The 71,625-nt window shown below is 43.2% G+C and overlaps 3 protein-coding genes across 4 annotated transcripts in view; 2 read left to right on the plus strand and 1 right to left on the minus strand.

The window, feature by feature from the left end:
• LOC115197667 (nicotinamide phosphoribosyltransferase) overlaps nt 1-20,265 on the minus strand; it is a 20,452-nt gene extending 187 nt beyond the window's left edge. Inside the window, exons 1-12 of one of the 2 annotated variants that reach the window (XM_029759415.1) lie at nt 20,120-20,265; nt 13,461-13,617; nt 12,894-12,997; nt 12,559-12,687; nt 6,731-6,889; nt 4,052-4,188; nt 3,493-3,718; nt 2,658-2,777; nt 2,192-2,332; nt 631-765; nt 223-282; nt 1-164 (exon numbers count right to left, since the gene is read on the minus strand). The exon at nt 1-164 is cut by the window's left edge and continues 187 nt beyond it. In XM_029759415.1, the coding sequence (XP_029615275.1) occupies nt 111-164; nt 223-282; nt 631-765; nt 2,192-2,332; nt 2,658-2,777; nt 3,493-3,718; nt 4,052-4,188; nt 6,731-6,889; nt 12,559-12,687; nt 12,894-12,997; nt 13,461-13,617; nt 20,120-20,167 (1,470 nt within the window). In that variant the 5' untranslated portion in view covers nt 20,168-20,265 and the 3' untranslated portion in view covers nt 1-110. Of the gene's footprint in view, nt 283-630; nt 766-2,191; nt 2,333-2,657; nt 2,778-3,492; nt 3,719-4,051; nt 4,189-6,730; nt 6,890-12,558; nt 12,688-12,893; nt 12,998-13,460; nt 13,618-20,119 lie in introns of both variants that reach the window. The other variant, XM_029759414.1, reaches the window with a different exon arrangement.
• A 7,501-nt stretch (nt 20,266-27,766) lies between these two features.
• Nucleotides 27,767-41,351, plus strand: LOC115197670 (cAMP-dependent protein kinase type II-beta regulatory subunit). Its single transcript, XM_029759417.1, has 11 exons — nt 27,767-28,265; nt 31,689-31,724; nt 36,653-36,705; nt 36,952-37,035; nt 37,494-37,600; nt 38,337-38,490; nt 39,828-39,929; nt 40,167-40,241; nt 40,418-40,486; nt 40,628-40,757; nt 41,048-41,351. The coding sequence occupies exons 1-11, from the start codon at nt 28,004-28,006 to the stop codon at nt 41,182-41,184; spliced, it is 1,209 nt and encodes a 402-aa protein (XP_029615277.1). The 5' UTR covers nt 27,767-28,003; the 3' UTR covers nt 41,185-41,351.
• A 4,284-nt stretch (nt 41,352-45,635) lies between these two features.
• LOC115197669 (HMG box-containing protein 1) lies at nt 45,636-55,684 on the plus strand. The gene is made up of 11 exons (XM_029759416.1): nt 45,636-45,695; nt 47,110-47,257; nt 47,711-47,897; nt 48,100-48,223; nt 48,663-48,774; nt 50,661-50,776; nt 50,929-51,085; nt 51,579-51,723; nt 52,682-52,969; nt 53,544-53,685; nt 54,018-55,684. Exons 2-11 carry the CDS (start codon nt 47,170-47,172, stop codon nt 54,033-54,035), a joined length of 1,377 nt encoding a protein of 458 aa, XP_029615276.1. The 5' UTR covers nt 45,636-45,695; nt 47,110-47,169; the 3' UTR covers nt 54,036-55,684.
• The last annotated feature ends 15,941 nt before the right edge of the window (nt 55,685-71,625 follow it).

The raw sequence follows: 71,625 nt of genomic DNA on the forward strand, positions 1-71,625 counted from the left end.
GGTAGAAGGGATCCAGTCCTTTCTGCGTAGTATGTTGGAACATGTACAGGCCTCAATCTACAGACTCTTCCAGATCACAGTCCCTGATCTTAGCGTTGTCTCTGACCTCATCAATCTACAGACTCTTCCAGATCACAGTCCCTGATCTTAGCGTTGTCTCTGACCTCATCAATCTACAGACTCTTCCAGATCACAGTCCCTGATCTTAGCGTTGTCTCTGACCTCATCAAATGTATACGTCTTCAGTATCACTCCATTTCTGAAAACGGTTTGAAGCAGATCCTGGGGAAAGAAGAGCGGGAGAAAACATTACAATTTTTATTTTTATTTAACTAGGCAAATCAGTTAAGAACAAATTCTTATTTTCAATGACAGCCTACTAGGGAACTGTGGGTTAACTGCCTTGTTCAGGGGGAAGAACAACAGATGTTTACCTTGTCAGCTCAGGGATTTGATCCAGCAACCTTTCGGTTACTGGCCCAACACTCTAACCACTAGGCTACCTGCCGCCCCAATATGACTTTTAAACCACTCCATATTAGTCCCAATATTTATTTCTGTTCAAGCCTCAGAGAGTAATAAAAAGACATATCTATGGCTTTAGGACGACCACTTGTTTAAATGACTTACTGGACCGTATTCCTCCAGGGCCCCCTTCCCTTCTTCCAGTGTCACAAAGTCTCCTGTTGGTGTTCTGTGGAGCGACAGACGACCTTTCTTTGATCTTTTATTAGGGTCAGCAACAGGGTCCTTGAACACATTTAGCTGTAATCAAAAGAGCATAATACAACAGTAGTCACCAGATCACTTTCTGAGTCAAGATCACTTTCTGAGTCCTGATCACTTTCTCAGTCCAGATCACTTTCTGAGTCCAGATCACTTTCTGAGTCCAGATCACTTTCTGAGTCCAGATCACTTTCTCAGTCCAGATCACTTTCTGAGTCCAGATCACTTTCTCAGTCCAGATCACTTTCTGAGTCCAGATCACTTTCTGAGTCTAGATCACTTTCTGAGTCCAGATCACTTTCTCAGTCCAGATCACTTTCTGAGTCCAGATCACTTTCTCAGTCCAGATCACTTTCTCAGTCCAGATCACTTTCTGAGTCCAGATCACTTTCTGAGTCCATAGTCAAAATGCAAGCCGAGATCTACAATTCAGATTTTTCTTCTTCTCTCTAGTCATGGTTTTAAAAGTTTAGAAATCTCCCAGTAAGAAGTTTTCTGCGGCTTTCTTTTACACCTGCTATGTTATTGCTGCCACGGTCATCTGAGCCATCCGATCTGTTGTGATTACATCATGTAGGTCTGATATCTGATCGGAGGTTAACTTTACACTAATACAATTGGTCAACAACAGATTATGAATCCAAACAACTCAGATGTTACAAAGAGTCTTAAGATTCATTGTCTCTTTCTCTTAAGTGTTCCTGACCTGCACTGGTGAATATATACCTACAGTACACTCTCTGTCTGTCTGTCTGTCTGTCTGTCTGTCTGTCTGTCTGTCTGTCTGTCTGTCTGTCTGTCTCTGTCTGTCTCTCTCTCTCACAAACCAGGGTTTCTTCATCTCTCTCCCACTCTGACCATGTTTAGAATAATGTAATGCTTGTTAATGCTTTGTAACTTAAGCTCACGCCTTGTATAATGTTATCCTTCATTTTACAAAGTAATTAAATACACTTGTATTTAGAATTCCATTCTTATGACCATTCATTGAACTTAGTCAGCTAAATGTATAATACATGATTTAACGCTAGTGTTCTTGCACGTTGCCATCTATCTTATGGAGTCAGATCGTCCATGTTGATAGTCTAATTGCTTAGTGTTTATTACGGATCGCCATGTGACTGACGTATATATAACATGCTTACATATCAAATATTGCCCACTACAATAGTAATGAATTACAGTGTTATTACACAGGGATTAGAGCAGCTTTATATAAAGTATTAACAAAGACTTGGGCTCTTTCCCCAATTCATCTTTCCTCTCCTCCTCTCTCCTAGCCTCCTCAAAAACGTATTGGATGAGAAGGACGGAGGGGAGGGACCCTGGATCCTCTCCTCCAATGCTTTTTCGGAAGGAAGCAAGGAGAGAGGACACAAGGAATTGAGAACAGATGAATTGAGAAAGAGACATGAATTCACAACAATGTCCTCTCATGAAAATGACTGGACGTTCACTGACTCACCCCCAGTCCGTTGGTCACCACAAAGCTACACTTGAAGCAGCAGCTGAGCAGGTCCCGGGTCAGTTTTTGGAGTAGTGCACCGCCAGACCCAAAGCCCACGTTCTCTATACTCCACCTGTGTTTCTTCATCCCCGCCACGATCTGAAAAACGACAGAACACCCGAGGGGTGAGTTCAAGGTCATTTTACTGAACCAAGCCCTACTAATGCTATTCATTTAAAAGCAGTGGATTCCATTTCAATCTTACCCGGAAAAGCCTGGAGTGGTTCAAAGCTTCCAACAAGTAAGTCACACAACGGATTCAACTAATCCTATAGTCTCCAGTCAAGACTTTGATTAGTTGAATCAAGTGCGTGGCTCTCTGGTTACAATAAAACCTTAGAACAACAGATAGGATTGGACACCACTGGATAAGAGGTTAAGAAGGTAGGAGGCTCAGGTAGGCGGGTGAGTACAGTGAACATACCTCCTGCAGAGTGTTGATGTCCACACCATCCCCCTGGATGACTCGGATGTAAGGGGGTAGCACCTTGTAACCTTTGCTGTTCTCTGTGGTGCAGAACTTCCTCCCTAAAATCTCCAACACCTTGGAATCAGCAAGATGGTGGGAGACATGTTCATAGTTTTACTATCTCTTTAATGATATGAATGTATTTATAATGAACTGTAGTCAGAAGACTAACATCATAATGTTCCTACACAGTGCCAGTGATACTGCCAGTGATACTGCCAGTGATACTATCAGTGATACTGCCAGTGATACTGCCAGTGATACTATCAGTGATACTGCCAGTGATACTGCCGGTGATACTGCCGGTGATACTGCCAGTGATACTGCCGGTGATACTGCCAGTGATACTGCCAGTGATACTGCCAGTGATACTATCGGTGATACTGCCAGTGATACTACCGGTGATACTGCCAGTGATACTACCGGTGATACTGCCGGTGATACTGCCAGTGATACTACCGGTGATACTACCAGTGATACTGCCGGTGATACTGCCGGTGATACTGCCAGTGATACTGCCGGTGATACTGCCAGTGATACTGCCAGTGATACTGCCAGTGATACTGCCAGTGATACTATCGGTGATACTGCCAGTGATACTACCGGTGATACTGCCAGTGATACTACCAGTGAGACTCATTCCCTTTCTCCATTAGAACCAGGGGGAAAAAACGAGGACAAAAAGAGAACTAAACAGAACCAGGACCGATGGTTCATCAACGTGTTTCCACCACCAATGGACTGTTGTAAACTACTAACGCTAGGTGATGATTTATCTATCCTTCTTTACCTTGAGGACAGTATCTAATGGGTCTCCTGAGTCTGGCCTGATGACCAAGGGTGCGTCGGCGCTGCGGGACTCGATGAGGCTCCTGAGGTCCTCTCCCCAGATCTTCTCACAGGCGTTGTAGATATCATAGCTGTCGCTGACGATGGACACGGGCACGTTGGGGAACTGCCTCACAATGTGCTCGAAGGCATCTCTCTCGTGGTCCTTACCCCAGGCGGTGATGGTGCTGGTAATAATATATTTATCCGTTGGTAAGCAATACAGTATATTTGGTAGAGCAAGAAATCACTTAAACCAAAGCGTGACTTAAATCGGTTTGAGAAACACAGAGGAACAGTAGTACAATACAAAACCCAGAAGAGGGAGCTAGATAGCATGCTTTGAAAATCATAGTGAGAGTAGATGAGTTCTCTGGAATGAATTAAAAAAGTTCAACTGACATGTTGACGGCCATGTACATACAAAAATCAGTCAATTTCTACAGTGTGATTGCTTGCTTTAGCTCTAATCTGTGCTAACTGTGCTCTACCCGCTGTGTCTACCTGTGTCTCTGTGTTACCTGTGCTCTGCAGCTGGCACAGAGAAGCCTGGCACAGGGTCTTTGGTGCCGTAGTACTTCTTAATGACACAGATACCAGCCACCGTGTCTGTGCCTTTAAAGTTCACCAGGTGGGCAGATGCTCCGATGCCAGCAGTCTGAAACCAGACAAAAACATTACGTGACAGGAACAACTAAATAGTACGGCTGTGTACTAGTGGTGTATGTATAGAAGATGAGAAACTGAACAGGTGTTTTGATTACAAAGGGTGTGTTTATTTACTATGGAGTGCCAGAGTGTGCTCAGAGTGCACTCTGGGCGTTCGTAAACTCCGAGCGTTGTCAGATTGTCTATTAGTAAATTCAGAGCGTTTAGCTCTCGGAGCGTTCAGAGCGCACACTGGACGCTCTGGTCGAGGAGTAGGGCTGATCCGAGCGTTCTGACCTCACAACGGCTGTCAAGCACCCAAGCTAACTTGCTAACGTTGGCTAGCTTTGTAGCTACTTCCAGACACAAATGAGAGAACACCTCACTCTGACCATTTTACTCTCCCTAGCAGAGCTGGTTAGGCTGTTTTCATGTTGTCTAGAGCGTCGGTGACTGTACCTGTGCTGCTGGCAACAATTTAATAACGTTTTTGACATATAACACCGGTCATATTCAATGGGTGTTGCGCGTTCAAAAATGAATCCGTTATTTTGGGGTGGCAGGTAGCCTAGTGGTTAGAGTGGAGGGGAGGCAGGTAGCCTAGTGGTTAGAGTGGAGGGGTGGCAGGTAGCCTAGTGGTTAGAGTGGAGGGGAGGCAGGTAGCCTAGTGGTTAGAGTGGAGGGGTGGCAGGTAGCCTAGTGGTTAGAGTGGAGGGGTGGCAGGTAGCCTAGTGGTTAGAGTGGAGGGGCGGCAGGTAGCCTAGTGGTTAGAGTGGAGGGGAGGCAGGTAGCCTAGTGGTTAGAGTGGAGGGGTGGCAGGTAGCCTAGTGGTTAGAGTGGAGGGGAGGCAGGTAGCCTAGTGGTTAGAGTGGAGGGGCGGCAGGTAGCCTAGTGGTTAGAGTGGAGGGGCGGCAGGTAGCCTAGTGGTTAGAGTGGAGGGGTGGCAGGTAGCCTAGTGGTTAGAGTGGAGGGGCGGCAGGTAGCCTAGTGGTTAGAGTGGAGGGGTGGCAGGTAGCCTAGTGGTTAGAGTGGAGGGGAGGCAGGTAGCCTAGTGGTTAGAGTGGAGGGGAGGCAGGTAGCCTAGTGGTTAGAGTGGAGGGGTGGCAGGTAGCCTAGTGGTTAGAGTGGAGGGGAGGCAGGTAGCCTAGTGGTTAGAGTGGAGGGGCGGCAGGTAGCCTAGTGGTTAGAGTGGAGGGGCGGCAGGTAGCCTAGTGGTTAGAGTGGAGGGGAGGCAGGTAGCCTAGTGGTTAGAGTGGAGGGGCGGCAGGTATCCTAGTGGTTAGAGTGGAGGGGAGGCAGGTAGCCTAGTGGTTAGAGTGGAGGGGCGGCAGGTAGCCTAGTGGTTAGAGTGGAGGGGAGGCAGGTAGCCTAGTGGTTAGAGTGGAGGGGCGGCAGGTAGCCTAGTGGTTAGAGTGGAGGGGCGGCAGGTAGCCTAGTGGTTAGAGTGGAGGGGAGGCAGGTAGCCTAGTGGTTAGAGTGGAGGGGCGGCAGGTAGCCTAGTGGTTAGAGTGGAGGGGCGGCAGGTAGCCTAGTGGTTAGAGTGGAGGGGTGGCAGGTAGCCTAGTGGTTAGAGTGGAGGGGTGGCAGGTAGCCTAGTGGTTAGAGTGGAGGGGAGGCAGGTAGCCTAGTGGTTAGAGTGGAGGGGAGGCAGGTAGCCTAGTGGTTAGAGTGGAGGGGTGGCAGGTAGCCTAGTGGTTAGAGTGGAGGGGCGGCAGGTAGCCTAGTGGTTAGAGTGGAGGGGAGGCAGGTAGCCTAGTGGTTAGAGTGGAGGGGTGGCAGGTAACCTAGTGGTTAGAGTGGAGGGGTGGCAGGTAGCCTAGTGGTTAGAGCGTTGGGCCAGTAACCGAAAGGTTGCTGGATCGAATCACCGAGCTGACAATCTGTTGTAAAAATCTGTCGTTCTGCCCCTGAACAAGGCAATTAACCCATTGTTCCCCAGTAGGCCGTCATTGTAAATAAGAATTTGTTCTTAACTGACTTGCCTAGTTAAATAAAGGTTATATTTAAGATAAAATAAAATTCTGCACTCTGAAATGGGAGTAGATAGCGATAGGGTATTTATGAACGCACCCAAAGTGTTGTTGAGAAGAGGAAGGTTTCCCAAACTTGGTCCTGGGGCCCCCCTTGGTCCTGGGGCCCCCCTTGGTCCTGGGGCCCCCTTTGGTCCTGGGGCCCCCCTTGGTTCTGGGGCCCCCTTTGGGTGAACTTTTTTTGTTTTATTTTTGTCCTAACACTACACAGCTGATTCAAATCATCAAAGCCCAGGACTAAGTTTGGGAAACCTTGGCGTAGAGTAGTGTTTCTCAAACCTTTACTTTGGGACCCCGAGACATTTTACAATTTTGTTTTAGCCCTGAATTAGCCCACCTGCCTTACCTAGTCAAGAGCTTGATGAATAGATCAAATACATGGAACAGCTGAGGAAAGGTTTGGGAAAGGGCCTTTGTTTGACCCCAGGTTGACCTGCTGCATTATGCTATCCATGTATGTTGTATGCACAGTATGATGAATCCAACACTATTATCATAATTATCATCCATTACAGTAAGTACCTCTTGAGATGAGACTCCCCTGTAGCCAAAGTCATGTAGCTTATACTCCAGTTTGTGCAGGTTCCCTGATGTCTCCAGTAGATACCTGGCTAGGATTTTCTTCTGCTCTCTGGAGTTAGTAGCTACTGTGATGGGGTACCAGATCTGCACCAGGATTGTCTGTTAGGAAGAAGAAGAGAGGACGTTAGTGGTGTAAACGGTCTGGTCGAGAAGGAGAAGAAAAGAGGAGGTTAGCGGTGTAAACGGTCTGGTAGAGAAGGAGAAGAAGAGAGGAGGTTAGCGGTGTAAACAGTCTGGTAGAGAAGGAGAAGAAGAGAGGAGGTTAGCGGTGTAAACAGTCTGGTAGACAAGAAGAAGAGAGGAGGTTAGCGGTGTAAACAGTCTGGTAGAGAAGGAGAAGAAGAGAGGAGGTTAGCGGTGTAAACAGTCTGGTAGAGAAGGAGAAGAAGAGAGAAGGTTAGCGGTGTAAACGGTCTGGTAGAGAAGGAGAAGAAGAGAGGAGGTTAGCGGTGTAAACGGTCTGGTAGAGAAGGAGAAGAAGAGAGGAGGTTAGCGGTGTAAACGGTCTGGTAGAGAAGGAGAAGAAGAGAGGAGGTTAGCGGTGTAAACGGTCTGGTAGAGAAGGAGAAGAAGAGAGGAGGTTAGCGGTGTAAACGGTCTGGTAGAGAAGGAGAAGAAGAGAGGAGGTTAGCGGTGTAAACGGTCTGGTAGAGAAGGAGAAGAAGAGAGGAGGTTAGCGGTGTAAACGGTCTGGTAGAGAAGGAGAAGAAGAGAGGAGGTTAGCGGTGTAAACGGTCTGGTAGAGAAGGAGAAGAAGAGAGGAGGTTAGCGGTGTAAACGGTCTGGTAGAGAAGGAGAAGAAGAGAGGAGGTTAGCGGTGTAAACGGTCTGGTAGAGAAGGAGAAGAAGAGAGGAGGTTAGCGGTGTAAACGGTCTGGTAGAGAAGGAGAAGAAGAGAGGAGGTTAGCGGTGTAAACGGTCTGGTAGAGAAGGAGAAGAAGAGAGGAGGTTAGCGGTGTAAACGGTCTGGTAGAGAAGGAGAAGAAGAGAGGAGGTTAGCGGTGTAAACGGTCTGGTAGAGAAGGAGAAGAAGAGAGGAGGTTAGCGGTGTAAACGGTCTGGTAGAGAAGGAGAAGAAGAGAGGAGGTTAGCGGTGTAAACGGTCTGGTAGAGAAGGAGAAGAAGAGAGGAGGTTAGTGGCTTCTATGATGGGCTAACAGATCTGTACCAGTATGGTCTGAGAGAGGAAGAGAGGAAAGAGTTGGTGATGCTGGGGAAAGTAGTCTCTTTAGTCCATCATGGACATGAATCAGCCCTACCTACTATACAACATGTATAGATAAATACAAATCAAACACTTACAGGTGGACCATACTTGCGAACATAAGCAAGAATTTAACATTAAACAAGTTCACACGCACAAAATCCATATCAACGAATTAAAATTGTCGATTTACTTGCATGTGACATAAATTGAAATTGTAGCTGGTCCCATCAGATAAAATGGCACAGGTTAGCCCTTTGCTAACCTCACCAGGTGGCAGTGATTACATCCTGGCACAAATTCTGCAGCCAATTAAAATCGTAGACGTAGTTGGACGTGTTCCAACACTCGTTCATGGAAGCGTCCTTAAAATACCTCAGTCCAACAGCACGTTCTGATCATCAAAGCAACTAGGCTATCACGTGTATTCAACTGACTGGTCAAATTGCTCTCTGTGTGAAGTGCATAGTCCATGTAATTGTCGCAGATTGTGGCAAGATTTCGAATCTCAGATGAGCCCCCCCCCCTGAACTGAAATGTAGAAATGTGTGTGTGTGTGTGTTGGAAAGGGACGTAGCCAACAGCTTGAAAATGAAAAAGGAATTGAATTTCATCCTTGCACACAAACACACTGCTATTGCCTGCATTATTATAATAATCCACTTTGTCACATGCGTTTTGAATCGAGCATCAAGGACCGGCATTTAACAGTTTTTTCCTCAACAAAAAAGGTTGATGCGAGGTGGGCTCGAAATCACGGTTAAAAAACACTATATATAACGAATTTGAATTCGGAGGGCAGAAATTATTAAATATTAAAGCATTAGACCTTTCACTAAAGGCATCAGTTATACAAAAGTTATACTTAAATCCGAAATGGTTCTCTAGTAAATTAGTAAGAATGTCTCACCCCATGTTCAAGAATGACCTTTTTCCCTTTATTCAGATTACAACTGCTCACTTTCGGTTATTTGAAAATGAAATCATCTCCAAAATATCATTATTTTTTAACAAGCCTTAGAATGTTGGTTGCAATTTCAGTTTAATCCATCTGAAAAGACAGAACAAATAATACAACAAATATTGTGGTTAAACTCAACTATACTAACTGATTAAAAAAAACATATTTTTCAATAAATTTTAAATAAGGCATAATTTTTGTAAATTATATCATAAATAGGACTGGTGGAGTTATGTCACACATGCAGCTAACACAGACATATGGAAATGTCTGCTCTACCCAAAATTACAACCAACTAATTGCAGCATTACCATAATAACAGAAAAGGCAAGTAGAAGGGGGAAAAAGCAAGGAACTTGTCAGTTGGCCCTGCATTAAAGACCATAAACGGTTAAAGAAAATTGTGATAAATAAAAACATATACCAATTTAATTTAAGGACCAAAAAATTGACAGCTGTGCCATATAAATTGCAAAATAGTTGGGAAGAGATTTTCGATGAACCGATTCCATGGCACATGGTTTATGAATTGATACGCAAAACAACGGCGGATTCAAAACTTCACCTTTTTCAATGTAAATTATTATACAAAATTCTTGCAACCAATAAAATGTTATATATATTGGGAATACAATCTTTCCAACTCTGCAGATTTTGCTGTGAGGAGGCAGAATCATTAGATCCTTTATTCTGGTATTGTCCATATGTAGCTCGTTTTTGGTCACAGGTCCAGGAATGGCTGAAGAATTGCAACATTTACCCAGAACTAACGCTGCAGATAGCAATACTGGGGGATTTGAAAAGTCATAGTCAATCAATAATATAATAATTATTTTATCTTTAATTTACAATCTGTAGAAGCTATGAGAATAGAAAGGTTCAGTACTTTTGCGAAGCATCACAGCACAGTTGAAAAATATATGTCTGCTAGAAATCCAAAATGGAGGGTGTTAAGAGATAGATGGGAGTGGTTGAATGGAGCTGAAGGGTGGGACTAATAACAACAAGATAACCAATATAAAACATACGAGGTCTGTAAAATGTATATAGGTTCAGAAATGTTGTGAAATAGCACAGTTACAAATAGAAATCAAACTGGATGGACATCAGAAATAGAGGAAGGAATAAAAACAAACAAAATATAACTATTGTAAAATAGATTGTGTCTGTAAAATGTGTATAATATGTATAAACTGAAGGTAGAAGCCTAAGTGTTATTGTTTATTAGTTTACACCAATTGGGGGAGGGGTGGTAGGGTTTTCTGGGAATAATTTAAAAAAATTCAACAACAAAAAAAGGTGTGTAAATGTATAAATGGGTATGTACATTATCGTTCAAAAGTTTGGGGTCACTTAGAAATTTCCTTGTTTTTGAAAGAAAAGCACATTTTTGGCCATTAAAATAACATCACATTGATCAGAAATACAGTGTAGACATTGATAATGTTGTAAATGACTATTGTAGCTGGAAACAGCTGATTTTCAATAGAATATCTACATAGGCGTACAGAGGCCCATTATCAGCAACCATCACTCCTGTGTTCCAATGGCACGTTGTGTTAGCTAATCCAAGTTTATCATTTTAAAAAGGCTAATTGATCATTAGAAAACCCTTTTGCAATTATGTTAGCACAGCTGAAAATTGAGGTGCTGATTAAAGAAGCAATAAAACTGGCCTTCTTTAGACTAGTTGAGTATTTGGAGCGTCAGCATTTGTGGGTTCGATTACAGGCTCAAAATGGCCAGAAACAAAGACCTTTCTTCTGAAACTCGTCAGTCTAGTCTTGTTCTGAGAAATGAAGGCTATTCCATGTGAGAAAATGCCAAGAAACTGAAGATCTCGTACAACGCTGTGTACAGAACAGCGCAAACTGTCTCTAACCAGTATAGAAAAAGGAGTGGGAGGCCCCAGTGCACAACCGAGCAAGAGGACAAGTAAATTAGAGTGTCTAGTTTGAGAAACAGACGCCTCACAAGTCCTCAACTAGCAGCTTTATTAAATAGTACCCGCAAAACACCAGTCTCAACGTCAACAGTGAAGAGGCGACTCTGGGATGCTGGCCTTCTATGCAGAGTTCCTCTGTCTAGTGTCTGTGTTCTTTTGCCCATCTTAATCTTTTATTTTTATTGGCCAGTCTGAGATATGGCTTTTTCTTTGCAACTCTGCCTAGAAGGCCAGCATCCCGGAGTGTAAGTATGTATGTATGTATATGGATACATGTATTTACCCCCAAAATATATGGGGGATTGGAAATGGGGGTCGGTAGACCTTGTGAATGTTGACCGGTTTAAAGGTCTTACTCACATCGGCTGCGGAGAGCATGATCACACAGTCTTCCGGAACAGCTGGTGCTCTCATGCATGTTTCAGTGTTATTTGCCTTGAAGCGAGCATAGAAGTAGTTTTGCTTGTCTGGTAGGCTCGTGTCACTGGGCAGCTCTCGGCTGTGCTTCCCTTTGTAGTCTGTAATGGTTTGCAAGCTCTGCCACATCTGACGAGCGTCAGAGCCAGTGTAGTAGGATTCAATCTTAGTCCTGTATTAACGCTTTGTCTGTTTGATGGTTCGTCGGAGGGCATAGCGGGATTTCTTATAAACTTCTGGGTTAGAGTCCCGCTCCTTGAAAGCGGCAGCTCTAGCCTTTAGCTCAGTGCGGATGATGCCTGTTATCCATGGCTTCTGGTTGGGGTATGTACGTGCGGTCACTGTGGGGACGACGTCATCGATGCACTTATTGATGAAGCCTATGACTGATGTGGTGTACTCCTCAATGCCATCAGAGGAATCCCGGAACATATTCCAGTCTGTGCTAGCAAAACAGTCCTGTAGCTTAGCATCTGCTTCCTCTGACCACTTTTTTTATTGATTTAGTCACTGGTGCTTCCTGCTTCAAGTAGCCTAGTAAAGGATGCCTCTGTGCAATATTGCCACAAAATATTTTGTTACAGACCAATGCTAAACCTTGAATAAAAATATTTTAAGAAATGCCATTGGTTGGTGGATTTAAAATCTAATATCATTGATAGGCTGAAGCAGAAGTTGTGCCAGGATGTAATCACTGTCACTTAGTGAGGTTACATGCAAGTAAATCATCTATTTTAATAGGTGGATACTTTAAATGCGTGCTTATGTTTGAAGTATGGCCCCGGGCTCTTTTATAAACCTTGCATCTTATTGTTGATATATATTAAGGAGCCTCTGCCCTGACATTTTCTACCATGAGCAAGATATAAATAGACAACAATGCACTAAGCATCTGTCCAGATGAAGCTGTTTCCTAAGGACATGTGCCAGATATAAAAACAGTGCTGAAGCATGTCTCAAAGATGCTATGGTAATGTCATAGTGAAAAAGGGGGTTAGGCACCGATTAGAGGCCTAATCCCAGATCTGTTAGTGCCCTCTTGCCAACTCCTATGGTCACTGTCGCATGAGGAGTTGGCAAAACAGCAAAGACAGATCTGGGACCAGGCTAAGAAGCCATATAAAATTCAATTCAATTCAAAGGGCTTTAACGGCATTGGGAAACATATGTTTACATTGCCAAAGCAAGTGAAATCGATAATAAACAAAAGTGAAATAAACAATCAAACATTTCTAACTAACCTCTACCCAGTTGGTGAGCCAGTAGCATTCTGGGTCAGTGCTCTCCACAGTGAAGAGGACATTACCCCTGGGGATCACACTACCCTCAGGAACAGCCTTGATTTCAATGGGCAGATGGCCGTCATACTTCTGAAACACAAAAACTCAGGGATCCGTACTGTAGCATGATTAGACCGCAGAACATTAGATGGTTTTGGGTTATGATAGAGTACGAACATTTATAAGCACAGTCCTTCATTTAAAAAATGTTTTTAAATCTAAACTATTAACAAAAATATTACATGTAGCTCCTTTAACATGCAATACACACAAAAAACCCTCTGCTGCCCTTGTACCTCCAGTATGTACTCCCAGCCCTTTTCGTTGAACACATCATCCTGAAAGTGTTCACGGTAAACTTCCTTTGCTTCTGTGATCTTCTGTGAAGTCACCACTTTCCCTGGGAAGGTGAGAGATGACAGATACGGGCGGTCAACACATGGAGGATGTGGGAAAGATGGAAAACGTGTAATTGTGAGAGGAAGCTGGGACCAAATGTTTTTAAAGTTAAGAATAAGACAGTATAAATTGTAAAAGTGGTGTACTAGGTGTGTACTTGGTGTGTACTAGTGTTGCACTAGGTGTGTACTAGGTTTGTACTAGTGGCGTTCTAATGGCGTTCTAGTGACGTTCTAATGGCGTTCTAGTGGCGTTCTAGTGGCGTTCTAGTGACGTTTTAGTGGCGTTCTAGTGGCGTTCTAGTGACGTTCTAGTGGCGTTCTAATGGCATTCTAGTTTTGTTCTAATGGCGTTCTAGTAAAGGTTCTAGTGACGTTCTAGTGGCGTTCTAGGTGCTGCTCTTTTTCATGGTCCTTCGAGCCGAATGGTGAATTTAGTAATAATAAGAATGATATTTGTCTTACCTTTCAGATACTTATGAAGGATATACTGAAGTCCATAAAATACAGTTTTATCATATTTCACTTTCTGAATCTTAGTGGATTCGGTTTTCTTTGCCCGACACTCAAAGTAGGAGTAAACCTTGCTGGTGTTGGGAGGGTACTGCTTGTAATGTGTGACCTGAAATTAGATTATAGAAATACATTTAATGACAATTATAAGCTGGGTGGTTCGAGCACTGAATACTGATTGGCTGACAGACGTGGTATATCAGACCGTATACCACGTATATGACAAAACACTGCTCTAATTACGTTGGTAAACAGTTTATAATAGCAATAAGGCACCTCTGGGGTTTGTGGTATATGGCCAATATACCATGGCGTCGTGCATAAGAACTATCCCTTAGCCGTGCTATATTGGCCACATACCACACCCCCTCGGGCCTTATTACTTAATAATACCACAGCGTTGTTGAATACTCATTTCTGATTGGCTAGAAAAGCATTCTAGAATGGACAATAAAACCAGATAACAGGACAGTTGGAAAATATATCGGGACACCTTGCGATCATGACGCAATATGCACCTACACATGCAGACCATACTTGCTACAAAGTTACAGAAAGCTAAACCAACAACCACACAAACTGAAATAGGATACATTGTAAACACAGGTCCAATGATGAAAAATGTAGTTGCTAGCTAGCAATTGATTAGGTTTTTTTTTGTTGCAGAGACTGGAGCATCTGATGACCTGAGTGATGAGTGACGAACATGAATTTCTCCAGTCCCTACTGTAGTCATGACACAAGTGGCGCTATGCTGTCAAATCCTCCCACATGAAATGTCTAGTTTGACCAGCTCTTTTCAGCGACTGATATTGTTTTAATTCGATTGTCATATTGGCACGTTTTGCCATCAACAAACTATTTAACTAGCTTCTAGCCTAGTGTTTGATATGCAATATGAACTTATTTAGGCCGTCATTGTAAATAAGAATTTGTTCTTAACGAACTTGCCTAGTTAAATTACATCGAACGAACGACTGGGTTGCATCTCTAGCGATGAAAAGTATGATTTAGCTTAAAAAAAATACAAAAAATGTTTTCTTTGGTAACTGTGGGATAAGTGGGATAAACACCTCCGTTCTGTACATTACCTTGGAAAAATGTACTCTGCAAAGGGACGAGGCGGACGTCATCCATCATTTCCAAGGTAATGTAAAGAACGTCAGAGTTTATCCCTTACTAATTTGACAATACTGAAACTTCATGGTCTCACACTCACTTAACATTAAGTGTCCCTCCAACCTGCTTTACATTCTGTAGAAATCTACAGTCAGAAGAAAACATGCAGATATCTGTACAGGTGTATAATAAACAGGAAGCAGATAAGTAATATTTGCTCCCCTCCTGTACTCCCTGTTCACCCACGACTGCATGGCCAGGCACGACTCCAACACCATCATTAAGTTTACTGACGACACAACAGTGGTAGACCTGATCACCGACAACGACGAGACAGCCTATAGGGAGGAGGTCAGAGACCTGGCCGGGTGGTGCCAGAATAACAACCTATCCCTCAACGTGATCAAGACTAAGGAGATGATTGTGGACTACAGGAAAAGGAGCACTGAGCACGTCCCCATTCTCATCGACGGGGCTGTAGTGGAGCAGGTTGAGAGCTTCAAATTCCTTGGTGTCCACATCAACAACAAATTAGAATGGTCCAAACACACCAAGACAGTCGTGGAGAGGGCACGACAAAGCCTATTCCCCCTCAGGAAACTAAAAAGATTTGGCATGGGTCCTGAGATCCTCAAAAGGTTCTACAGCTGCACTATCGAGAGCATCCTGACCGGTTGCATCACTGCCTGGTATGGTAATTGCTCGGCCTCCGACCGCAAGGCACTACAGAGGGCAGTGCGTACGGCCCAGTACATCACTGGGGCTAAGCTGCCTGCCATCCAGGACCTATATAATAGGCAGTGTCAGGGGCAGTGTCATAATAGGCAGTGTCAGTGTCAGTGCCCTAAAATTTGTCAAAGACTCCAGCCACCCTAGTCATAGACTGTTCTCTCTGCTACCGCATGGCAAGCAGTACCGGAGTGCCAAGTCTAGGACAAAAAGGCTTCTCAACAGTTTTTAGCCCCAAGCCATAAGACTCCTGAACAGGTAACCAAATGGCTATCCGGACTATTTGCATTGTGTGCCCCCCCCCCTGCTACTCTCTGTTTATCATATATGCATAGTCACTTTAACTATACATTCATGTACATACTACCTCAACTGTCCCGACCAACCAGTGCTCCCGCACATTGGCTAACCGAGCTATCTGCATTGTGTCCCGCCACCCCCTCTTTTACGCTACTGCTACTCTCTGTTCATCATATATGCATAGTCACTTTAACCATATCTACATGTACATACTACCTCAATCAGCCTGACTAACCGGTGTCTGTATATAGCCTCGCTACTGTTATTTTCAAGTCTTTTTACTGTTGTTTTATTTCTTTACTTACCTACACACACACACACACACACATACTTTTTCGCACTATTGGTTAGAGCCTGTAAGTAAGCATGTCACTGTAAGGTCTACACCTGTTGTATTCGGCGCACGTGACAAATACACTTTGATTTGATTTGATTGTTTGGGGACTTGGGGTCATCAAAAATCTGCAGTTTCCAGCAGGTGTATACAATTTTCTCCTTTGCCCAGGAGAAAAATAACTTTACTGTTGGTTAAATAAACCGACCGAGATTATGTTATATTTGTTTTATTAAATAACCATCCCACTCTTCCTCTGCATGCTCTGTGCTAGTGACCTTTGGTATCACTGGCAGCAACTGTCCTACCCTTCTCGTCACCCTGATGAATTTAAACTCTAAATGTCACCCAGTTATACCCTGTCTCTGACCTACTCTGCTCCTGCTCTGTGGGACCTGACTGAGTACTGTCAAAACAAAAGCATAAACAAACGCAAGACAGGAACTAAAAACTATTGACAACATGACCATTCTTGTTGGTGAAGTCTTTGTGATAGTACAGATGTAGGATCTTAATTTGATCACCCAGTTGTTGCAGGAAACTTGGAAATGCAAACTTGTAGTGTATATTCAATGTTTTAAAAAGGCTTCTAAAGGCTTGTAATTTCCACTTGAAAAATTCAGACTTGATTTGCCCTAACTAAAAATGTATCAACCCCTACTAAATTGTCCATTAACTATAATCCACACAATAATTCACATTTCCTGTTGCTGCAGGATTATTTTCCTGCTGTGAGAAAATAATGAATATCATACACCTGTATGCCAAACAAACTGTCTGCATGCTATTTATAATATAATGCCAAGGTAATCAAAGAGGTGTTCTGTCCAAAGCTACTTGTTTCTGACCAGCAGCTCCAAAAGCAACAACATTTATTGTAAATGAGGTGAACTGTGGAGACCATTGTGTTCACTTCTTAAAGGAGAAGTTTCCTTTTTTACAATCCAATTATGTATTTTTTTGTTATTGTTATAGAAAGGCCCAGACACCTTTTTTTGTGATTTGAAATGTTTTTAAGAAACTTACCCCAAACAGCAAATCACTTCCTCATCCTTGTTGTGTAGTGTGGGGACCCCACGAAAAACATGCTCCAAAATACCCAAATACGTCCTTTTAGAAACGGCAAGGTCTTTAGATGTTGTACACATGAAATTGTGTAATTCCGAACTTTATCTGCAATGTTATATTCACTTTTGCCCAACATGTTTGCCCTATCCAGCTGTTCCATTCTCAGTGTAGCCTGCTGCTACAGGTAACTGCCAAAATAACGGAAACAACTATATAAAGTGTCTTAATAGCACGTTGGGCCACAACAAGCCGCCAGAACAGCTTCAATGTGCTTCCTGTGTGAAAGCACTCCATACTTTCAATATACTTTGTATCCTTCATTTACTCAAGTGTTTCCTTTATTTTGGTAGAAATATAAAAGAAGAATGGACGGAGAGGTATCGCTCGTGTCTAAACAAAATGGAAAATAACGTTGCGGATAAAGTTGGGAACGACAAAATGTCTTCATCACTAATACTGAGAGCTTTGCCGTTTCTAAAATGACGTTGGTTGTTTTTGGAGCCTTTGTTCATGTTTTTTTTGCAGAGGCCCCAACACTACACAACGAGGATGAGGAATTGATTTGCTGTCTGGACACTTCTCCTTTAATCCCTTTAAAAAGTATAAGAGCTTGTTTCAGTCGTCACAGTAGTTTCAGTTTGAGTAGTTTATATTAATAAGTCTGTTGCCAAGCCAACTTCTATCTGACGGGCATCAATAAAAAGTGATTGTTTTGGAAATAAACTTCTCATTAAGGCACTCCCAGTTTGTAACGTCTGTGGCAGCTCTAAAACAGAACAACTCGACAGTACTGTCAGCATATCAGGCCTTGAAATCCAAGGGCAGATTAAATCCTTGTCCTCAAATGGCAACAAGTCTAAACGGATATTGAAGAATCTATCTGAGCATATCGACTATAACGATTATAGCCAACATCAGGTCATACCAATGTATCACCATATCTATAAGCTATGTAGCTGGCTGTGGTTCCTGCTAGTACTGTGATTTAGTACAAGGATACACTGTAACAAGGTGCAGCCAGATCCTTTACTTTAATATGACATACAGTTGTGTAAAGTACTTAAGTAAAAAATACTTGAAAGTACTACTTAGGTATTTTTTGGGGGGTATCTGTACTTTACTATTTATATTTTTGACAACTTTTACTTTTACTTCACTACATTTCCTAAAGGAAATTATGCACTTTTTACTCCATATATTTTCCCCTGACAACCAAAAGTATGCGTTACATTTTGAATGCTTAGTAGGACAGGAAAATGGTCTAATTCACATACTTATCAAGAGAACATCCCTGGTCATCCCTACTACCTCTGATCTGGAGGACTCACTAAACAGAGAACATCCCTGGTCATCCCTACTGCCTCTGATCTGGAGGACTCACTAAACAGAGAACATCCCTGGTCATCCCTACTGCCTCTGATCTGGAGGACTCACTAAACAGAGAACATCCCTGGTCATCCCTACTGCCTCTGATCTGGAGGACTCACTAAACAGAGAACATCCCTGGTCATCCCTACTACCTCTGATCTGGAGGACTCACTAAACAGAGAACATCCCTGGTCATCCCTACTGCCTCTGATCTGGAGGACTCACTAAACAGAGAACATCCCTGGTCATCCCTACTGCCTCTGATCTGGAGGACTCACTAAACAGAGAACATCCCTGGTCATCCCTACTGCCTCTGATCTGGAGGACTCACTAAACAGAGAACATCCCTGGTCATCCCTACTGCCTCTGATCTGGAGGACTCACTAAACAGAGAACATCCCTGGTCATCTCTACTGCCTCTGATCTGGAGGACTCACTAAACAGAGAACATCCCTGGTCATCCCTACTGCCTCTGATCTGGAGGACTCACTAAACAGAGAACATCCCTGGTCATCTCTACTGCCTCTGATCTGGATGACTCACTAAACAGAGAACATCCCTGGTCATCCCTACTGCCTCTGATCTGGAAGACTCACTAAACAGAGAACATCCCTGGTCATCCCTACTGCCTCTGATCTGGAGGACTCACTAAACAGAGAACATCCCTGGTCATCCCTACTGCCTTTGATCTGGAGGACTCACTAAACAGAGAACATCCCTGGTCATCCCTACTGCCTCTGATCTGGAGGACTCACTAAACAGAGAACATCCTTGGTCATCCCTACTGCCTCTGATCTGGAGGACTCACTAAACAGAGAACATCCCTGGTCATCCCTACTACCACTGATCTGGAGGACTCACTAAACAGAGAACATCCCTGGTCATCCCTACTGCCTCTGATCTGGAGGACTCACTAAACACATGATTCATTTGTAAATGATGTCTACGTGCCTGCCCCAGCTATCCGTAAAAAAAAGGAAACTGTAAATGGTGCCGTCTGGTTTGCTTAATATAAGGAATTTGAAATGATTTATACTTTTACTTTTGATATTTAAGTATATATTAACAATAACATTTACTTTTGTTAATTAAGTATATTTAAAACCAAATGCTTTTAGAATTTTACTCATGTAGTATTTCACTGGGTCACTTTTACTTGAGTCATTTTCTATTAAGGTGTCTTTACCTTTACTTCCCACCACTGATGACATTAATTCAACGTACTACGGCCACTATGTTAAAAGACATGGCAAGAAAAACACTAAAGAATATATTTTTTAAAACACACAGATAAAATGTTGATCTGGGCTGGGTTCAATGGTTTATTACAGCTTGTAATGTTCATGTTTCACTGTAAACAGAAAGCTATAGGAATTACTTTCATTTTCATTTCTGATGAAGAGATACCATTATTCTAACTTTCAATATAATGGGCTCTTAGAATATTATTCCGACTTCAGGTGACCATAAAACTCAGATATAATACTGTAGCTAATGTTACGTTATAGCAAAAAAAATAATGTAAGTTTATCATAGACGATTTGGCTTTGCTGGGTGTTCTTGCATTACACCTTCAAATATATTACAATCAATTAGAACCACCACACACTTAAGACATAATTTCACGAGACATAGTCCTAGATATACTACTGTCGCTAACTAGTGCGTAAACCCAGTGTATAATTTCACTCGCCTTGTATGAATCGGTAGCCAGCAGGAAATTAAAGTCTCCGTGCTCCATGTTCCCCTCGTGATTGTAAAATCTGATTGCTGAAGGGCGGAGACACTCATCCACGCGCTGTCGGATCTAAAGTACAAACAGAGATGAAGAGGCGAAGCGAGAGGCTTGACTCCGCCTGAAATCTGTCCGCGCTAAAATAAACATTAGGCATACCAAGTGAGGTGTTATTGTATTGGGGGCAATGAGAGATAGTCGAATTTTGGTCAAACTAAAAGTGGATTTCTAGTTTGATAGGTGAGGCTTATTTGATCGAATATTAAGTTCCATAACGCCTAGGTTTCGAATGTACTGAGTTGTGACCCGTTGTTCACATGCGTATCTGCCCTCTCATTGGCAAAACATTTCCCACCTGATCTCGCCTCCTCCCGCCTTCCTTTCGCCTTTGCAGATATGTATTTCCATTGTTAGAGCGGTCCGTCGACCATCTTGTCAATATAATAGATACTCTTTGGTATACAACACGGTACAAATACATGGAGGTAAACTATGTACTTAGGAATGTTGGGGACACACGGAACAAGGATTCTTGCCTATTATCCAGGTTGGCCTCAGAGCCATATGTAAGATATTGTACTTATTGTGTCCCTTTGTTTTTGTAACATAATGCTAAGGACATACAGTGGCGACCCGTCATTCAGGGCAGGTGGGGCAGAGCTAAATATAGATATATTTGGGAGTGTTGCCTGTTTCGCATGATATTTCGACATGAATACGTGTCACATATCAGTTTGCAAACAATGTAAAAAAGAAAAAAGAATTGCATTAATAAATCCGCATACAAACTTAGTCTCTTTTTTGCTTTCTTGAGTAAGGCAGCTCCAAAAATGCAGGTGTTTCAGCCTAGCTCAGTGCTTTCTGTGGTGATGGGGCAGCCAGCGGAAAATAAATCTTGTCATATGAAGTGCTCATCGGCCATTGGACACAACAAATTAGAAATCACAAATTCAACAATAGGTGGCTAACTGCAAGCATTGCAATGCAATCCCTAGCCTGCTATTCAGTGGAGTGGATGTGTGGTCCCAAGTCTGGGTTTTAAGGGTCTCTTTTCCAAGCTTAAAAGGATAAACATTCAACATTGGCCATGCTGTCAATCCAGCATGACTTCTGCCGTGCTCAAAACAACTGGAAACTCAGAACTGGGAAATCTGAACTGGGAAATCTGAACTGGGAAAACTAGCGCCGACTGGGAAAATACGTTTTGAACGGTCATCCAACTCGAAATTGCAAGTCGGGAACTCAGTCCTCTTTCTAGAGCTCCAACCTGAAGATCACTGACGTCATCGTGATTCAACTATGTTTTTTTCCCCCCAGAGTTCCCAGTTGTCTTGAAAACACCATAAATCCTGAGAATGCCAGACTTTGATGATAAAGTTTGACGACAAAATTTACCCACGAAGGACCGCCGTGCAGCACAAGCAAAACAAGGCGAGTCCAGAATGTCTTGTATGCTGCTGCATACATATGTAATACGCCAGGGAGATATGTATACTGTAGCCAAGACAGTAATACTAAATGTATGCTGTGTAGTAAACTGTTGGTAGCCCATGTGCCTCACCCTAATAATTAGGTCCCTTTTCCCCTCTTAATTTTGACTACTGTTCTGACTTGGTGGTGCACATGTAGCCTATAGCCTGTTTTAAGGAAATGTAATCATCAAATATTGTAAGAGCTTTCATTGTCTGCTTATATGCCCCCTTTATTTATCCTGCGGTTCTGACTTAGTGTACAGGGAGAATACTGTAAGAACGGTCCATGTTCTGAATTCTGTCGCTGTACATTTCAAAAAGTGCTGAACAAATAGTTATGTTGACTACTGTACGGCCGTCCTAGCTCGCTCATTAATGTGTTAATCGAAATTACGTATTGCCTCTTATCCACTCGTTGTCCCATTATGCCATAGTTTGTACATCTCAATTGTCAGTAGAAACCACATTTGTCGAAGCAAGTCAGCCATATCAGCTATGTTTTCTTAAAAGGCAGTAAATGAGGCTGAATGAACTGTTTCGCTGCCAGACAAGGCTCTGCTGATAACCAGGAGTAGCAGTGGTAAGGTGTTGGTACTGATATGTTTGGACTCTGCTGTTGGGACAGCTTTATGTAGGTCCTGACAGTTTCGGGGACAGTTTTTGTCACCGTTATAGTGCAATTCATGTATTGTTTAGTGTTGTGTTGCTGGCATGCATATTTGTATTTTTTTTTTTTTGGCCCCACCAAGATTTACATGCTAAAATCGCCACTGTGGACATACAAAGCAGCATCAGTTACAGTAAGTCACAGAGACCAGGGCAGTACAGGGAGCAAATAGAGACCAGGGCAGTGCAGGGAGCAAATAGAGACCAGGGCAGTACAGGGAGCAAACAGAGACCAGGGCAGTACAGGGAGCAAACATAGACCAGGGCAGTGCAGGGAGCAAATAGAGACCAGGGCAGTACAGGGAGCAAACAGAGACCAGGGCAGTACAGGGAGCAAACATAGACCAGGGCAGTACAGGGAGCAAACAGAGACCAGGGCAGTACAGGGAGCAAACATAGACCAGGGCAGTACAGGGAGCAAACAGAGACCAGGGCAGTACAGGGAGCAAATAGAGACCAAGGCAGTACAGGGAGCAAACAGAGACCAGGGCAGTACAGGGAGCAAACAGAGACCAGGGCAGTACAGGGAGCAAATAGAGACCAGGGCAGTACAGGGAGCAAACAGAGACCAAGGCAGTACAGGGAGCAAACAGAGACCAAGGCAGTACAGGGAGCAAATAGAGACCAGGGCAGTACAGGGAGCAAACAGAGACCAAGGCAGTACAGGGAGCAAATAGAGACCAGGGCAGTACAGGGAGCAAATAGAGACCAAGGCAGTACAGGGAGCAAATAGAGACCAAGGCAGTACAGGGAGCAAACAGAGACCAAGGCAGTACAGGGAGCAAACAGAGACCAAGGCAGTACAGGGAGCAAACATAGACCAGGGCAGTACAGGGAGCAAATAGAGACCAAGGCAGTACAGGGAGCAAATAGAGACCAAGGCAGTACAGGGAGCAAACATAGACCAGGGCAGTACAGGGAGCAAACAGAGACCAAGGCAGTACAGGGAGCAAACAGAGACCAAGGCAGTACAGGGAGCAAACAGAGACCAGGGCAGTACAGGGAGCAAACAGAGACCAAGGCAGTACAGGGAGCAAACATAGACCAGGGCAGTACAGGGAGCAAACATAGACCAGGGCAGTACAGGGAGCAAACAGAGACCAAGGCAGTACAGGGAGCAAACAGAGACCAAGGCAGTACAGGGAGCAAACAGAGACCAGGGCAGTACAGGGAGCAAACAGAGACCAGGGCAGTACAGGGAGCAAATAGAGACCAAGGCAGTACAGGGAGCAAACAGAGACCAGGGCAGTACAGGGAGCAAACATAGACCAGGGCAGTACAGGGAGCAAACAGAGACCAGGGCAGTACAGGGAGCAAACATAGACCAGGGCAGTACAGGGAGCAAATAGAGACCAAGGCAGTACAGGGAGCAAACATAGACCAGGGCAGTGCAGGGAGCAAACATAGACCAGGGCAGTACAGGGAGCAAACACTAGTGTAAACCTAGCTGAAGTAACAGTGGAAGTTACTGTATTTGAGCCCGTTAAGGGTGTCGAAGTGAGCTCAGGACAATATTTATTTTTAACCTTTATTTAACTAGGCAAGTCAGTTAAAAACAAATTCGTATTTACAATGACGGCCTTCCAGAAGGCAAAAGGCCTCCTGCGGGGACAGGCCCTGGGATTAACAATAAAATACAAATATAAGACAAAACACACATCACAATAAGAGAGGACAGTCAGTCACTTCACCCCCACCTATTTTCTTAACTCTTCTTGAACTGCACTGTTGGTTAAGGGCTTGTAAGTAAGCATTTCACGGTAAAGTTGCTCTTTCTCTTCACCCATGTTGCTCTTTAGACTCCACTTGACATATTTTTTACAACAGTACTTGTTGTATTCGGCGCATGTGACAAATAGTTTGATTTGAGAGAGACCATAACACTACATAAAGAGAGACCTAAGACAACATAGCATGGTAGCAACACAACATGACAACATGGTAGTAACACAACATGGCAGCAATACAAAACATGGTACAAATATTATTGGGCACAGAAAACAGCACAAAGGGCAAGAAGGTAGAGACAACAATACAGCATGAGAAGCAGCCACAACTGTCAGTAAGAGAGTGTCCATGATTGAGTCTTTGAATGAAGAGACGGAGATAAAACGGTCCAGTTTGAGTGTTTGTTGCAGAACGTTCCAGTCGCTAGTTGCAGCGAACTGAAAAGAGGAGCGACCCAGAGATGTGTGTGCTTTGGGGACCTTTAACAGAATGGGTGTTGTATGTGGAGGATGAGAGCTGCAGTAGATATCTCAGGTAGGGGGGAATGAGGCCTAAGAGAGTTTTATAAATAATTAACAACCAGTGGGTCTTGCGACTTGTATACAGAGATGACCAGTTTACAGAGGAGTATAGAGTGCAGTGATGTGTCCTATAAGGAGCATTGGTGGCAAATCTGATGGCCGAATGGTAAAGAACATCTAGCCACTCAAGAGCACCTTTACCTGCCGATCTATAAATTACGTCTCCATAATCTAGCAAAAACCTCAATGCAATGAAGATCATGGATATTGAAGCAGATATGTATGCCAATGTGGGCACCTTCAGACCTGGCACAAAGGATGGAGTTGTACCGCATTCATTCATCAGGAAACAATATCCTTTGTGTACTTTTCTTAGTGCTTGAAAGAGTTGAAGAGGTCGAGGGGGGAGAGATAAATGCTGCCAGATCTTAACAGTACCCTGTGACGTGCTTCAGTACATTTTCAGTGGTGGAAGAAACCCTCTGGAGTTCCTGCAGTCTGTCTGGCGCAATAGTGCATTCTCCTGGCTGGTATTATAGGCCTTTGCGAGTGTTTTCACTGAAACATCAGTGATGTAAACTTTTCAACTGAACACTTGGTCATACTGATCATCATGTTTCTGCAGAGAGAGCCCATTTACAGAAGGAGACAGAAATGCTAATCATGAAGATCAATGGTGAATCTATTTATGCTATTAGTTTTACTGCAAGTTAAACTGTCGAATGGAAATAAATAATGAGAAGCGTATTTTATTGGAGAGAAATCAATTACTTAATAATATCTAGGAATTTCAGACAAGATACACACACATTTACATTTCTGTCGAGTATGAAATCATTTTAGAAACACTGTCTACATCCAAAGTTTCATTACCATGCATTTTTAACACACAAAGATATGTTACATAAATAAACAAACACAATACATTACTCATTTTAAAGTTTCAGTATCTTTAGAAAATTAAGTTAAAAGCTTACAGAACAAGTTGTACAGAGTATCAGTTAAATCAAGACCATCAGACATGAATTCCTGCCAATCATCAGCTGCACTCCCCCTCACAAACTTCTACAGATACACCATTGAGAGCATCCTGCCGGGCTGTATCAATGCCCGGTACGACAATTGCACCGTCCACAACCAAAGGGCTCTCCAGAGGGTGGTGTGGTCAGCCCAAGGCATCACCAGCGGGCACACTGCCTGCTCGCCAGGACAGCTACAACACCTGGTGTCACAGGAAGGCCAAGAAGATCCTCAAGGACCTCAGCCACCCGAGCCACACCCCGCTACCATCTAGAAGGCGGAGACAGCACAGGTGCATCAAAACTGGGACATACAGTTGAAGTCGGACGTTTACATACACTTAGGTTGGAGTCATGATGATGGTGGTGATGATGGTGATGGTTGGGGTGGTGTTGGTGGTGGTGGTTGTGGTGATGATGGTGATGGTTGGGGTGGTGATGATGGTAGTGATGATGGTGGTGATGGTGGTTGTGATGGTGATGATGGTGATGATGGTTGTGGTGATGATGGTGATGGTTGGGGTGGTGATGATGGTAGTGATGATGGTGGTGATGGTGGTTGTGATGGTGATGATGGTTGTGGTGATGATGGTGATGGTTGGGGTGGTGGTTGTGGTGATGATGGTGATGGTTGGGGTGGTGATGATGGTAGTGATGATGGTGGTGATGGTGGTTGTGATGGTGATGATGGTGATGATGGTTGTGGTGATGATGGTGATGGTTGGGGTGGTGGTGGTGATGTTGGTGTTGTGTAGACTGCTGTATAGTGAGGGTATCAGGGACTAAGCCTACAGGAAAACACTTAGGTGGGTTCTTTATTAGTGTTTTCTTATCTGTAATGCCTCTCAATATGTTAATAAACAGGTTGTTTTCCCCAAAGGCGGATGGGGCGTGACATTCTATCTAATAGTGATGGGTCGTTCGCCAACGAGTCGGTTCTAAGAGGTTAACGTTGGGAGCTGGCTCTTGTAGGTTAACGTTGTTAATAAACAGGAAACAGAATACTCTCTCAAAACCCTCCAGTCTGAAATGCTCTAATACTACTGTGTCCACATTGAATTACATTTTAAATCAAATTGTTGTTATACTGTGTCAAAACACATATATGTCTCCCTCCCTGTTTAACACACCTAGAGTTGGTTTACAGGCCTACAGTAGTTTGGTATCAAATGTTCCCACACTGATCTTCCACTAATACCACATTCTTCCATCCAAATCTGCCGGGAAAAGACTGGATGGCTGCTGCCAACCACAAGGCCAGGAGGGCACAGTCAGGCACATCTGCAACAGTTTGGGAGCACTGCCTTGCTGGGATTACAACAATACATCATGGTTTGAATTACACACAAACTAGTGTTTGTTACTTGAATTCTATAGATGAAAATTGACTGTGTGAGGATGATGGACACACACAGAATGTATATTAAGAGGGAGAACTCCATGCATATATGTGACTGGTCCCAGATTTGTTTGTACCATTTTACCAACCACTATAGTCATTGGTGTGAAATGGACCATAGGAGTTGGAAAAAAAGCACAAAATGATATGGGACCAGGCTTGTCCTTTACAGCAAAGTGGCCACAGGTCCCTTGACGATCTCCAGTAAAATGGGTCTGAGTGGGAAAGAAAAAAAGCTGGTCCTCTGCTCAGCACAGAAACCTAGGCCCTAGTCCCTTGACAATAACCCAGTCTGACTGATTTATTATGTTTCCTCCCTAAAGACAGAAAGGAAGTGGGTCAGAACAGGAAGTGCCAGTCTAATTGTACTCCCTTTTTAGCTTTTAGCTGGAATTATCTTTACATAATTTAACACATAGTTGGAAAATACACAGAATATAGGCCATTTACTGTAAATTGTGACCATTTGTCCAGCTTGAATTTACACATAGTTGAAAAATACACAGAATATAGGCCATTTACTGTAAATTGTGTTTATTTATGAATCCAGTGCCATAATGGTATTCCTTTTATTTATATATATATATATGTATGTATGTATAAATAAACAAATCTTACACATTTTTGCTATGTCCATGTCTGAGTAGGCTATTATGTTTGGTTACATTAAATGAGTCAACGCTCACAACATGCCACACTGCAGGTTTTTGCCATCCTATGCATTGCTTGCAGCTCGCGTCTTCATACGCAATCCCTGGGTGGGTGGTTGCCATGGTTTCCCGGGTCACATGCGTGGGTTTCCTGTGGCCGGAAAGAGCAGCAGAAGATGCCATTCAACATACTGAAAGGACTCTCTACCATTACACGTGGATTATAAAACATTCACCGGGCAATTAAGCGTTTCCCCCAGTTTCATTTTTTTTCCTCTCTCCAGTCTCTTGTATTTAGAATTGAATAGAATTATTTCGTTATTTCGGGAAGCACATTAGGTATAACGTTATATTTTATTCGTATTTCTCATAGATTTGACATCAGGAATGAGTATAGAAATTCCTGAAGGATTGACGGAGCTGTTGCAGAGGTTTACCGTGGAAGTGTTGCGGAATCAGCCGGGAGATTTGCTCGAGTTCGCGTTGCAGTATTTCACCCAACTGAAGGACAGTGAGACCACCGGGACCGCTTTCGGAAATGACCAGAATTCGGCCACTCGACCCAGTGGGAAAGCGGTCAATTTCATCGACGAAGCCATGCAGATCGATTCTGAAAATGAAGAGGAGAGTGACGAAGAGGAATTCATTGGTAAAGAATAATAACCATGTGTATATTTAATTCGGCAGCCAATGGAATAATGGAATGGAATCCTACAATTGCAATATGTTTGCCTCCTAGAGAGAATATAGCCGGTGTGTGTGTGTGTGATTAGCATTGGAATTGCTTGCCACATTGTAACAACACCATGGCATGTATTTTGTCTGGGCTGGTATTGCCCGTATATGGTCATGCCATGGTGGCTGATTGATGTGCATACTAATAATACTATAGCTGTGTAGCCTTTGATCTCTGACCGACAGCGTATCCTGATTTCATTTGACATCATTAGGGCTTTACAGTGCATGTAGGCCGAGTTACTACAGAGGGAACAAGAGTTTATACAGTCGTCATGATAAAAATCGCATAAGCCTTTACATTTCATATGCAACAGTATGTTATTGGCATTGTACAGCTCTGTAGGTCTGAAAGTAAAGCAGTTGGGGGGGAAAAGTGTTTGTGACAGCTTAGCATTCCATTAGTGGTTGTGGAGCCTGACTGAAGAGGAAGTCTGGATGCCTGCTAATAGGAGGATAGGCCACCCAGGACTGCAACTTGCCTGGCTACCCAAACTCCTTCCTCTGGCCAAACGCCACGTCACGCCCACGGACGTTAGTTTCTTCTCCCCAACGAGGGGGTGCGATTAATCTCGCCTGGTCGCCCGTGTTGGTGTGTTTTGCAGCGGCTGAAAGTTGATTGCATTCGATTTGGAACCAGGTTGCCTCCCGGGCGTGAACCAGGTTGCCTCCCGGGCGTGAACCAGGTTGCCTCCCGGGCGTGAGCCAGGTGGTGTCCCGGGCGTGAGCCAGGTGGTGTCCCGCTCTGTCCGTGTCAAAACAAAAGTGAAGTAATTATGTGTAGTGTAGTAATGAGTAGGATTCTTTGTTTTCACATGCAAAAGTGATTGCTTTTGATAAAAACGCATTATCTGCCTTCTCAATGAAAAGTATATAGTTTGAAATTTCTAACATTTATTTTATGGAAAATATATGTATTTTTCTGGACAATGCCCCATGCTGCCTTGTTGACAACATGGCAGAGTGGTGTCGGTGTAGCTCGGACCAGATCAATCGAACCCCCTCATTGATTGGGGATCTGAGTATCTCCCTGAAGATTCCTAGAATGGAAATCCATTCTAGACCGTCTGATTGGTCTCAGAAACCTATGGGTTGGGCCAGAGCCAGAAAAGAACACACATGGGTAAAGTGATGTTTTGAAGATTCACCATTGGCTTTGATAATCTGATTGGTTAGAGATGATCCAATCGCTGATTACTTTGTTTTGTACAACACCCCCTAATTTTGACGTCACTACGAACGACTTCAGTGATGGCAGTCTCAGGCTGAAGTGCATAGCAGTGGAACAATTCTGTTCCTAGGCCTACATTCTCTGTTTATACATTTTATGTAACACATGTATATAGAATAGAATGGAACAAGCCCCATGCACGATTAATGCTTGCCTATAGAATAGAACAAGCCCCATGCACGATTACTGCTTGCCTATAGAATAGAACAAGCCCCATGCACGATTACTGCTTGCCTATAGAATAGAACAAGCCCCATGCACGATTACTGCTTGCCTATAGAATAGAACAAGCCCCATGCACGATTAATGCTTGCCTATAGAATAGAACAAGCCCCATGCACGATTACTGCTTGCCTATAGAATAGAATAGAACAAGCCCCATGCACGATTACTGCTTGCCTATAGAATAGAATAGAATGGAACAAGCCCCATGCACGATTACTGCTTGCAGATGGAATAGACTAGAATAGACTAGAAGAGAGAAGATAAGACCTTGGCTGATGCAGAAATGCTACATGCAGCCAATGCCACATTACTCCCATGAGCCCTTGGCCCTGACACAGTATCACCACAATGTTCTGTTCCAGTTTGTTATAATAGTGTGACAAAAACACATGTCAGGGTTCCCCACTTGGTGGCCCACGGATGGTTTTATTAGCCCCCCACCCCAAGTTTTCTGAGCAAAAAAAAAAAAGATATTTTTGTTTTATTGCTGGACATAAAAGACTGTGAAAACACCAGCGAATCAGCTCCAAGTGGTTTTAATTTTGGAAATCTTTGGTCCCAAGTATTCCCATGCATAATAGAGAAATATATGTGATATCGTATACAAATGTAAGCAAAGTTTGAAATGATTATGTTTTAGTCAAATATTATATCTGTTTGGGCTTCTTGCGGTCAATTTGCAGTCTATAAATTATTTGTAATTATGTTCCGGCCCCCTGACCATCCGCTTAAAAAAAAATCGGCTTGTGGCTGAATCTATTTGATTATCTCTGACATACAGTATGCGATGCCTTTGTAGATTTATGTTGGTGCGACATGCATATGGTACTGTGGGAAGTTGTGCCTCCTGGGTTTCCGTAGTCAGTGAATCTAAAGTAAACAGTCTGAGCTCATCGCAGACAGTTCCATCTCGCTTCAACCCATCACGTGTCTGCGTCTGATTATTATTTTATAAACAATTAGTAATGTAGCTATGGTACAAACCCTGAGAGATGGTTGTTTCAGGACAGGTGCAGTCATGTGCATTCAATCTTCCTGTTACTGGCAAGCCTTGACTGCACTTTTCATGGCCCGTGAGAGGACCTATAATTCCCCCTTACACAACACAACCAACCCAGGCCCCCAGCTCATCATAATTATATTTAGACGAGAGAGAGAGGGGAAGAGAGAGAGAGGCTGGCTAACTAGGCAATCATGGATGAGATGAGACCTCTTACCTAATGTATTTTTCATGTGGAGATATTGTTCTAGTGCAAAGTGTTTTAAATTGCTTTGGTTCATTGATGCTTTAAATTCATTCTCAATTAAATTTTGTTCAGAGAAGCAAAATGCAATTCAAAGGACTCAGCAGCTGTTCCCTGTTAGGAGTTTTAGGTCAGCAAAGGGTGCGTGCATACCTGGTTTTATGTAGAGCCAAAGATATAGTAGAGAGAGTTTGGACAGTTTGAAGTATTATGATGCATTTACATAACACCACCTATTCTATGGCAGCCATGTTAGCTCTGCATGGGCAATATTGACCAATAGCAGTTATGGTTTACCTGGTTTGATGACGTTATCAAAGAGAGAGGATATGCATCAGGTCACATCTGTGATTAACATTTTGTTATAACAATCCACAGTAGATCAAATGTCCTTTTCACCCATTATTCAATTGCCAGCTTTGATACATTTCTCAGAACATGTCCTCTGTATGGTATCACTGCATTATTGGAAGTCCTCTTTCTTTCTTTGGCCTTAACGGAATGTAATCCTATATGAATCCGATATGAATCTGATTTGAATCCCTGACGAATCCGATATGAATCTGATTTGAATCCTATATGAATCCTAAATGAATCCTATATGATCAGCTAACATTTTGCTTTCCTCTTATTTCAGCTCCAGTGATGAGTCGATTCATTAGAAGAGCATCAGGTGAGTGTGTTACATCTGTTGTTATGTCAGGTGTGCAGTGGTGGGAAAAGTACCCAATTGTCGTACTTGTGTAAAAGTAAAGATACCTTTAATAGAAAATGACTTAAGTGAAAGTCACCCAGTAAAATACTACTTGAGTAAAAGTCTAAAAGTATATGGTTTTAAATATACACTGCTCAAAAAAATAAAGAGAACACTAAAATAACATCCTAGATCTGAATGAAAGAAATAATCTTATTAAATACTTTTTTCTTTACATAGTTGAATGTGCTGACAACAAAATCACACAAAAATAATCAATGGAAATCCAATTTATCAACCCATGGAGGTCTGGATTTGGAGTCACACTCAAAATTAAAGTGGAAAACCACACTACAGGCTGATCCAACTTTGATGTAATGTCCTTAAAACAAGTCAAAATGAGGCTCAGTAGTGTGTGTGGCCTCCACGTGCCTGTATGACCTCCCTACAACGCCTGGGCATGCTCCTGATGAGGTGGCGGATGGTCTCCTGAGGGATCTCCTCCCAGACCTGGACTAAAGCATCCGCCAACTCCTGGACAGTCTGTGGTGCAACGTGGCGTTGGTGGATGGAGCGAGACATGATGTCCCAGATGTGCTCAATTGGATTCAGGTCTGGGGAACGGGCGGGCCAGTCCATAGCATCAATGCCTTCCTCTTGCAGGAACTGCTGACACACTCCAGCCACATGAGGTCTAGCATTGTCTTGCATTAGGAGGAACCCAGGGCCAACCGCACCAGCATATGGTCTCACAAGGGGTCTGAGGATCTCATCTCGGTACCTAATGGCAGTCAGGCTACCTCTGGCGAGCACATGGAGGGCTGTGCGGCCCCCCAAAGAAATGCCACCCCACACCATGACTGACCCACCGCCAAACCGGTCATGCTGGAGGATGTTGCAGGCAGCAGAACGTTCTCCACGGCGTCTCCAGACTCTGTTACGTCTGTCACATGTGCTCAGTGTGAACCTGCTTTCATCTGTGAAGAGCACAGGGCGCCAGTGGCGAATTTGCCAATCTTGGTGTTCTCTGGCAAATGCCAAACGTCCTGAACGGTGTTGGGCTGTAAGCACAACCCCCACCTGTGGACTTCGGGCCCTCATACCACCCTCATGGAGTCTGTTTCTGACCGTTTGAGCAGACACATGCACATTTGTGGCCTGCTGGAGGTCATTTTGCAGGGCTCTGTCAGTGCTCCTCCTGCTCCTCCTTGCACAAAGGCGGAGGTAGCGGTCCTGCTGCTGGGTTGTTGCCCTCCTACGGCCTCCTCCACGTCTCCTGATGTACTGGCCTGTCTCCTGGTAGCGCCTCCATGCTCTTGACACTACGCTGACAGACACAGCAAACCTTCTTGCCACAGCTCGCATTGATGTGCCATCCTGGATGAGCTGCACTACCTGAGCCACTTGTGTGGGTTGTTGACTCCGTCTCATGCTACCACTAGAATGAAAGCACCGCCAGCATTCAAAAGTGACCAAAACATCAGCCAGGAAGCATAGGAACTGAGAAGTGGTCTGTGGTCCCCACCTGCAGAACCACTCCTTTATTGGGGGTGTCTTGCTAATTGCCTATAATTTCCACCTGTTGTCTATTCCATTTGCTCAACAGCATGTGAAATTTATTGTCAATCAGTGTTGCTTCCTAAGTGGACAGTTTGATTTCACAGAAGTGTGATTGACTTGGAGTTACATTGTGTTGTTTAAGTGTTCCCTTTATTTTTTTGAGCAGTGTACTTAAGTATCAAAAATAAATGTAATTGCTAAAATATACTTAAGCACATTTTTTGTCCATTGATATAACATCAAATTGATCAGAAATACAGTGTAGACATTGTTAATGTTGTAAATGACTATTGTAGCTGGAAACTGCAGATTTTTAATGGAATATCTACATAGGCGTACAGAGGCCCATTATCAGCAACCATCACTCCTGTGTTCCAATGGCACGTTGTATTAGCTAATCCAAGTTTATCATTTTAAAAGGCTAATTGATCATTAGAAAACCCTTTTGCAATTATGTTAGCACAGCTGAAAATTGTTGTTCTGATTAAAGAAGCAATAAAACTGGCCTTCTTTAGACTAGTTGAGTATCTGGAGCATCAGCATTTGTGGGTTCGATTACAGGCTCAAAATGGCCAGAAACAAATAACTTTTTTCTGAAACTCGTCAGTCTATTCTTGTTCTGAGAAATGAAGGCCATTCCATGTGAGAAATTGTGCTTTTCTTTCAAAAACAAGGACATTTCTAAGTGACCCCAAACTTTTGAACGGTAGTGTACATTATTTTCTTTGGGAATGTAGTGAAGTAAAAGTAAAAGTTGTCAAACATATAAATAGTAAAGTACAGATACCCAACAAAAACTACTTAAGTAGTACTTTAAAGTATTTTTACTGAAGTACTTTACACCACTGCAGGTGTATTACTACTGGGCTGGAACAAAAGCCTTTTGCTGTAGTAGGTTTAGCTTCTCAACCGTGAGATCCCCATTCCCAGAGAGCCTGAAGTCAGCAGCCCATTGTCTGTTTATAGAACAACATGTCACCATTTCAATAATTCACATGCTTTTACCAGGAATCTTCAATCTTCTACAGTACAGCACTAACTCTGTCTGGCCTGTTCGTTCAGTCAGCAGTCTACCTATAAAACAAACCGTTAAATCTCTTATCAAGGATACCTTCTGAAGTTACACTGACAGTCAGGCTACAATTTTTTTTTTTTATGTAACTGATATGGAAAATGTTGAGGCATTAAAACACAGAGGTCATTCATCATAACTGTTTATCCACTGTGTTTCATTTGGCCTCTGCTTACAGTAGAGACAACGGTGGGTAATTCATCTCTATCTTCCATTAGTGAAGAACAGGAAGGAAATACATCAGTGAATGATGTAGGGTGACATGAGTTCTATCCTAGTCTCCTGTGTGGGAGCTTGAAGGCAGGCAGGCAGGCAGGCAGGCAGGCAGGCAGGCAGGCAGGCAGGCAGGCAGGCAGGCAGGCAGGCAGGCAGGCAGGCAGGCAGGCAGGCAGGCAGGCAGGCAGGCAGGCAGGCAGGCAGGCAGGCAGGCAGGCAGGCAGGCAGGCAGGCAGGCAGGCAGGCAGGCAGGCAGGCAGGCAGGCAGGCAGGCAGGCAGGCAGGCAGGCAGGCAGGCAGGCAGGCAGGCAGGCAGGCAGGCAGGCAGGCAGGCAGGCAGGCAGGCAGGCAGGCAGGCAGGCAGGCAGGCAGGCAGGCAGGCAGGCAGGCAGGCAGGCAGGCAGGCAGGCAGGCAGGCAGGCAGGCAGGCAGGCAGGCAGGCAGGCAGGCAGGCAGGCAGGCAGGCAGGCAGGCAGGCAGGCAGGCAGGCAGGCAGGCAGGCAGGCAGGCAGGCAGGCAGGCAGGCAGGCAGGCAGGCAGGCAGGCAGGCAGGCAGGCAGGCAGGCAGGCAGGCAGGCAGGCAGGCAGGCAGGCAGGCAGGCAGGCAGGCAGGCAGGCAGGCAGGCAGGCAGGCAGGCAGGCAGGCAGGCAGGCAGGCAGGCAGGCAGGCAGGCAGGCAGGCAGGCAGGCAGGCAGGCAGGCAGGCAGGCAGGCAGGCAGGCAGGCAGGCAGGCAGGCAGGCAGGCAGGCAGGCAGGCAGGCAGGCAGGCAGGCAGGCAGGCAGGCAGGCAGGCAGGCAGGCAGGCAGGCAGGCAGGCAGGCAGGCAGGCAGGCAGGCAGGCAGGCAGGCAGGCAGGCAGGCAGGCAGGCAGGCAGGCAGGCAGGCAGGCAGGCAGGCAGGCAGGCAGGCAGGCAGGCAGGCAGGCAGGCAGGCAGGCAGGCAGGCAGGCAGGCAGGCAGGCAGGCAGGCAGGCAGGCAGGCAGGCAGGCAGGCAGGCAGGCAGGCAGGCAATCTGCATGGTTGGTAACAGGATGGTTGGCTAGAGGCATGCAGGAGCTTATGGGCTAGGCTGGTCAACCATACTGACTGCTGCGCTCACTGGCCTCGCTGATGGGCTGGTCAACCATACTGACTGCTGCGCTCACTGGCCTCGCTGATGGGCTGGTCAACCATACTGCCTGCTGCGCTCACTGGCCTCGCTGATGGCCTGGTCAACCATACTGACTGCTGCGCTCACTGGCCTCGCTGATGGCCTGGTCAACCATACTGACTGCTGCGCTCACTGGCCTCGCTGATAGGCTGGTCAACCATACTGACTCATGCCAGTGTAAGAGGTCTTCAGGGGAGGTTGGGGTCAAGATACCTGTTTTGTTTTTGTGTGGTACGGTCAGTGCTGTCCACACACTGCAAAAAAGGTCTTCAGACTCTATATAAAAAAAAAAGCATATTTATTTTACATAATGAAAAATTATAGTGTGATTCCTTTTGAATGGATAAGTATAATTAAGGTCTAGTTGCCAAATACAATATAGGTTATGTGTAAACAATAGATATGCGCTTTGTCATTCACAAGTAGAAGTACTGAGCTCTGGTTCAGTTGGGTATAAACTCTTTCTGATCTGTTTTAAAGAGCGAGGCTTAAATATGTCTACTGAATCTCTCTGTGATGTCATGGAGCATTGAGCAAGTTTACAGGAAGTAGATCATATCTACATGTTTATACAAAATCCACATTGATGAAACCTTTTTTTAGCCCGCCACACTATAAACAATGGTGTGGTGTTAATTATATCACAAAGACTCTTCATCTCAGCAGAATTACACAGTTGCTTATATGACTGGGATAAGTGGGATCATGGTAGAAATCCTGTTAATAAACTCCCAGAATCTCACTCTCACCCCATATAGTCTTGGATCTTTAACATGGACTATCTTAGATTGTTTTGTTTACCATTTGTATGGCTTCAGAATGTCATTTAACAGAACATTTCTGCTTAATGTATTGTATTTTAAGTGAATGTCTTGCAGTAACTTTCATTCATCTCTTCTATCACACAGTTTGTGCCGAGGCGTTCAACCCTGATGAAGACGAGGAAGACAAAGAACAGAGGGTAAGATGGCCCAGACAGACAGAGGAGTGACTGTACCACTTCAAAATAGTATTACTGTACAACTGAAAACAAAGTATTACAGAGGAACTATAGGATACAGGATCTTGATAACGCTTGATATTGTACTTGATTAGTATTGGAGGTAGTGCACGGGGTATGCATGAGTTATGGTGGCATCATGTTAATGACGTTTCCTCTGTAAATGTCTCACTGTGAATAACATGAGTGGCGTGTGTGTTTTCCCAGGTCACCCATCCTAAAACAGACGAACAGAGGCAGAGACTACAGGAGGCTTGCAGAGACATCCTGCTGTTCAAAAACCTGGACCCGGTAAACTGAAGAAATATTCCCTCATTTTAGGCTGAGTGGGCCTCTCTGCCCCTCCACCCACTGGCTGATGGGATTCAATGGACTGACGTACTCTGTACACACACACATACATACACACACACACATACACACACACAAACAAAAAACTGTACACAGAAAAAAGAACAGACCGTAGCCCGGGGCCTGTAACTTTGTCATGGCCCAATGCACTGTGGGATTTTTTAGCTAGTTATTTTGAAATACTGTAACAGCATGTAGAGAGGAATCAAGTTCAAGTTTTCATTTATCCTACATACTGTACTGTGATGATGCTGTGGCATATGTAATGGGTAATGTGGCCTTACTATTACAAATACAATGTTGGTTTTCTAATTTAATATACTTCTAGTGTAATATAATCCACAGGTCTTTTGTTTCAGTTTGAATTGTTATTTATTGTTTGTTTTCTCATATCACAGGAACAGTTTTCCCAAGTACTGGATGCCATGTTTGAGAAGTTCCTTGATGTAGGAGAACACATCATAGATGAAGATGACGATGGCGACAACTTCTACGTCATTGAAAGGTAATCCCTGACATTCTGTAGTAGCAACCTCGTCAAGAGGTTTGGATCTCCTGGCTCAACGGTTAAAGGGGATACTTTGGGATGTTAGCAATGATGCCCTTTATCTACTTCAGATGAACTTTGTTATGCCTCTGTGTTCAGTAGGAAGGAAGATAGAGGTAGTTTAGCATGCTAGCAGATAGTCATAGACTTCTAGTTATTGTGCTAACGCTAGTTAGCGTTGGCTTGCGAAACTACTAACTTCCTTGATACTGGACTGACATTGGACTGACAGCCGGCCGGGGTTACTTCCCAAATTTGCTACATTACATCACAGTATATTTGGCAATAGTTTCATTTCAGTTAATCATTTCAGCTAGGGTAAACACTATGATGTAAAAGTCCTAGTTGCACTACACTTCCCCAAACCATTTTGTGCTCAGTGTGTAAATGTATATTTTAAACTGTAGAGCTTTGTGTTTTATGTTGTAAATGGTTTGAAACCTTGTGCACTGCTATTTTGGCCAGGTCTCTCTTGTAAAAGGGATTGTTCATCTCAATGAGACTAACCTGGTCAAAACAAGGTCCAATAAAGATCACAGTATTTGTCTTGAAAGGACTGTTATATGATCCAATTGGCTCTCTCCCTCTTCCCTCTTCCCTCTTCCATCTCTCTCTCTCTCTCTCTCTCTCTCTCTCTCTCTCTCTCTCTCTCTCTCTCTCTCTCTCTCTCTCTCTCTCTCTCACACACACACAGAGGGACCTTTGACATCTATATGAGGGTTGATGGTGTAGAGAAGACCGTGGGGGCCTATGATAACAAGGGGAGCTTTGGGGAGCTGGCCCTGATGTACAACACCCCCAGGGCTGCTACCATCATCTCCACCTCGCCCGGAGCCCTCTGGTGCCTGGTGAGTGAATGCTCTTCTGTTCCCTAAACTGTTTCTCATAGTACATGCAGTGCCAGACAGTACTGAACCGTGCATATTCTATTATGGGGTAGCAGGTGTCTGACAGTTGTCAGGGGAAACTGGCATTGTGAGGAATGGCTCAGTTGTCAGGGGAAACTGGCATTGTGAGGAATGGCTCAGTTGTCAGGGGAAACTGGCATTGTGAGGAATGGCTCAGTTGTCGGGGGAAGCTGGCATTGTGAGGAATGGCTCAGTTGTCAGGGGAAACTGGCGTTGTGAGGAATGGCTCAGTTGTCAATGTGTCAGGGATCATGTTCACTTATATGGACTCACTCTATTGTAAGTTGCTTATAGGTACATTATGCTCCGATGGGTACATTGCCAGAATTCTGCCTCTATGTATTTAGCTGTGGAGAAACAGCTGAGAAAGCTTAGTGAGGTAAAAGAACCGTTTTGTACAATCTGAATCTGTACTCTCTGAGCTGGAAGCATTGGACTGTACATTAGCAGCACATGTGTCCTTTCCCAGGTGTTTAACCCCAGATGCTCACAGACCATAATATAATGACATGATATAATAATACTTCTGCTGCTTTTTGTGGAAAATCTTGACATGTGTTTAATGATAAAGCTCCCTCTGCTGGACAATATTATGTTGGACACAGGGACAAAATGTTTATAGAAACTCTAGGAGTGGTAATGGAGTACTGTACTAGTAAACAAAACAATCACAAATTGTGGACTGTGTGTGTCTTGAATATACACTGAGACACAAAACATGAAAACAGACTGACCAGGTGAATCCAGGTGAAAGCTGTTGTCCCTTATTGATGTCACTTGTTAAATCCACTTCAATCAGTGTCGATGAAAAGGAGGAGACAGGTTAAAGAAGGAGTTTTAAGTCTTGAGACAGTTGAGTCATGTATTGTGTATGTGTGTCATTCAGAGGTTGAGTGGGAAAAACAAAAGTTTTAAGTGCCTTTGAACAGCGTATTGTGAGTAGGTGTCAGGCGCATCACTTTGTGTCAAGAACTGCAACGTTGCTGGGTTTTTCACACTCAACAGTTTCCCGTGTGTATCAAGAATGGTCCACCACCCAAAGGACATCCAGCCAACTTGACACAACTGTGGGAAGCACTGGAGTCAACGTGGGCCAGCATCCCTGTGGAACGCTTTCCATACCTTGTAGAGTCCATGCTCCTCATGCAACTCAATATTAGGAAGGTGTTCCTAATGTTTGGTAAACTCAGTGTATCTTTCACCATATCCAGACATCGACATGACTTGTTGTTTTCATCCTACCATTAGAAATGATTGATCTACTCTGTTGTCTGCAGGATCGTCTGACATTCAGGAGGATCATAGTGAAGAACAACGCGTTGAAGAGGAGACTGTACGAGGAGTTCATTGAATCACTTCCACTGTTAACATCATTAGAGGTACAGGATAGATATCTCTTCCTGTTTGTTATGTATCACCTGGTCCCAGACCTGTTTGTGCTGTTTAGCCAACTCCTATGGTTGTTTAGCATGACAATGACCGTAGGAGTTGTCAAGACGGCAGGTCTGAGACTTTGCTACTTTCTTTCTCTCTACCAGTAGAATTGAAAAGTAAAACCAACTGATCCATTTAAACCAATTTGAAACCAATCTCAAACCCACTTTTTTTCCCCACAGCTTTCAGAGAGAATGAAGGTGGTGGATGTGTTGTCTTCTAGAGCCTTCTGCGATGGAGAACAGATTATCTCTCAGGTATTTATACATCTCAGTCTTACGTTGTAAATGATCCCACCGTTTGTATGCATCATGTGTGTTATGTTCGTATTAAATGTTCCCAATCTCATAACAAAGAATGACTTATTTCAGTCATTCTTTGTTATGTATTTGTTATTCTCCATTTGAACATAATCCTGTATCTTCTGTTACAGGGGGACCTAGCAGATTGTTTTTATATAGTTGAATCTGGTCAAGTTAGAATCACCATGAAGAGAACCAGGGTAAGTTTGCGTTGTTCTGTGATGATTTAAAAAAAAAAAAAAGTAGTTCATGTATGCACCATCAAAATAAATTATATTTACTTTGGACAGATTTGTGGGATTTAATGTTGTTTATGTTGCTTTCTTATGTTTTCTCTGTAGACGAAAAAGGACCAAGAGGATGTGGATATAGCTACATGCTCCAGGGGGCAGTACTTTGGAGAACTGGCCCTCGTCACCAACAAACCCAGAGCTGCTTCAGCTTATGCTGTGGGAAGTGTCAAGTGTTTAGGTACTGTCTTTACTACACCGTATGTTCTGGTTGACTTCCTGTTTCAGTCCATGACATAACTGTATGTCTTAGTGAAAGCACCAGCTTTTGAGAGAAGCATTTATGTGAAAGCCAACAAAAGCCTTCTCTGCCATTCACTTGTTGTGACATGGTAACACTTTACATTACAGCATGGAATAGAGGGTGTATTTACACGATAATAAAGTGGAGTGTTGACACCTCTCCTCTTGTGTTCACCAGTTATGGTTTCCCATCCTGTGTCTTGACACGTCTCCTCTTGCTTTTACCAGTTATGGACGTGCAGGCGTTTGAGAGGTTGCTGGGCCCCTGCATGGACATCATGAAGAGAAACATTGCAAATTACGAAGAGCAGCTGGTTACTCTGTTTGAATGTAGCACCACTGACATTGAGGAGATAAACCCATGAAAACCAGAAGGGGAAAAAGACAGTGAGATGCACTATGACGATGACGATGTGATAAATTGGTTGGTGGGAAGTGGAAAAAGTCTTGTCACTTTATGTGTAACTTTTCCATATCTACCTTTGTAAAGTATTGTTTTCTTTCCGAAATAGGAAGCACAGTATGTTAGACAGGTAAGAAGAAACATACAGGATCGATTCCAGATAACATACAATGGTTTTTGAAGGATCGTTGACTTTGGAGTAATATTTTTATTGAAGCAAAGATATCTGTGTTATTCCAAAACGTAAATGTTCATAAGTTCTGTCCTCACAACTTTCCTTTTTGGATTTTTTTTTTTTTTTACAAATGTACATTTTATTGAATTTATCAAAGACATTTTAAGTCACTTGTTTGTATATTATTGATCACTATTATGTTATGTAAAATATAAATTGGCCTTTTCAGATTCTCTGATAATGTCATATTTCTTCAACAATCTTGTACCAAAGGTCATTACATCCTTTCTAGATTCTGAGTGTGTAAACAAATCACGATCATCCATACCTTGCACATTAAAGTGTTCATAATTTCATATTCTCATGTTGACAGAGGTTGGTTCATACTGTACATTGTAGGCTATAGGGGATACCCAGGGGAACTATGTCCTTTCTGGCTTCAACAACAATGTTGAACAGTTATACCAACAAATAGTGCCATAAAATTCAAGGGATGAATTGAACAATGTGATTTTCTATCGTTGCACTCTGGTATGGCTGACGTGGTGTTTACAGAGTTAAGAATCTTATTACTGACATACAGCACCAGTCAAAAGGTTGAACTCACCTACTCATTCCAGGGTTTTTCTTTCTTTTTTTTTTTTTACTATTTTCTACATAGAAAATAGTCAAAAATAAAGAAAAAAACCTGGAATGAGTAGATGTCTTCAAACTTTTGACTTTTATTTTACAACAGACGTTATTATAGTTTGACTTTTTTTTTTCTACATCAGAGAATGTACATTTTCATAAGAAAATGTATTTTTTTTTTCTCCAAAAACGTGATTTGAAGTCCCTGAACATGTCTTTTGTGAACTGTAATACATTCTCTGCTGTGTGGATTGGACCTTTTTTTAAATGTATTTTCGCTGTAAAATGACACCCAAATCTAACTGCCTGTAGCTCAGGACCTGAAGCAAGGATATGCATATTCTTGATACCATTTGGAAATGTGGTAAATGTGGTAAAAGATAATACAAAGAAAAAACCTAGCTTTTTTTTGTATTTTTTTTTGTACCATCATCTTTGAAATGCAAGAGAAAGGTCATAATGTATTATTCCAGCCCAGGTGCAATTTATATTTTGGCCACTAGATGGCAGCAGTGTATGTGCAACGTTTTAGACTGATCCAATGAACCATTGCATTTCTGTTCAAAATGTTGTATCAAGACTGCCCAAATGTGCCTAATTGGTTTATTAATAACTTTTCCAGTTCATAACTGTGCACTCTCATCAAACAATAGCATAGTATTATTTCACTGTAATAGCTACTGTACATTGGACAGTGCAGTTAGATTAACAAGCATTTAAGCTTTCTGCATATATCAGATATGTCTATGTCCTGGGAAATGTTCTTGTTACTTACCACCTCATGCTAATCGCATTAGCCTACGTTAGCTCAACCGTCCCGCGGTGGACCCACCAATCCTGTAGAGGTTTTAAGAAGTTATTAAAAAAGATGGCTGATTAGTTTTTAAAACAGTTGGCTGACCAAGTATTACACCTTCAAGCTCTTGATTCCTCAGTACTATAGCATTAGACATTAACCACTATAATAATGGTATTTGACCACTTTATTGTCTTCTTGAGCTAGTTTACACTACATAGTTTTCACAAAAGTATGTGGACAACCCTTCAGATTAGTGGATTCGGCTATTTCAGCCACACCCGTTGCTGAAAGGTGTATAACATCGAGGACACAGCCATGCGATCTCCATAGACAAACATTTGCAGTAGAATGACCCGTACTGAAGACCTCAGTGACTTTCAATGTGGCACCGTCATAGGATGCCCCCTATCCAACAAGTCATTTTGTCATATTTCTGCCCAAATAGAGCTGCCCCGGTCAACTGTAAGTGCTGTTATTGTGAAGTGGAAACGTCTAGGAGCAACAAGGGCTCAGCCGCGAAGTGGTAGGCCACACAAGCTCACTGAACGGGACCGCCGAGTGCTGAAGCTCGTAGCATGTAAAAATCGTCTGTCCTCGGTTGCAACACTCACTACCATGTGACAAATTGCCTCTGGAAGCAACGGAAGCACAATAACTGTTCGTTGGGAGCTTCAGGAAATGGATTTCCATGGCCGAGCAGCCGTACACAAGCCTAAGATCACAATGCGCAATGCCAAGTGTTGGCTGGAGTGGTGTAAAGCTCACCGCCATTGGATTCTGGAGCAGTGGAAACTCGTTCTCTGGAGTGATGAATCGCGCTTCACCATCTGGCAATCTGACAGACTAATCTGGGTTTGGCGGATGCCAGGAGAACGCTACCTACCCAAATGCTTAGTGGCAACGTTAAAGTTTGGTGGAGGAGGAATAATGGTCTGGGGCTGTTTTTCATGGTTCGGGATAGGCCCCTTAGTTCCAGTGAAGGGAAATCTTAACATTACAGCATGACAATGACATTCTAGACGATTCTGTACTTCCAAATTTGTGGCAACAGTTTTGGGAAGGCCCTTTCCTGTTTCAGCATGACAATACTCCCGTGCACAAAGCGAGGTCCATACAGAAATGGTTTGTCAAGATCGGTGTGGAAGAACTTGACTGGTCTGCACAGAGCCCTGACCTCAACTCCATCGAACACCTTTGGGATTAATTTGAACGCCAACTGCGAGCCAGGGCCTAATCGCCCAACATCAGTGCCCGACCTCATTAATGCTCTTGTGGCTGAATGGAAGCTAGTCCCCACAGCAATGTTCCAACATCTAGTGGAAAGCCTTCCCAGAAGACTGGAGGCTGTTATAGCAGCAAAGGGGGGACCAACTCCATATTAATGCCCATGATTTTGGAATGAGATGTTCGACAAGCAGGTGTCCACGTACTTTTTGCCATGTAGTCTATTTCCATGTGTTTCTCATCTTAAATGTACATTTTTAAATATTAAATTCAACTGTTCTCATGTGCCAGTGAAACATAATAATATGAAGTTTTAGCAATGACGTCAAAGGATATTGATAATGTGTGTCCCAAATGTCATCCTATTCCCTACTATGGGCCCTGATCAAAGGTAGTGCACTATATAGGGAATTGGGTGCCATTCGCGACACAGGCATTATTTTATGTATTGCTGTCTACCTCTACATGATAAATTACAAACAACCTGTACCTTTAAGAAGTAGTTCACAATGGACCCCTGCTCTCTCAATAGCAACCCTTCTATCTCTCTCTCAATAGCAACTTCTCTCTCTCCCCCTCTCTCTCTCTCTTAATAGCAACCTCTCTCTCTCTTGCTCTCTCTCAATAGCAACCTCTCTCTCTCTCTCTCTCAATAGCAACTTCTCTCTCTCTCTCTCAATACCAACCTCCCCCTCTCTCTCTTTCTCAATAGCACCTCCAGTGGTTGAATTTTCCATTGTTTGCTTTCCATTGTGTTTTTGGTTCCCTTAGTCTGTGAACAAAATGTAACAAAATGTAACTTGGCTTATACAGGAGGTATTATACAATGAATTTTTTTGGCAGTGTGGTTTTGAGAATAAGGTTCACAACAGACTGGAACTGTGGATATATCTGAGGAGGAAATCCAGTATTATTGGCTGTTGTTGGTTATATCTCACTTTTCATTACAATAAAGAACAGTTTTGTATTAAGAAGCTGCTACGCTTATTTCCTTTAGACACTAACTTCACTCAAGGTGAAAATATTGATAATGAAAATCTCTATTATTATGCATCTATATGTTGCATCTGTGTGTTGCAACTGCTATGGTGAGCATCAACGGGTGCACAACTGGGTCCCACTTTACATGGACAAGTCTAGGTAGGTACAGTGTGTACTGCGGTTGATTGTGATGAATTGTTACATAATGTAAAACTGTTCAGTTGTACATTATGTCACATTATGTAACTGTAATTATCTGTACCTGACCATGTAATAATGTAAATATTTATTATTTGGATCTCTCCACTATAACATGGACAAGGCTTTGTCAAATGAACTCAGACAACGTTGATATTACATTGTTATTCGACAAGTATAATATAAGGGATTCATGCGAGTTTCAATAACAAAGGAATATCTCGTCTTCTACTTGTTATGACCAATGAGCTGTTCCTGTGAAATAACGGACGTGCACATTCAGCCAATGGGCGTTTGATCAACAAACCAAACCATGCCCATTTACAGTACCCTCAAGAACTCACCAATCACGAGTAGAGATTCGCTTTACTGACGTTATTATCTTCCAATAGGTGACCGTGTTTGGAAGTATTCGTCCCCACCCCTTCAGTAATTGCCAGAGAGTTACTTGATGGCGACATGTTTGGTGAGTTAATAGATTTCTCAGAAACAAAAGACTAACTCATCTAGAAAAATAAGCAGTGTAATGTAATTTATTCGGCGCATGTCGTTTTGTGTAATTTAACGGTTTTCATTCAACCGTTCGATGTCGAATGACAACTTATTCTACACACATTTTTTTCATTGTGACGTTTGTTGTTTTGGTTGTAACATTAGCATGCTAGGCTAACAGCTTGTTAGCTATTCGTCAAGATAGTGACAAAAAAAACCCCAAAACAAACAAAAACAGACCACTTCCAAAGTAGAGAGACTAATGTGGAGGAAAAAAAATGATTTTGGTTTTAAAAAAAAAAATCGAACTTACATCTTGTATCGTTTTCGCTTCATTCATTTGATAATTTCGTACACTGGGGCGAGAGCGTTGTCGTGTCTGAACTTGTTGACATTCTTTTGTTTACAAGTGAGCTTGTTCCTTTCTAGCTAACGTTAGCTGTCAAGGCAGGCAAAGCCCCTCTTGACAGTGCTCAAAACAGCAAGAGAGACGCCGTTTACAATGAAAGTACATTGGACAACGATCTGTTTTCACATTTCAAAGTGTCATCTAGATAGTTTTCCAGGAATCAAAATGTCAATAAATATATCGCGCTTTATTTGTGATCGGGCCATTCATTCGCATGCTAGATCTATTCTCAACGTTACAAATAGGATAGACAATTTAGGTCTAAACAATAACAATTACAAATTGGCTAAGTACCATTTAGCCATTGCTAGCTAAGGTGACGATGTAGCAGAAAGCGTCTTTGTATTGTCTTCAGCACCTTCTATGTGATACAAATGTAACGCTAGCAGTTACATAATTCAAATGACGTTGTAATTGTTAACGTTTCAATTCCATCACAAATCTATTTAAACTATTAATTGTGACTGTTTTTTTGTCCGAATGATACGTTCGTACAAACATTACACAACATAAGTGTTATTGACAATTGTTACGCAGTTATGAATGAATGAGCTCTGTTGCGCATGCGCGAATTTACCAAAGTTTATAAACAAGCCAGGACTGCATGCCATTGCTGCATGCATATGGGTCACATGACAGCTCTATGTAGTCCACGCAGACAATGGACTGTATTATTGAAATCATCCCCAATGAAATTATCTTACCTGCAAATTAGATTTAAAAAAAATGTATGACCATATGCCATGAATTGTTGCAGTAGAAATATATAAACATTTAACCAATGCGTTTTCTTTGATTCATCTCCTATAAATATTCAATGCAAATATACACTATATAAGCCTAGCGTTTAAATAGGCACCTAATTAAAAAGACAAATAATGTAAGCGTATGTTTTCCCCATTTTGTATATTTTACACGCATGCCTGTTTTGGTCAGATTCTGATATTGTAATTTATCATTGTGTCTCCCGTGTTTACAGTTCAGCGAGACATGGTGTAATATGTTGTGGTGAGTTTAGACTGAACGAGTAGAGGAACGGATGGATGCTAGTAGAATGGAGGACTCATTTGATCATCTGAAGGCTCTGCCCTCCTCACATGACTGTCCCCCCACTCCCATGGAGTATGGTAAATATCTGTTCTAATGTAGTAGCCATGTAATATGCCTTTATAAAAATATATATATTAACTTTTTTTTTTTAAATGTAACCTTTATTTAACTAGGCAAGTCAGTTAAGAACAAATTGTTATTTACAATGATGACCCACACTGGCCAAACTTGGGCAACGCTGGGCCAATTGTGCACCGCCCTATGGGACTCCCAATCATGGCCGTTTGTGTTACAGCCTGAATCGAACCAGGGTGTCTGTAGTGACACCTCAGGCACTGAGATGCTGTGTCTTAGACCACTGTGCCACGTGTGTGTGTGTGTGTATATATATATAGCCTACCAGCTTATTACATAATAAAGTCTTAGTTACCATTGAAAAATGTACACTGTCACAGAGATATGAAATACATGTATTGTTGTTCTCTGTACTGTAGAACTGATCAACAATCTTGTCTCTCCCTACCAACCAGATGACCTGCCAGAGCTGCAGGAGTTGGACGAGAGCCCGTCCTCTCCAGTCCTGTTCCATGTGGGGGCTGGTGTGTCCCGTCAGGAGTGTATAGCCGGTTCCCCTCATACCAACTGGCTGACTGAGCTGGCTATCATCGCTACCAGCCCTCAGAGCCCCCTGCTGCAGGAAGCTGCTCCTATCGAGAGGTCTGTTGTGTATCGGTGTTGAAATCGCACACACAAGGACATGCTCATGACACACACGACACACACACACACACACACACACACACACACACACACACACACACACACACACACACACACACACACACACACACACATTAAAATACAAAACCAAATTATGAAGAAATGATTGATATGTCTTTCTCTGTATTCCTCTCCTCAGGTCATCTCCTGTGCACATCTTTTCCACCAATCGTAGTTTACATTCCTACGCCCGTCCCCCCCTGGCCAGCAGTGCACCCAGCCCCTCTAGAGGTCACCTCAGGGAACGCAGCAGACGTGTCCGGGTATGACCTTTTAACCTTCCACTTCCTGTAGGTCATTGGGTTTACTGTGGACCCTATCACCCTCCACTCCTGTAGACCTAGTGATTGGCTACTATGAGGTTATGGATGAGCATCAGGGTTGTGGTGAATTCCATTTCAGTTCAGCCACGTGAGCACAGCGGTCAATCTGGTTTCACAAGACTAGTTAGTTCAGGAAGCAAACTGACCTCCCAGTTCCATTTTTTTCTCAATGTACTTGAACTTCATTGATGGTTTTTCAGTTGACTTCATGAACTGACTGGATCTAAATGAAATGTAGTCTAACTCTGAATGGGGTTGTTAAATTCAAAAAGTACAATTCAACTGCTTTATAACATTGCCACAACACTGCTGTTGATAACATGTACTATTCCAACTGTTTTGTAATATGTTTCTCTCTGTTTGAACATTACCCATTCAGGCCAGCAGTGAGTCAGAGTCTGGTATTTTCTCTATGGCCTCCTTCTCTGATGATGAGGACATGGGCTGGTCACACTCCTGGCCCTCTACAGCCTGGCACTGCTTCCTGAAAGGTATGGACACACACGCACACACACATGTACACACAGAAATGATGAGCTTTTCCTAGAATTATGGCCTTGAGTACTTTTACCTTTTACTTGTGGAAAAAACCTAGATAACAAGTGCCTGTGTAGTCAGGACTGGATCAGGCAACAGAAAACTGACACAGATCCTGTTAAGCCTGTGTTTACTCTGTTGTCTAAATGATCCTGTTTCCTCCGTGTTAGTTGCTAACCTAATCAGGTCAGTATAGTAGCAGTCTGTTTGTACTTCTTCTCTGTGTTGTAAGTGAGGATGGCTCAATAAAGAGCATCAAAAGTCTCTGTCTCAGTCTGTATCTTTCACTTCCTGTAGGTCCAGCTGTCTCTCTCTGTCTTTTTGTCTCCCCCCACGTTCCTCGCTCTCACCCTCAATTCAATTCAAGGGGCTTTATTGGCATAGGAAACATGTTTACATTGCCAAAGCAAGTTTGCAATGTAAACTCTGTCGGACATGGGAAGCTATTCTCACATAAATAAATATGCCACTAACGATCGCTCGTTCTGAGAAAGGTAATGCATTGTATTTACGTGAAGCTGGCTTCAATAGTTGAGCTGGTGGTGTGAGGCTCTGGTTGGCCCAGTTGAGGTCGCCATTGTCCTTTGTAGATTCTTCCGGGTCGTCGTGGAGTGAGATGTTGTGGTTTTCTGCATCGGTCAATGTTCTTACTAGATTTGCTACCTTTCCAGCTGCAGTCTGTTAGGCTGTAATCTACGACTCACTTCTTCTTGAGTGATCAGTAATTCAGAGTTCATACCATTTCACGTGTGGCGTAAGCTCTCATGTTTTCTGGCCTGTAGAGTTGAAATTGGAATTAGGACAAGTCCTCACGGTATTTGGAACTGAGGTGACTTTTCGTCACAGGGGCTTTTATTCTAGAGTGGAAAAGGGTTTGTAAAATATTTCTGATAGATTTTTGAAAACTATGCCACAATGAAATGAGGTTTATACTCTTAATTTCTAATGTCTATTCACTTGGGTGGGGCCACTGACTGGGCACACGTTACCATAAGACAAAACACTTTTAATTTTAGAAGACTAAATCACATTATCTTTTCAAAAGTATTCTTAGACTTCGGCAAATTTTTTTTCCAACATTCAGATGCAAGTCTCATAACTGAGGAACCTGTATAAACAGAGTTAGTGTAATGTGGCTGTATTGTCTTTCCTTGAGCTCACAAACATGAAACAAAACAGACCGGGTCATAGCTGGCTTCTCCACTGACCGTTTCCACGTTCTCTAAATTAGGAACAATATTTAATCCTCCAATTTGGGGAGGTAGGAGTATTTGGCAGGAATGTTCCTTTGTTCTACTGTGACCCTCTCTCTCCCGTACTGCATGGTCAGGGAGACAAGAGTCTCTGTAAGGAATTGATGACGTGGTTGTGAAGTCATAAAACTGCGGAGGGGAGGCGGGTTGTTCACATCTCTGCTAGCCGATTCACTGAAAGGGTTAGTGCCGTGACAATGTGAAGTAGATAATAAACACAAGTGAAATAAACAATACGAATTAACAGTAAACATCACACTCACAAAAGTTCCTAAAGAATAAAGTCTTTGTCTCTTTCTCGCTCTGTTGCTCCGTCTCTCTCTGTCTTGCTCTCTCTCTGTCTCTCTCTCTGTCTCTCTTTCTCTCTCTCTCTGTCTCTCTGTCTCTCTTTCTCTCTCTCTGTCTCTCTCTCTGTATCTCTCTCTCTGTCTCTCTCCCTCTCTCTCTCTCTCTCTGTCTCTCTCTCTGTCTCTCTCTCTGTATCTCTCTCTGTATCTCTCTCTCTGTCTTGCTCTCTGTCTCTCTTTCTCTCTTTTACTCTGCCAGTTGTAACTGAATGTTTTACTGATTCTTATCTTCCTATCCAGGCACCCGCCTTCGGTTCCACAGGGGCTCTAACAAGGAGTGGCAGGAGGCTGAAGACCTGGGGGACTCTGATGACGAGTCAGATGATGAGAGAATGACGACGTTCACCTCCCTCAAGGTAGCTAAACGTCCAGCTAGTCCCTCACTGTTTTTTTTTCACCTCTGTTTGATGCGTTATGAACACACCCTGCTAATCGTCAGATCTGATATGAATGGCTGGGCTTCTTCTGTGACAACTCTCTCTCTCTCCGGTTGTTGATTGGTTTACAGAGCTACGGTTCTGAAGGTCTGAAGTTAGTGGCCCATGAGGACAATGTGTCCTACGGCCAGGCCGTCCTCAAACTCACCTTTGACCCAGGCTCGCCAGAAGAAGGCCTGTTAACGGCAGAGTGCAGATTTGATCACCCCTTCTTTGTGAAAAACAAAGGTAAACAAAATGTCTTTCCAATGTAAACAAAATAACTGAATCATTTAAGGGAACATGGTGTACTGGAACTGCATGCAGGCACTATTGGTCTGAAGTACGAAAGTTCTGTCATAAGAGATTGATTAAGGAAATGTTCAGTTCTTGCCTGATTTTCCATGGAAGCGGATAGGCCTATTGGTAGAATAATCTTTGAAACTGCATGACATGCCTTATAGAACAGCCCAGATTCTCATCTTGGACAGGTTCACATCTTGGTCTATGTATTTCTATGTATGTTAACATCTTCATACTTCTTCTTGTCCCATGCTGCACCACTGTCAGGCTGGGACAGGAAGAGATATGAAGATGTTAATTAGTAGGGGATCCTAGGAAGAAGTATTCCCTGCTAGTTAACATATTTCTTCCTGTCTCAGGTTGGTCCTCGTTCTACCCCAGCCTGACTGTGGTGCAGCATGGTATTCCCTGCTAGTTAACATATTTCTTCCTGTCTCAGGTTGGTCCTCGTTCTACCCCAGCCTGACTGTGGTGCAGCATGGTATTCCCTGCTATGAGATTCAGGTTGGGGACCTGTGTCTTCCCCCGGGACACAGGGACACCATCAACTGTGATGACTCTGATGTCTTGGACACCTTCAGGAGGTACATAATAATATATCACTGTTAAACATCTGCTATATGCTCCCATGTGCTTTTAGTTTATTCACAAAATGTCAAGCCACAGTCTGACTCTGTAGATAAGATGTATGGTGTAATGATTTACATTTACATTTAAGTCATTTTAGCAGACGCTCTTATCCAGAGCGACTTACAAATTGGTGCATTCACCTTATGATATCCAGTGGAACAACCACTTTACAATATTTCAAATGTATTCATCTCCTCTCTCTCTCTCTGTCAATTCAATTCAATTTAAGGGCTTTATTGGCATGAGAAACATACATTAACATTGCCAAAGCAAGTGAAGTAGATAATAAACAATAAAAGTGAAATAAACAATAAAAATGAACAGTCAACATTACACTCACAGAAGTTCCATTTCAGATGTCATATTATTTATATATACAGTGTTGTAATGATGTGCAAATAGTTAAAGTGCAAAAGGGAAAATAAATAAACATAAATATGGGTTGTATTTACAATGGTGTTTGTTCTTCACTGGTTGACCTTTTCTTGTGGCAACAGGTCACAAATCTTGCTGCTGTGATGGCACACTGTGGTATTTCACCCAGTAGATATGGGAGTTTATCAAGATCTGTGTAATCTGGGGGAAATATGTGTCTCTAATATGGTCATACATTTGGCAGGAGGTTAGGAAGTGCAGCTCAGTTTCCACCTCATTTTGTGGGCAGTGTGCACATAGCCTGTCTTCTCTTGAGAGCCAGGTCTGCCTACGGCGGCCTTTCTCAATAGCAAGGCTATGCTCACTGAGTCTGTACATAGTCAAAGCTTTCCTTAAGTTTGGGTCAGTCACAGTGGTCAGGTATTCTGCCACTGTGTACTCTCTGTTTAGGGTCATGATTTGGTCGGGTCTAATTGTGTTGCTGTCCTGGGGCTCTGTGGGGTCTCTCTCTGTCTGTGTCTCTCTCTCTCTCCCCAGTTATGATTTCACTCCTTTGGACTCGTCAGCTGTGTATGTTCTGAGCAGCATGGCCAGACAGCGTAGGACCTCCCAGTCCAGTAGTGGCGCTGTCTCCCCCGACCCAGAGAAACTCTCCGGCTCCCCCCACTCCTCCTCTGCCAGCAAATCAAACAGGAGCAATACCTCAGGGACGGCCCCCGGCGGGGCCACACCCACCAAATGCAAACGGCCAATGAACGCCTTCATGCTCTTCGCTAAGAAGTACAGGATGGAGTACACACAGATGTACCCTGGGAAGGATAACAGGTGAGTAGGAGGACCAAACGTGCGTGCGTGTGCAGAAAATGACTTTCTGCCCAGAGTAAATTCTAGATAGATTTAGAATGTCTCCTGCCATTAAATGTCTCTATTATTGTGGCCCCCTCCATAAAACCTTCCCATATGACGTCAGGCACTATTATGGGACTGGAACTAGGATCAGGGAAGTGTGTGTGTGTGTGTGTGTGTGTGTGTGTGTGTGTGTGTGTGTGTGTGTGTGTGTGTGTGTGTGTGTGTGTGTGTGTGTGTGTGTGTGTGTCAGTAGTACTGTCTGTACTGTTCTGATACGCTGTTTAGAAAATGGAAGGAGTTCTATGGTAGGAATGTCTCTTGAGTAGACCACGAGAGCCACAGGCAGGACTACACCGGTAACTAAAGGGCTTGTCTGCCTCACGATTGTTCTTACATGTTAGACCTTAACAGTGTGTTGTCTCTTAGAGAATACACAAACTGTCAGTTTTCAGTATTGATAGTTCCACACACACACACACACACACGAATTATGAATGAATGATGGTATAAATGACATTGCTGAGAAGTATGTCCTTGTATCCCTATACAGAGCCATCAGCGTGATCCTGGGTGAGAAGTGGAAGAAGATGAAGAACGAGGAGAGGAGGATGTACACCGTGGAGGCCAAGGCTTTGGCCGACGAGCAGAAGAGACTTAACCCTGACTGCTGGAAACGCAAGAGAACCAACTCAGTAAGGAAGGACTCTTATGCATGACACTGTTATAGCGATATATATATATATATATAAGGTAACACATCGCACTACGTATTACAGTACGTTTTGATCCATCCTTATTTGTTAATGCCAAAATCCTCTCTGGATGCAATACTTGATGAGATAAGTATTTTGAAATACTATACACTTCCTGTTTTTCTGTAGCTCAATGTGATGCCATGTACAAATTCATCTAGGAGTAGTTGGTGAGACAGCTGTGCCAAAAATCCAACTACTGACAAATAGTGACAACCGTTGTTAATGACTTCACAGTTTAACCTTCACCTCTCTTCTCCTTCTCTCCTCAGGGGTCCCAGCAGCCCTAGATGAACTATGACCTCCAGACATGTGTTTGGCGTGGAGAGGTCAGAGGTGAACTGACCGACCAATCTGGCAAACCCACTATTTCTTTAGCCTGGTCCCAGATCAGTTTTTTGTTGTTGCTGTATATCCAGCTCCTATGGTCATTGGACCATAAGAAGGCACAAAACAGATCTGGAACCAGGTTATTTACTATCTTTCTTTCTGCTTACCTGTCAAATCAATGAGACTTAACTGTGATGTGAAATACACTTGCTTTTATAACCATATAGACAGGACTACACACATTTTAAGACAAAACGACAACTATGAACTATATATTAAAAAGCATCTAATCTAGTGTAACTAACAGTGCTTATATTTTGTTATATTTTAAATAACATACAGATATGCCTTATTATTCCTTTATAACTAAGGCTCAGTTTTATATTTGTTCAGGTAATTTCATATTTCGATGCTTGAAACCTTGAGATAGGGGTTGCAAAATTCTGGTAACTGTAAAAAAAAAAAAAAAAATCCCTGTATTTCCAGAATTCCCGGTTGGAAGATTTCCGGAATATGCATGAAATCCAACATATTCCAACCAGGATTTCTGGAAAACCTGGGAATTTTGTGAGTTACTGGAATTACTGTACCCTACTTGAGACCCAGTGGTGCTAAGCTCGGTGAAGGAACAAGTAGCAGTGATACAAAATGTATATTTTTTATTGTAAAAAGAAAGGGAATTTAAAAAAAGCATCTTCTCTTCTCAGCTTGTTGTTCATATTGATTACAGCTCCATATATTGCACAGATTGATAAAGCCTTTCATACATTGTATCATATTAGCTGTGAGCTTGAAGGGCAATATAAAGTTTGTAATACATATTGCCCATCTGTGGCCTGATTTACCCTGAAACACGGAGAGGGACATTTTCATTTTCTGTTTTTGAAACGTTTTTGCGTTCTGTGTCCTAATGAACATGACCACAGATACCCTGTTGTCTGATTCACGCTGTAGGGCTGACCCGAACCGTTCTGGCTTGGATATTTTATTTTCACATTGTCCTTTTCTAGCATGGTTCAGTAGAGGATGTGTAACCAGGCCGTCTCAGTACGGATTGGCTCAGCCCTGTAGTAGGAATCAACCGTTTGTTTGCCAAGCCACCTGGCCGTGTGTCGATGATGACTTATATTTGGGCACATGGAGGTTTTGCACACTCATCCGAACAGCACTTCAGGGCCAAGCGTTCACTGTAAGTGTTTTAATTTCTTTTTGCACTTTATATACATATGTAGTCTTATACAGTACAACCATTTAAATGTATACTAGTGGAAACTATGTGTATATGGATTTAATGACATGGTAGGTATATCTTGATGACATCTATCGGTTTTCACTTTGACACAACCTTGGCCAAACTATACAGGTCTAGCCTGAGTGCCAGTCGGTTTATGCTCTGTGACACTGACAGTGAGTGAGTTGGCAATAGAGTACAAACAGACTGGGACCCAGGCTAGTACAAGTCATGTGATGTTCTGCTTGCAGGTTGCCATGGTGTTGAGTTTATGCAGTTTTGTTGTTGATAATGTACAGGTCCACGCCCCACCAAACTGTTGCACAAAATATCATTGTATTATTATATCATTAATAAAAGTTTAAACTTGCAATCTTATTCACCTTTTTTACCTTTTGGTTTGTGCACGTGTCTTTAGCCTTTAGCAGGTATCCTTTAGGAGGTAGGCTTTAGGAGGTGTCCTAGGAGGAAGGCTTTAGGAGGTATCCTAGGAGGTAGGCTTTAGGAGGTATCCTTTAGGAGGTAGCCTTTAGGAGGTATCCTTTAGGAGGTAGGCTTTAGGAGGTATCCTTTAGGAGGTAGGCTGTAGGAGGTATCCTAGGAGGTATCCTTTAGGAGGTAGGCTTTAGGAGGTATCCTAGGAGGTAGACTTTAGGAGGTATCCTAGGAGGTAGGCTTTAGGGGGTATCCTAGCAGGTAAGCTTTAGGAGGTATCATCGGAGGTAGGCTTAAGGAGGTATCCTCGGAGGTAGGCTTTAGGAGGTGTCCTCGGAGGTTGGCTTTAGGAGGTGTCCTAGGAGGTAGGCTTTAGGAGGTGTCCTAGGAGGTAGGCTTTAGGAGGTGTCCTAGGAGGTAGGCTTTAGGAGGTATCCTAGGAGGTAGGCTTTAAGAGGTATCCTAGGAGGTAGGCTTTAGGAGCTAGCTTGCTAATTGCAGGAGGGCCAACTCAGTTTTATTTAATTTCACTCAATAGCCAGTGATCTCCATGTCAATACACAATTTCACAATGAGCAAAACCATCTTCCTAGTGCGATGTGTTACCTTAGAAATGGGTCGACCACCCAAGAATGAGGCTGCTAAACAGAATCGGGCGGCAGGTTGCCCAGCGGTTAAGAGATTTGGCCAGTAACCAAAAGGTCACTGGTTTGAATCCCCGAGCTGACTAATTGAAAAATCTGTCGATGTGCTCTTGAACATGGCACTTAACCCTAATTAAGAGCATCTGCTAAATGACAAAAATGTGAACTAAAGGTCTGTTTAGGTCTCTTATACTCAGGTCCACAGTGAATTACACGCTGGAGATAATTATTCCCTCGTCTGTGTTAAAGATGAAAGAAGAAATACAAGGAGGAAGTAGTGAAAGAACAGGACAGAGACATGATCAACAACAGACAGATATGTGTAGCGTCTTCTTAATTGAAACAGCTTCACACAGAAGAACTACAGAAGAGAAACTACGTTAACCCCAATTTAATTGAATTGTGTACTCAGTTTTTAAACAGATGTGTAAAAAATATATATATATGTTTTAAGGAGATTGCTCACTGTCCATTCACCATAACCCTTCCGATGCTTCTATACGCCACATCTGGTGTTACTGTACACTGGATGCCACAGCTCTTGATTCTTGGACCAGATCATACTGAATGAATGGCCTTTACTCAACACATAGGTTGATGACTTGACTTATTGAAATGACTAGTAATGTAATGGCCTGTTAATCCATAAGTACTGTAATTCCCATCCTCACTGCCAGGGGGTGCTCACACATCACTTTTCTTCCATGAATGAACTGGCTCTTTTTATAGTACCACCACCATCATCATCATTACCACCGTCATCATCATCATTACCACCATCACCATCATCTCCACAACCACTACCATCATCATCACCACCATCATTACCCCCACCATCACCATAACCACCATCATCATCATCACCACCATCATCATCATTACCACCATCATCTCCACAACCACTACCATCATCATCACCACCATCATTACCCCCACCATCGCCATAACCACCATCATCATCATCACCACCATCATCATCATTACCACCATCATCTCCACAACCACTACCATCATCATCACCACCATCATTACCCCCACCATCACCATAACCACCATCACCACCATCATCACCATAACCACCATCATCTCCACCACCACCACCATCATCATCACCACCACCATCATCTCCACCACCATCATCACCACCACCATCACCACCATCACCATAACCACCACCATCATCTCCACCACAACCACCACCATCACAACCACCATCTCCACCATCATCATCACCACCATTCATTTCCACCACCATCATTCATCTCCACCACAATCATTAATCTCCACCACCACCACAACCACCGTCTCCACCACAATCATTCATCTCCACCACCACCACCATCATCACCACCATCACCATCATCTCCACCACCATCATTCATCTCCACCACCACCACAACCACCACCATCTCCACCACAATCATTCATCTCCACCACCACCACCACCACCATCATCACCACCATCACCATCATCTCCACCACCACAAGCTCCACCACCATCTTTCATCTCCACCATCATCTCCACCACCACCATCATCACCATCTCCACCATCATCTCCACCACCACCATCTCCACCACCATCATTCATCTCCACCATCATCTCCACAACAACCACCACCATCATCTCCACCACCATCATCTCCACCATCATCTCCACAACCATCATCTCCACCATCATCTTCACCACCATAACAACTTATAACTCAGACCACATCTTTGCCATTTCCAAATGAGCAGTAAATAACATGATCATAATGAGTTTGATAAGGAGAGGATGGATGGATGTGACTCTGACGAACACAGTAATGACTCTGATGACGAACATAGTAATGACACACACTAATGACCCAGTCTGCTGACCAAGATCTCTGGTGGATAGATAACAGTATAGAACCAGATGATAAATTCGAAAAGGGGAAATTCAGATATGAGAATGACAATTTTTGGGAGGATGTACCTGTTTTGCATGTTATTTTGGCATTAATAAGTGTCACATATCAGTTTGCAAACAATGTAAAAAAAAAAATGTACTAATTGAGTTAATAAAGCTGCATACAAACCATGGTCTATTTTTTGCTTTCTTGAGTAAGGCAGGTCCAAAATGCAGGTGTCATTTGGTCCCTTTCCCCCCTCATTACTTAGTCTACTGTTTGGACTTGGTGGTGCACATGAAGCCTATAACCTGTTTAAGAGAAATGTAATCATTTAATATTATAAGAGCTTTCATTGTCTGCTTATCTACCCCCTTTATTTATCCTGCGGTTCTGACTTGGTGTACATGGATAATACTGTAAGAATGGTCCATGTTCTGACTTCTGTCGCTGTACATTTCAAAAGTGCTGAACAAATAGTTATATTGACTACATCTGTCCTAGCTCGCTCATTAATGTCTTAATCGAAATTATAGATTGCCTCTTATCCACTCGTCGTTCCCTTATGCCATAGTTTGTACATCTCAATTGTCAGTAGAAACCACATTTGTTTAAGCAAGTCAGCCATATCAGCCATGTTTTTTTAAGGCAGTAAATGAGGTTGAATTAACTGTTTCGCTGCCAGACAAGGCTCTGCTGATAACCAGGTGTAGCAGTGGTAAGATGTTGGGACTCTGCTGTTGGGACTCTGCTGTTGGGACAGCTTTATGTAGGCCCTAACAGTTTGTGGGCACCGTTTGTCACCGTTATAGTGGAATTAATGTATTGTTTAGTGTAGTGTTGTGTTGTGTTGTGTTGTGTTGTGTTGTGTTGTGTTGGTGTTTGTGTTGTGGCTTTGCTGGCATGCATCACATTATTATATATTTTTGTGCCCCACCAAGATTTACAGGCTAAAATCGCCACTGGCTACATGTCATATTAAACAGCATATAAACAGTCTAAATAGGTCAAGAGCCTAAGAAGGAACGAAAATGAATTATTTAGGTTATATTATTTCAATTATTTCAAGGCTATAGTTTACAAAGAAATACATTGTGAAGCATTTGCGAGTGCGACACAATAGGCTTGAAGGGACATAAAGCGCTCAGCATTTAGACAACATTTCGCTGTGTTAAATCATTAAAGTCTATAAATTGCGCATATAGGCTGTGACTTAGAATTAAATACAAATTAAATGAAACATGACTTATTAGTGCCTTTTAAATGAATCCTTAGAATTAATTTATAGAAACATGAGTTTGGCCAGTCTGCGGCTTCAGGCTCATGCGATGGTTCCTTGAGAGCCGGCCAGCAGCAGAGAATATCCTCTACACTTACAGAGCCACTGGGAATGCTAAACAGCCTTTTGGTCACTCTCGCCAGGTAGACCTAAAGGTTTTTAGGCAAAATAACTCAATCAAAACAGAAAGCTCCTTGAACATGGGAATATGGCAGGCCTATTGGGACAAAATTCATTATGGCCTATTGTGTGTATATATAATATAACAAAAATGAAAGAAATGTTTAAAATATCAGATTTTTTGTTTATAAATACTTTGCTACAATGACACACTTCGTTATCTACCCACCTCATTTCTTTCTTTTAGCGTGTGCATGCAGTGGTGTAAATATACCACATTTTCATACTTGAGTAAAAGTAAATACCTTAAAAGAAAATTACTCAAGTAAAAGTGAAATTCACCCAGTAAAATACTACTTGAGTAAAAGCCTAAAAGTATTTGGTTTTAAATGTACTTAGGTATCAAAAGTTAAAGTATAAATAATTTAAAATGTATTAAGCAAACCAGACAACACAATTTTCTTTTTTTTATTTATTTACGGATAGCCAGGGGCACAGTTCAATACTCCGACATAATTTACAAAGTATTTGTGTTTAGTGAGTCTGCCAGATCAGAGGCAGTAGAGATGACCAGAGATATTCTCATGATAAGTGTGTGAATTAGACAATTTTCCTGTCCTGCTAAGCATTCAAAATGTAACGACTACTTTTGGGTGTCAGGGAAAATGTAAGGAGTAAAAAGTACATTATTTTCTTTAGGAATGTAGTGAAGTAAAAGTAAAAGTTCTCAAAAATATAAATAGTAAAGTACAGATACCCCCCAAAAACTACTTAAGTAGTACTTTGAAGTATTTTTACTTAAGTGCTTTACACCACTGTGTGCACGTAGCATGCTTTAGGGATATGTGTCTTTTCAAATTCCACAATGATTCTTTAGTTGTGGATACTAAATCATTGCACTCCCTCCCTTGCTCTTGGTCCTCATCTTTGAAAGTCACCTTGATTTAGCACCTTTGTGTATTTTATCAGTTTCTTTATGAAAATATATAGTGAACTCCATGACAGTAGCTAAAGCAAGGGGCTATTAACAGCACACAAGTAGACTAGAAATGCATGCTGGGACAAGTACCCTGAGCTCGTGAAGTGAGCGCTACTGGATCTCTACTGGAGCGAAATTGGAGCTGGCGAGAAGGCCGACACTCCAGCCTTTGGGAATCTCGCTCCATCCTCCAGTAAAATTGGGAACGCTCCGTTCCTCGCTCCGCTTCAGCTCCACTCACATACTCTGGAAGGGTAGCACCATGGTGTAGACGGAGGACAGCTAGTTTCCATCCTCCTCTGGGTACATTGACTTCTACACAAAACGTAGGTGCCTCATGGTTCTCACCCCCTTCCACAGTAATCTTGACAACTTCCGGAGGATGTCCTCCAACCTATTAGAGCTGTCCTCCCTGTCTTGTTTTTCACGCTTTGTACAAAATAATAAAATGCAGTACTACAGGATATTTCTTAACGTAGCTCTTTATTAGCTAGCTACAACTGGCATGTTCACTTATCTCCAACCATGATCAACTGACCATGACCTAACCATCTGGGTGGTCTTAACCAATCATAGCACAGTATGATATGGCGGTAAAATGCATCCAATTATAATTCAGTATGTTTACACATATGAATATTACACATCCCATTAAATGATCGGAGAATGAATATAATACTGAAAGCATAATACTGAAAGCATAAGCTACAGCTAGATAGCAGTGCAGAAAATGTGGTGAGTAGTTGAGTCAAAGAGAGATTGTTGAACAGTTTTGAGCAAATACATTTCTTTAAAAATGTAGGTTAAAGCAAGAGAGAGAGAGAGAGAGAGAGAGCTAGCTATATTTTGTTGTATTCTTTTCCCTTTCACTTACTTAGCTAGCACATGCAGCTAGCTAGTTTAGACTACTCCAACACCTGGCTCAAACAGAGAGGGATCCCAAGTTAGCTAGCTGGCTATGGTTATCCAACACTGGAACTTTTCCAAGTCAATGTAAGCTTTTGATTTTATTAATTTATTGCCACTGGGGCCCGCCGGTGTAACGGCTAAACTGCTTGCTGACTGTACACTGAACGCATTAGTTCTAGTAGCTATGTTGACTATGAGGTTAGCTAATATGGTGACTAATATGGTGACAACGATTGTAGGCTGTGTGTAGCGGTTAGCGTTTATGATATGAAGGTTTGGCTTGGAAAGGTTTTTTCGCCTAGTCACAGAGAGCTGATGTGTTGTGCACTGAAGTCCACAAGCGAAGGGAAAAGGTGAGAGGAGGAGAGCATGTAGATGTGAGGAGGAATTATTCAACGAGCAAAGTGATCATGCTGTTTGTATGTAGCTGCTATGAAAGTGAACTGTGTTTCGTGTGATCAGGGATGTATTCATTCCACCAATTCTGATGAAAACGTCTCTTAAACGTAAGCAAACATAACAAAACAGTGATAAACATACCTGAATTTGTCCAATAGAAACTCTTGTTTGCAACTGTTGACTAATGATTAAACTCTAGATCAGCTAGATGCAGGCAAGAGTGTGCAAGGTGGTATTGAATGTGTCACCGCTTGTCACCTTGATTACTCACATCTTTCTTTCGACCTGTGGACCTATGTTGTAAACTTTCATTCATAGGCTAGGTTGTAGCAACCTCATGATGGGTATAGGGGAAAATTTGAGTATCATGTAGTAAACTAAACTTAGTGATATTACATTGAGTTGGGTGAATGGAATAAATATGAATGACATTCATCCAATACTGCTGTAATAGAAATAAGGCCATGCTCGTGAAAAAAAAACTAAATCGTCCTCCCTCATCTTAAACGACACCGACCGCCACTGGTCTTGACTTTGGTTGGCAGGCCATTGTGTAGTCTCGCTCTTACAGACATCACCATTTCATTCTTGTTTAAAATTGGGATAGAATGACAGCGCTCGAGACTGGTTATAGGATATGTGCCTTTTACTGTCCATTAGAGCTCCAAAAGTCCTGGTTTTCTGTAGTTCGAGAGTAGATAAAACTGATTCACAGGCCTTAAAACCTCATGAAATAACAATGAAGTGACCAGCAGCATCCTGAGAGCCGTTTCAGACACAGCATTATCTAATGCCAGACTGAGAATAGGACATTTCCAGGGCACTTCAACAACATGAGCTCTGTAGGGGAGAAAGCTTTTAAAGGTATTCAGGATAACACATTAGAGTTAAATGGACTGAAGACAGTGCTGTGCTGTCAGTCCTTTCCACTTGAGATTCATATACCTGCACATTATATTCTCAAGGAATACCTTGATGAATGGAGATTATGTTTGCAATCAGTGGGAAGTGTAGAATATTACTTTACTGCCAGTTTTGCGTTATTATTGTATCACAGTTTTTTTTTCTCAGGAAGAGTCAGTGCGGTATTGAACTAACACCCTTTATAGACTATGTGGCGGTAAAGTCTCATCTGCAGTCCGAGTGCAGTCTGACTTGTTTACCCACAGTCTGGGCAGTGGGCAGCTCCACTCATGTTTAATCACCCTGAGACGCAACAACAACAACGCAATTGCCTGGGATCGTCATGGGATCGACTAGAGATGAAGACAGGTCTTTGTACACAGACCAGACAAACAATCCACACAACAGGTTAAAGCCAGCCACACAGCTCAATAATTATTTCAAGAATTCTTGTTTTTTTTTTTCCTTCCAATGTGCAGCTCTAGCTCTGGTTAAACAGAAAATATATTGAAAGGTCATTTTGTAATGTTAGTGAGATTCAATTACTGGTTTAAATCTTTGATTTCAAAGCTACTTTGCCCCTTAGGGCCATTGTAAATCTAAAGACCCTTAGAGACCTGAGACTTCAGGCCAAAAGCCTTCGCTGTGAAACTGGCTTCTATAATACATCAGGTCCTTTGACAGGAACAATTAGGACAAGAGAAACTGAGACAGTGAATGTGACAGTGAATGAGACAGTGAATGGTACCGCTGGCTTCTTGGTAAATCACTACTGTCCTTAGTGTAAGTTGTAAACAGACTACCAGTTATTCAGTTTCACTCTCTATGTTGTGACACAGAAACATGATGTATTGAAAAGTAATTCCGTAATGCATATCAGGTTAGTGAGATTCAATCAATGGCGTAAATCTTTAATTTCAAAAGCTACTTTGCCCCTTAGGCCCACAGTAAATCTGATCTAAAGACCCCGAGAGACCTGAGACTGTAAAAATGGCTTCCGTAAAATACATCAGGTCCTTCGACAGGAACAATTAGCAGAACAAATGAATGATGAAAAGAACAATTAGGACAAGAGGAACTGAGACAGTGAAAGAGACAGTTAAAGAGACAGTGAATGGCAGCGCTGGCTTCTTTGTAAATCAGAACATGTACCTTCATCAGGGTCTCTTCATTAGGTGTAATTAGCCTTAGTAATTCACAGAGAGATAGCAGGCACACTCCCTCTTGTTAGTGATATAATCAAGTGTGTGTGTGTGTGTGTGTGTGTGTGTGTGTGTGTGTGTGTGTGTGTGTGTGTGTGTGTGTGTGTGTGTGTCTATGCATGGTTGTCTACTTATTATTGTCAGTCATGCTTGCAATTGTTTTTGTTCATCTGCTGTAAAATGCTACTTGCCCGCTATCTGTAAACCCATAGCTTGGGTGAAGTATTTTATGAGGGTCTTATTTCCTTTCCTTATTTCCTATGTCCTACAGAGAGAATGTTGTTTAGTCTATTATTCACTGTCTTGGTTTAACACTTTTATACCGGTGACGCCACAGGACTACTCTCTGCTTGAGCAGATCAATTTTGTCACAAAAAGATGACGGGGATGATAGATCTATGTCCATGACTGTGCTCATTTCACGTGTCATCTTAAAATAGACTATCCTAGTCTTAATCTCAAAATTTTAACTACAGTCTTGAAAGGTGCTGTGAATTCAAAACACCCAGTTGACATTCTGGAGAGCGCCTTGGACAGAGAGAAGAAGAAGTGAAGTCTCTTTGCTCTCAGAGAACGGACCAGAAACCACCCGAGCGTCACCATCTGACATTTCAACAGGGCTGCAAATTGCTCTGGGTTAAAGGGTCCTCACCGGCGTAGTACAGAGGAGAGGGGTCTGGCAGAGGGACTGGCTAAGGGGTAACAGGGTCACTGAGAATAATGAGACAAGGGAGAGAGAGGAAGAAGATGGAGGGAGAGAGAGATGGAGAGAGAGAGACAGAAAGGGAGAGGTAGAAGGAGACTAGAGGTCGACCGATTAATTGGAATGGCCGATTAATTAGGGCCGATTTCAAGTTTTCATAACAATCGGTAATCGGTATTTTTGGATACCGATTTTCCGAATGTTTTTAAAATTTTACATTTATATATATATTTTTTAAATTTAACTTGGCAAGTTCTTATTTTCAATGACGGCCTAGGAACGGTGGGTTAACTGCCTTGTTCAGGGGCAGAACAACAGATTTTTACCTTGTCAGCTCGGGGATTCGTTTTTGCAACCTTCCGGTTACTAGTCCAACGCTCTAACCACCTGCCTTACATAGCACTCCACGAGGAGCCTGCGTGGCAGGCTGACTACCTGTTTCGCGAGGGCAGCAAGAAGCCAAGGTAAGTTGCTAGCTAGCATTAAACTTATCTTATAAAAAACAATCAATCTTAACATAATCACTAGTTAACTACACATAGTTGATGATATTACTAGTTTATCTAGCGTGTCCTGCGTTGCATATAATCGATGCGGTGCCTGTTAATTTCTCATTGAATCACAGCCTACTTTGACAAACGGGTGATGATTTAACAAGCGCATTTGCGAAAAAAGCACTGTCATTGCACCAATGTACCTAACCATAAACATCAATGCCTTTCTTTAAAATCAATACACAAGTATATATTTTTAAACCTGCATATTTAGTTAATATTGCCTGCTAACATGAATTTCTTATAACTAGGGAAATTGTGTCACTTCTCTTGCGTTCCGTGCAAGCAGTCAGGGTATATGCAGCAGTTTGGGCCGCCTGGCTCATTGCGAACTGTGTGAAGTCCATTTATTCCTAACAAAGGCCGTAATTAATTTGCCAGAATTGTACATAATTATGACATAACATTGAAGGTTGTACAATGTAACAGCAATATTTACACTTAGGGATGCCATCCGTTAGATAAAATACGGAACGGTTCTGTATTTCACTGAAAGAATAAACGTTTTGTTTTCTAAATAATTGTTTCCGGATTCAACCATTTTAATGACCAAAGGCTCGTATTTCTGTGTGTTATTATGTTATAATTAAGTCTATGATTTGATAGAGCAGTCTGACTGAGCGATGGTAGGCACCAGCAGGCTCGTAAGCATTAATTCAAACAGCACTTTTGTGCGTTTGCCAGCAGCTCTTCGCAATGCTTCAAGCATTGCGCTGTTTATGACTTCAAGCCTATCAACTCCCGAGATTAGGCTGGTGTAACCGATGTGAAATGGCTAGCTAGTTAGCGGGGTGCGCGCTAATAGCGTTTCAAACGTCACTCGCTCTGAGACTTGGAGTAGTTGTTCCCCTTGCTCTGCATGGGTAACGCTTTTTTGAGGGTGGCTGTTGTCGATGTGTTCCTGGTTCGAGCCCAGGTAGGAGCGAGGAGAGGGACGGAAGCTATACTGTTACACTGGCAATACTAAAGTGCCTATAAGAACATCCAATAGTCAAAGGTATATGAAATACAAATCGTATAGAGAGAAATAGTCCTATAATAACTACAACCTGTAACTTCTTACCTGGGAATATTGAAGACTCATGTTAAAAGGAACCACCAGCTTTCATATGTTCTCATGTTCTGAGCAAGGAACTTAAACGTTAGCTTTTTTACATGGCTGTCACGTCCTGACCAGCAGAGGGAGCAATTGTAGTAGTTTTGGTCAGGACGTGGCAGAGATTTTTGTGTTACGTGTGAGTTGGTTGTTGGACTCCCAATTGAAGGCAGGTGTGTTGAGTTGCCTTTGATTGGGAGTCCTATATAGTACTGTGTGTTTTTCCTTGTGGTTGTGGGTAATTGTTTCTGTTCAGTGTGTTATGCTGTCAGTACTGTTTAGCTGTCGGTTGTTTATTGTTTTTTGTAAGTGTATAGTGTTCCGTTTGCATTAAAGATGACGAACACGAACTCCGCTGCATTTTGGTCCACTTCTCTCCATGACGACAGCCCTTACAATGGCACATATTGCACTTTTACTTTCTTCTCCAACACTTTGTTTTTGAATTATTTAAACCAAATTGAACATGTTTCATTATTTATTTGAGGCTAAATTGATTTTATTGATGTATTATATCAAGTTAAAATAAGTGTTCATTCAATATTGTTGTAATTGTCATTATTACAAATAAATGTAAAAAAATCGGCCGATTAATCGGCATCGGCTTTTTTTTGGCCCTCCAATAATCAGTATCGGTATCGGAGTTGAAAAATCATAATCAGCCGACCTCTAAAGGAGACTAGGGAAGATTCTTTAGAACAAGGACTGGGGTACAAAGCTAAAGGGTATGGGGTCACCGAGAATAATGAGACAGGGGAAAAGAGAGGGAACGATGGGACGATGGTTGAGAGAGGGGGGGTGGGGGTGGGGACAACAGGAAGGAGCAATAGTTTAAGTGGATGACAACTGCTGTTTTCCCTCCTTTTTACATTCGCTCATTCGCCAGCCCTCTTTCATAACCTCTCACTTTCTACCTCGTCTGTCCCTTAATACTCTCTCTCTCTCTCTCTTTCTCCCTCCTCTCCACCTCATTCCCTCTCTCTCTCCCCCTCCCTCTCTTTCCCCCTCTCTCTCTCCATCACGTCTGTGGTACCAATTCTATAGGAAGAGAGAGACTGTAGATTCCTCTTACAACAACTTTATTATAAGATTTGCAAAAATCAAGCAATCAACCATTACCAAGAATGGTTCAGAGTTGAAAGCTTAACAAACATAGTCGGATCTCTGCTTCTATAGAAATAGCAGACAGTCTTTTGTCTACGTGGCAGTTTAGCAGATGTGTGGAAACGGGGGCGGAACATAGTGTCTAAAAGGCGATTGGTCTGTCTGTGCAGATTAAGATCGCCTGAGGTTGATGGCACGAGGGCTCAACCGTTTAACTGTGTTTTGTCACAGTTCACACTATAATGTGCTCCTTCCTGCAAGGTTCCACACAGCTGACTTCCTGCAGATAGTACACTCACAGGATGTCTCTTTATTGGAAGCTGTGTGAACTCTTTAAAAGAGGTGAAAAAAAACTTCCCTGGTCCACAGATGTCCGCCCGGCAACAGAGAGCTGAATTAAATAAACCCCCACGCTGATGGAATTTAGCCTGTAGTGTGACAGCTGAACCAGCAAGGAGGAAATAAATAAATCACACAGTTAACCCACAACATACAGGGGATTTAACATCTAAGAGTTAACAAACAACATACAGGGGATTTAACATCTAAGAGTTAACAAACAACATACAGGGGATTTAACATCCAAGATTTAACACACGACATATAGAGGATTTAACATCCAAGAGTTAACCCACAACATTCAGGGGATTTAACATCTAAGAGTTAACACAGCTCTCAGGAACCAGGTATGAGTCGGGAGCAGAGCCACAGCGAGAATATGATGGTTTAACTACTAATCTAAGACTAGTGTTCAGAAGCACTGCACGGGTTTACTATCACTTACCCTTGTGGCTCAGTTGGTAAAGCATGACGCTCGCAAAGCTAGGGTTTTGGGTTCGATTCCCACGATTACTATGGAGATAGAGCCCTGTGTTTACTGTGGAGATAGGGCCCTGTGTTTCCTGTGGAGATAGGGCTCTGTGTTTACTGTGGAGATAGTTTCCTGTGGAGATAGGGCTCTGTGTTTACTGTGGAGATAGGGCCCTGTGTTTCCTGTGGAGATAGGGCTCTGTGTTTACTGTGGAGATAGGGCTCTGTGTTTCCTGTGGAGATAGGGCTCTGTGTTTCCTGTGGAGATAGGGCGCTGTGTTTACTGTGGAGATAGGGCCCTGTGTTTCCTGTGGAGATAGGGCTCTCTGTTTCCTGTGGAGATAGGGCTATGTGTTTACTGTGGAGATAGGGCCCTGCGTTTAATGTGGAGATAGGGCTCTGTGTTTCCTGTGGAGATAGGGCTCTGTGTTTACTGTGGAGATAGGGCTCTGTCTTTCCTGTGGAGATAGGGCTCTGTGTTTACTGTGGAGATAGGGCCCTGTGTTTCCTGTGGAGATAGGGCTCTCTGTTTCCTGTGGAGATAGGGCTCTGTGTTTACTGTGGAGATAGGGCCCTGCGTTTACGGTGGAGATAGGGCTCTGTGTTTCCTGTGGAGATAGGGCCCCGTGTTTACTGTGGAGATAGGGCCCCGTGTTTACTGTGGAGATAGGGCCCTGTGTTTCCTGTGGAGATAGGGCTCTGTGTTTACTGTGGAGATAGGGCCCTGTGTTTCCTGTGGAGATAGGGCTCTGTGTTTCCTGTGGAGATAGGGCTCTGTGTTTACTGTGGAGATAGGGCTCTGTGTTTCCTGTGGAGATAGGGCTCTGTGTTTACTGTGGAGATAGGGCCCTGTGTTTCCTGTGGAGATAGGGCCTTGTGTTTCCTGTGGAGATAGGGCTCTGTGTTTACTGTGGAGATAGGGCTCTGTGTTTCCTGTGGAGATAGGGCTCTGTGTTTACTGTGGAGATAGGGCCCTGTGTTTACTGTGGAGATAGGGCCCTGTGTTTCCTGTGGAGATAGGGCTCTGTGTTTCCTGTGGAGATAGGGCTCTGTGTTTACTGTGGAGATAGGGCTCTGTGTTTACTGTGGAGATAGGGCCCGCGTTTACTGTGGAGATAGGGCCCCGCGTTTACTGTGGAGATAGGGCCCGCGTTTAGTGTGGAGATAGGGCCCGCGTTTACTGTGGAGATAGGGCCCTGTGTTTACTGTGGAGATAGGGCCCTGTGTTTCCTGTGGAGATAGGGCTCTGTGTTTACTGTGGAGATAGGGCTCTGTGTTTACTGTGGAGATAGGGCCCGCGTTTACTGTGGAGATAGGGCTCTGTGTTTACTGTGGAGATAGGGCCCGCGTTTACTGTGGAGATAGGGCCCCGCGTTTACTGTGGAGATAGGGCCCGCGTTTAGTGTGGAGATAGGGCCCGCGTTTACTGTGGAGATAGGGCCCTGTGTTTCCTGTGGAGATAGGGCCCTGTGTTTACTGTGGAGATAGGGCCCTGTGTTTCCTGTGGAGATAGGGCCCTGTGTTTCCTGTGGAGATAGGGCTCTGTGTTTCCTGTGGAGATAGGGCTCTGTGTTTACTGTGGAGATAGGGCTCTGTGTTTCCTGTGGAGATAGGGCTCTGTGTTTACTGTGGAGATAGGGCTCTGTGTTTCCTGTGGAGATAGGGCTCTGTGTTTCCTGTGGAGATAGGGCTCTGTGTTTCCTGTGGAGATAGGGCTCTCTGTTTCCTGTGGAGATAGGGCTCTCTGTTTCCTGTGGAGATAGGGCTCTGTGTTTACTGTGGAGATAGGGCCCTGTGTTTACTGTGGAGATAGGGCCCGCGTTTACTGTGGAGAGAGGGCCCTGTGTTTACTGTGGAGATAGGGCCCCGTGTTTACTGTGGAGATAGGGCCCGCGTTTACTGTGAGGATAGGGCCCTGTGTTTCCTGTGGAGATAGGGCTCTGTGTTTCCTGTGGAGATAGGGCCCTGTGTTTCCTGTGGAGATAGGGCTCTGTGTTTCCTGTGGAGATAGGGCCCCGTGTTTACTGTGGAGATAGGGCCCTGTGTTTCCTGTGGGAGATAGGGCCCTGTGTTTCCTGTGGAGATAGGGTCCTGTGTTTCCTGTGGAGATAGGGCTCTGTGTTTCCTGTGGAGATAGGGCCCTGTGTTTCCTGTGGAGATAGGGCTCTGTGTTTCCTGTGGAGATAGGGCTCTGTGTTTACTGTGGAGATAGGGCTCTGTGTTTCCTGTGGAGATAGGGCTCTGTGTTTACTGTGGAGATAGGGCTCTGTGTTTCCTGTGGAGATAGGGCTCTGTTTTTCCTGTGGAGATAGGGCTCTGTGTTTCCTGTGGAGATAGGGCTCTCTGTTTCCTGTGGAGATAGGGCTCTCTGTTTCCTGTGGAGATAGGGCTCTGTGTTTACTGTGGAGATAGGGCCCTGTGTTTACTGTGGAGATAGGGCCCGCGTTTACTGTGGAGATAGGGCCCTGTGTTTACTGTGGAGATAGGGCCCCGTGTTTACTGTGGAGATAGGGCCCTGTGTTTCCTGTGGAGATAGGGCTCTGTGTTTCCTGTGGAGATAGGGCCCTGTGTTTCCTGTGGAGATAGGGCTCTGTGTTTCCTGTGGAGATAGGGCCCCGTGTTTACTGTGGAGATAGGGCTCTGTGTTTCCTGTGGAGATAGGGCTCTGTGTTTACTGTGGAGATAGGGCTCTGTGTTTCCTGTGGAGATAGGGCTCTGTGTTTACTGTGGAGATAGGGCCCTGTGTTTCCTGTGGAGATAAGGCTCTCTGTTTCCTGTGGAGATAGGGCTCTGTGTTTACTGTGGAGATAGGGCCCTGCGTTTACTGTGGAGATAGGGCTCTGTGTTTCCTGTGGAGATAGGGCCCCGTGTTTACTGTGGAGATAGGGCCCCGTGTTTACTGTGGAGATAGGGCCCTGTGTTTCCTGTGGAGATAGGGCTCTGTGTTTACTGTGGAGATAGGGCCCTGTGTTTCCTGTGGAGATAGGGCTCTGTGTTTCCTGTGGAGATAGGGCTCTGTGTTTACTGTGGAGATAGGGCTCTGTGTTTCCTGTGGAGATAGGGCTCTGTGTTTACTGTGGAGATAGGGCCCTGTGTTTCCTGTGGAGATAGGGCCCTGTGTTTCCTGTGGAGATAGGGCCCTGTGTTTCCTGTGGAGATAGGGCTCTGTGTTTCCTGTGGAGATAGGGCCCTGTGTTTCCTGTGGAGATAGGGCTCTGTGTTTCCTGTGGAGATAGGGCTCTGTGTTTCCTGTGGAGATAGGGCTCTGTGTTTCCTGTGGAGATAGGGCTCTGTGTTTACTGTGGAGATA

Source organism: Salmo trutta, chromosome 7 (assembly GCF_901001165.1).
Source record: "Salmo trutta chromosome 7, fSalTru1.1, whole genome shotgun sequence".
NCBI lineage: Eukaryota > Metazoa > Chordata > Actinopteri > Salmoniformes > Salmonidae > Salmo > Salmo trutta.

What these genes read in the sequence shown, in the direction of transcription:
- LOC115197670 (XM_029759417.1), top strand. Translation starts at nt 28,004, where the DNA reads ATGAGTATAGAAATTCCTGAAGGATTGACGGAGCTGTTGCAGAGGTTT. An exon ending in ATTCATTAGAAGAGCATCAG is followed by an intron (nt 31,725 to 36,652) that starts GTGAGTGTGTTA and finishes TCTATCACACAG; the next exon opens with TTTGTGCCGAGGCGTTCAAC. An exon ending in CACTGTTAACATCATTAGAG is followed by an intron (nt 39,930 to 40,166) that starts GTACAGGATAGA and finishes TTTTCCCCACAG; the next exon opens with CTTTCAGAGAGAATGAAGGT.
- LOC115197669 (XM_029759416.1), top strand. Translation starts at nt 47,170, where the DNA reads ATGGATGCTAGTAGAATGGAGGACTCATTTGATCATCTGAAGGCTCTG. An exon ending in GAAGCTGCTCCTATCGAGAG is followed by an intron (nt 47,898 to 48,099) that starts GTCTGTTGTGTA and finishes TCCTCTCCTCAG; the next exon opens with GTCATCTCCTGTGCACATCT. An exon ending in CTGGCACTGCTTCCTGAAAG is followed by an intron (nt 48,775 to 50,660) that starts GTATGGACACAC and finishes CTTCCTATCCAG; the next exon opens with GCACCCGCCTTCGGTTCCAC.